This window comes from Amblyomma americanum, chromosome 1 (genome assembly GCF_052857255.1).
Source record: "Amblyomma americanum isolate KBUSLIRL-KWMA chromosome 1, ASM5285725v1, whole genome shotgun sequence".
Lineage (NCBI taxonomy): Eukaryota > Metazoa > Arthropoda > Arachnida > Ixodida > Ixodidae > Amblyomma > Amblyomma americanum.
Genome location: NC_135497.1, coordinates 58,590,607 through 58,662,695, shown reverse-complemented (window position 1 = coordinate 58,662,695; position 72,089 = coordinate 58,590,607). Strand labels below are relative to the sequence as shown.

Below are 72,089 nucleotides of genomic sequence, written 5' to 3'. Positions count from 1 at the left end.
TGCTTGGTCCGAAGGGAAGGTGAAGACTCGCACACGCTCACCACCATCATAGTTCCCGCGGCACAGCGGTACGCAGCAATGCCCAGGCATTATCACAGCCTGCACACTGGACACTCACCTCCCGGCACCGACGTACTTCGTCGTTAGCGACGTCGTTACCGTAACGATGCTAACTCTGAAACAGCGTTGAGTTTCGTGACACACGCTGCACGAACAAAAAAGAAACGCCGATATGCGAACACGTGCAACTACATTAGCGTAATGAAGGAACCACTGTTGTTTGCCGCAGTGCGAACGCATTTTCCAGTCGAGCACTCTATACGAAAACGAGAAAGTATAACAAAACCCCGTACAAAAAACAACATTACCTTCCAAAATATGCGGTTCAACAAAAATTATAAACTTTTACAAAGTAACATTTTTATTTTTGCAGCAAAGCAGTAATAAAAGCATCACAATGTTTTCTTATATTCGATACTTCGGCTGGTACTGCTCCGCGCAGGATTTGTTGCCCCAAGATCACGGAGACTGGTTCGAGAAAGTGGGGGCACGACGGGCGCTCCTCGAAACCACCGAGAGCTGGTCCATCGTAGTGTGATGACGTAGCAACAAAAGAGAGGAGGATATGGAGAGGCCTTAGCTAGTCTAGATGGTGTTGATCTGGGTCGCAGCTTAACCAGCCACTTCATGGACATGAAAACTGCTTCTCGAGTTGTTTGCTGTTGGGTTGTTTTCATGAAATTCAGGATTTCTACCTGAAGTTAGGCGTTTGTCGCGAAGCATATAGTGTAGCTTCTTTCAGGCTTCCTAGGAATTCCCTCGACATTCCAAATTTTTAAAAGTAGTGCAATAACCGCCCCTCTTCTGTTATAACTTCCACGGCGCCAGCTGTCGGGCCTGCTATCCCAGCGCTCGCAAGGCTTGCTACGCACTAAGTTCCACCGCCAAAATTCCTAGCATAGCTCTACGAGCAGCTTCAAGATCAGCCAACGGCGCGATAATTCAATACTTCACGCAGTCAACTCCTTACCGGACACTTTAGAAATGTATAGCACGCTTAGCGCGGTCTACGCCTATAGGCTGGTTGGTTCTTAATGCAAGAAGAAAGTAAAGGAGCATGGAAGTTTGTGTGGGCGCGGCGCTGCTCGAGTATTAGCATTTGACTCAAGGCCGACCCCACTTCGGCTCCTGCGCGACCTGGCCTTGTGCCTCGGAGGTACAGGGAGAGATCATCGGCATCTCGGGAAATCGGAGCACACCCCTCCGTGCTGTGCAGCAGCTGGCCAGAGTCGTCATACAGGAGGAGCCCCAGGACCATCTCCTCGTGCACACCGACGGCTCAGTGGCCCGCGATAGCTGCTCCCTTGCAGCAGCGGCTGCCATCGACGCCCTGCGACTGCAAAGCCAGCAACACGAGTTAAACATATTGACTAGCGCAAACACACACAGGAACCAAAGTAAGAGAGAGGACACACGCTAGATTGGCAACTGAATTTTTTACTTGAAACACAGGTTTATACACTTTCCTTCTGCGCCACCAGTGCCACCTATCAGTTGCCGTCGCGTCAAATGATGATGAAGAAAATGAAGCTTGATGGAAGAAAATGAACAGGGCACATGCACTCGGGAGCACCACGAAGACATCTAGCAATACATGATAAGTGAAATCTAACTTGATAGGGTGCTTTAATGCGGCGCGAAACACAAACGAAAAACGAGGAGGGTCTAAAAGTTAAACATAAAATGGTTTGTAGTTCGTATCAGATGAAAATTTATCAAAAAGCCAAAACCAGCAGGAGAGACCTGCAGAAAGACCAACAACACGTGCCAACAGCACGCGGTATTACTGTTGACTCAGTATCTTGAATCAAGTACTTAGGTGTCCTGTTCACCTCCAATTTAATCTGGAATGCTCACATTGAACACATCACCACAAAAGCATGCAAAAAACTTGGTTACCTGAAACGTCACTTACACCTTGCTAACACAGATACCAGACTTCGAGCATACAGTTCTCTTATCAGGCCTTCTTTAGAAAATGCGTCAATAATTTGGCACCCCCATCACTCTAATCTCACGAACCTACGCGAATCAGTTCAAAACAAAGCTGCGCGGTTCATCTTAACTTCATACTCGCGATATCAAAGTGTGTCCGCCTTAAAGAAATTACTTAATCTCCCTCCACTTGACATGCGCAGGAAATTATCACGGTTCACCTTCTTCCATAGCCTTTACCACAGCAACACTGCATTCGCTCGAGCCCATATTTTTCCCGCTCCCCACATCTCTACCCGCACAGACCATGTTCATAAAGTAAAACCTATATTTGCCAGGACTAACGCTTATCAAAATTCGCCTCTAGTTTTATCTGTTGCCGAATGGAACTCGCTACCTGCAAACATTGTCTCGCTTACGGAATCATCATCATTTCATGCAGCACTGCTAACCTTTTTAGAGTGTGTCAACCTGTCCGAAACCACATTTCCTTGATTATTTACTTAAACAGTGTTTTCGAGTGCTTGGCATTGTGTAAAATTCATTCCGCTTCATCTGATATGTATCTGTGTAGGCTGTTTATCTAAATGTTTATTTGATTGTATCCTTAAACTCGTGTTCCGATGTGTACTGATTGTTTGCTTCACATTTTAGGTTCTTATGTGTGTTTCACGCTACTAAACATTGTATAAACTTCGTTACTCTTTCCTTTCTTTCTTTCTTTCTTTGTTTGCTTCTGCTAGATGTTTTTTATGGTTCCTAATGCCTTCATATATTTACATTGTACAGATTTCACTCATGCTTGAACTTTTTCGTCTCCCCCCTATGTAATGCCCTATTGGGCCCTTAGGGTACTCAAATAAATAAATAAATAAAGGAAGGAACACCAGGGCCTACCGAATGTTGATGGTCACACCAAAGGACGGAGCGAATTGAAAATATAGAAACAACGGGGCCTCTAAAGAGGCCTACACACAATATAAACTTAGCAAAATTGGATGTTACACTAAACCCGAATAAACATGGTCATAAAAACTTATCACACATGGTCCTAAAAACACATCAAAGCCCTAAGCACAACATTTTCACTGCTACAACCAACAAGCCCATATGAAACGTAAAGGATTGGGCAAGTTGGTCAGACATGCTTAACGGAATAATGGCGCAGATCAAGTGTCAATGCAGCAGGAGAGTACAAACACACACTAGCGCCAAGTGTGTGTTTGTACTCTCCTGCTGCATTGACACTTGATCTGCGCCATTATTCCCCCAAATGAAAGCCTTAGCAGCAACACGCAACCTTCCTGGGCTCCTCCACCATGGCGGACTTGATGGGGATCCGGCTCCGGCTGGACCTGCTGCTGCCCTCCGTCACCCAGGAGTGCTCTGCTGTGCGACTCCCGCGCCGCCCTCAGCCGGCTGCAATCCAACGGCCGCGGTGCCCCACTAGTGCTGGACATTCGCTCGCGCATCAAGCGCCTTGCGCATAGAGGATGCGCCGTGCGTGCACAGTGGGCGCCCGGTCACTGCGGCGTCGCCGGCAACAAGAAGCTGACGACCTCGCGACCGCCGCACAGCGATCTGCCCCTTGCGCTGGCGGACGTGCGGGCGGTCATCCACGACCATCTCCGAAAGCAGCACCCCAAGTCACGCATCGCAGGAGGTGAGCGCATCGACAGCATCAACGGCTGTCGCGCACTTACGCGATCGCAACGTGCAATGATCCTCCGCGCGCGCATTGCCTGCGTGTGGCCCGGGGAACCACGGGAGCGTCACGGAATCGCGCCACATTCTCCCAGCCGGCCTCCTCTACGGCGCGGTGGTGACAGCCGAAAACCGCGGCAGCAACTGAGCGGCGCGGTGTTCTAATCGAAAGAGGCGCCGGACACCGGCCAACCAGTTGTGGTGGGCGCTCGCTTCTCCCAAGTGACTCTACGCCAGTGCCTTTTATTTCTCCCGCGTGGAAAAAAAAAGAATTAACAGCGGCAGCGGCGGCGGGGTCAGAAGGAGATGCCGAAAGTGCGATGAAAGTCGTCTGTCGTGTGCTAAGGTTGCTTTGCTTGACTGTTATCGCAGAGAAAACAATGCGATATCGCAAGCGGTGGAAAAAGTTTGAAGTCAGTTGAATAACTTTGCGCAACTCAGTTTTTAGAGCGAAACACCACGCGTAGAGCACCAAAACATATTTATACGAATATAGCAAGCTATTAATAAAGCGCTGCGCGCACTGCAATCACATTATTGTGGCCAATATGATCGAAATCGGATATATATAGGGGGTAATGAACTCTGTTATCTATACAGGAATGGTTTTCCGTGGCTTGCTAGAACGGTCTTTATACCAACGTAAGAGAATTAGGCTAGCAAAACAGTGTGGAGAATATCTTACCAGTATCGGCTAATACACATGCAAATTTTCAGATTTTTCTCGACAGCAGAACTTAATGAGTGTCTGAAAGAGATAAATCTGTCATGCTAGTAACAATCCATACCGGATTGTTTTTCTGACATTGGTGTCTGCTTTAATGCATATTATTCTTTTGTGCATCTTTGTGTACAACCATGTCTATCGCAAATGCTTGTATTTTACAGCAGTGTATTTAATGTATGTGCTCGAACTAAGCCAATGTTTTGTTGAGTAAAGAGGTGAATTTTTGCCCTACGATTTTCTTTCTCTATGTAAATAGAACAGGTGTCCATCTAAACCTAACCACGTTTTTAACAATTCAGGGAGTGTCCTACTGGTGTGCTGTGCGATGTCAATGCACGTTAAAGATTTCTAGGTGGTCTAAATTATTCCGGAACCCTCCACTACGGCACCTCTTTCTTCCTTTCTTCTTTCACTCCCTCATTTCTCCCTTCTCTTACGGAGCGGTGTCCAACGTGACGTGTCCAACGATTTATGAGACAGATACTACGCCATCTCCTTTCCCCAAAAGCCAATTATTATTATTAAGGAGTGTCCTAGGCCTAAAATGGGTTTAGTACTGCCGAGGGTCGTGTTGTCTACTCTGCAGTATCTATTCAACGCAAAACTTGAGTTTCGTTCCGGTGGGCGTATATGACATTGAAGTGACCTTCGCACTTGGCGATCTCATAGCAACAGACTGAAGAAGTTGGCGCGGGAAAAACGCGGACAAGCGAGACAAAGACGAGCGCTTGTCTCGCTTGTCCATGTTTTTCCGCGCCCACTTCTGCAGTATGAACGTCAACCAACTAGGCCAACTTTCTGCTCTCATAGCAACAGCTTTAAGTCAGATGACAAGCATACTTTGACTATGGCAATTGCGATGGTGTCTCCGAATTAGACCCGGGTCGTTTCCGAAATGTTGCCCATCCCAACCCCCATACTTGACCTTCAATGATTTGGGCCAAAATCTATTTTCAGGCTAATTTCAATGTGCTCAATACGATGGCAGCCTCTAAATATGATCCGGGCCAGCCCCGAAATTTGACCGCGGCCGATTTGGGCCAACTATAACTGAGCGTCCAACCTTATTGAGCGTGCAACCATAAGTGAGCGTGCCCGACACGATGACGACCTCCAAATCTGGTCCAGGCCATTGCCAAAATGCTTTCGCTACCATGATTAAACCTGCCTAACTTTCGTTTTCGCACTGCACAGACGATTAATTAAATTATACTGACTACCTAGCTTTTTAAATATTAACTTCTTGTTCGCAGCAAGGTACCGTCCGAGTAATTTTTTTCTTCAAGCTATAAAAGATAGCGCGACAAAATCATATACACAACAGTGGTGCTACTTGAGCGCAGCAAATGCATATTCACTTATTGTATATCCCGCGCCCAGTGCAAACACAAAACTCATCAGAGACTCGTTTACCCAAAACGCCACATATATTGCCAAATAAAATAAAACCGACATCCGCTCTCTGTTCCTTGGCAGCGGGCGTTTTTCGCTGTGCAAGACGCGTTCATCTCCCGACGGAGAAAAGAAAAAAAAAAGAGGTGGGGCGGGGGCTTCTTTTTTTTGCGCCCGCGCACCCACGCATAATAATAATAATAATAATAATAATAATAATTGGTTTTTGGGTTCAGGAAATGGTGCAGTATCGGTCTCATATATTGTTGGACACCTGAACCGAGCCGTAAGGAAAGGGATAAAGGAGGGAGTGAAAGCAGAAAGGAAGGAAGAGGTGCCGTAGTGGAGGGCTCCGGAATAATTTCGACCACCTGGGGATCTTTACCGTGCACTCACATCGCACAGAACACGGGCGCCTAAGCGTTTTTCCTCCATAAAAACGCAGCCGGCGCGGTCGGGTTCGAATACGGGAACTCTGGATCAGTAGCCGTGCACTCTAACCACTGAGCCACCGCGGCGGGTGCCGAAGCTGCGACGCTCGCCAGCGCCATCTCTCGCTCGCAGCAAGCAAGCCGTGGGTCACGTGAGTCGACTTCGAACCACGTTGAGCAGTATTTAAACCATAGACATTTTTTTTTCTGCAGCCTCGCCATCAACGCTTCTATACCAGACAGGCGCATGTCCGTCCCTACGCTTACACCGCGCAATGGGGTCAAACATTCCTGGCGACTAGGCGGTTCTCTTTATTGCACAGAACGCTCATAAATGCACTAATATTCTAATGAAATGCATGCAGCACCTTTTGCCCTACTTCGACGCTTTAGCGTAAGTTGCGAGTAATATCTCTGTATCTCACATGCTTGTTTTATGTTCAAATTAATATTTGCATACAATTTACTTTTATCGGAAATGAGCCAACATTGCAAGGAGAGCTTACAGCATCCCATTACTATATCGTAATTGAGAGAGCAGCCGTGGATTACTACAGCATAATAATAATAATAATAATAATAATATTAATAATAATTGGTTTTTGGGGAAAGGAAATGGTGCAGTATCTGTCTCGTTGGTCACCTGAACCACGCCGTAAGAGATGGGATAAATGAGGGAGTGAAAGAAGACAGGAAGAGAGAGGTGCCGCAGTGGAGGGCTCGGGAATAATTTCGACCACCTGGGGATCTTTAACGTGCGCTGACATCGCACAGCACACGGGCCCCTTTAGCGTTTCGCCTCATCGAAACGTGGCTGCCGCGGTCGGGTAACGCGGTGACCGCGTGTTTCCGTTTGCTAGCCGCTACAGACAAGCCCAATGTTGCCCATTCCCGACCTATCAATCTATACGCGGGGTACGAAGCGGGGCAGTGAGAGAGAAAGAAAGAGAGAGAATGATGTGTAATATTAATAATAATTGGTTTTTGGGGGAAAGGAAATGGCGCAGTATCTGTCTCATATATCGTTGGACACCTGAACCGCGCCGTAAGGGAAGGGATAAAGGAGGGAGTGAAAGAAGAAAGGAAGAAGAGGTGCCGTAGTGGAGGGCTCCGGAATAATTTCGACCACCTGGGGATATTTAACGTGCACTGACATCGCACAGCACACGGGCGCCTTAGCGTTTTTCCTGCATAAAAACGATGTGTGCTGCATGCATTAGCGCTGACAAGGTTGTGGCAGTCACGCGGCACTCCAGCATTAGGGCGCAGCGTTCATTGCTGGGCCAACCTCTCGCAATCAACCATTAAGTGACACATGCTGGTGTGGCAGGGTGGGTGGGCTATTCAGTGTGCGGAACGCAAAATTGAAAATTGGTGTTTGAGGAAAGGCTCGCATATATTGGTGGACACCCGAACCGCACTGCAAGGGAAGGAAAACGAAATGAATATTGAAATGAATATTGGCCCCGCCGCGGTGGCTCAGTGGTTAAGGCGCTCGACTACTGATCCGGAGTTCCCGGGTTCGAACCCGACCGCGGCGGCTGCGTTTTTATGGAGGAAAAACGCTAAGGCGCCCGTGTGCTGTGCGATGTCAGTGCACGGTAAAGATCCCCAGGTGGTCGAAATTATGCCGAAGCCCTCCACTACGGCACCTATTCTTCCTTTCTTCTTTCACTCCCTCCTTTATCCCTTCCCTTACGGCGCGGTTCAGGTGTCCAACGATATATGAGACAGATACTGCGCCATTTCCTTTCCCCAAAAAACCAATTATTATTATTAAATGAATATTGGTTTTAAGGAAAGGAAATGACGCCTGTCTCACATATCTCGGTGGACGCCCGAACCACGCTGTAAGAGAATGATGACGAAATAACTTTAATTGCACCCGTCAAGGAATCAGAGGGCGGTGAAGTCGAGTCTTGACCGCCGTCATCTTCCTCTCCTTTCAGCAGGCTGTCAGCGGTGTCCAAGTCCAGGCAGGTGACTTTTTAACACGACAGCGTTAAGGAACTCATATATATCGGAAAAGCCGGTGTCGTCGGCGGCGTTGGCCGTGAACGAAAAATCCTCCTTCTTGCAATGTACCACACTGCCCCAACAATGTACCACACTGCCCCAACGCGGGCACGCAGGAATCACGCGTTGAGCGGCGAAGAACGCAGCGCACATCCAAAGCGCATTCACCACGAAGCTTGTGTGACCCTCCGCGGTGGCTCAGTGGTTAGGGCGCTCGACTGCTGATACGGAGTTCCCGGGTTCTAACCCGACCGCGGCGGCTGCGTTTTTATGGAGGAAAAACGCTAAGGCGCCCGTGTGCTGTGCGATGTCAGTGCATGTTAAAAATCCCCAGGTGGTCGAAATTCTTCTTCTTCTTCTTCTCCTTAGTAAGCATGGCACATACCCACGCAGGGGGATTCGCCAAGGTTAAGTAGATAATCCCAATGCGGTATTTGCGCGGTGAAAAATAGGCGTGAGAAGACTAAATCACTATAAAAAATTGGAACAGTCAAATGAATTAAAGAAAAATGAATTGCCAGAAAAAGAATCGACGATTTTTGTACATGCGACAAAATTTTATATACAGCTAACAAGGTAATCGATCAGTTGCACTTATGTAATCATGAAAGTACCCGTAGACACTGCTTAACGGGAATTCCTTTGCGCTCGCACCGAACTAAAGAATAACTGGAAGAGACAGTGGGAGTCCTAACACCGAAAGAGGGACCTCCAAATATTGTTTTCTCTGAACTGCGAACCGCCAGCAAGAGTGGAGAAAATAATCTATTGTTTCAACTTGCCCACATGATACACAAATGTTTGTCGCAGCGAACCCACATCTGCATAAGTACAAATTTAAGTGAGGGATTCTGCATCGCAGAAGCGTCATTGACACCTCACAGAGCCTTGATTTACACCACCGGATATTCTATGGGAACTTTAAGTGGCTAAAATTCTTGGTATTGAGCAATGAATCACTCAGGTTGGTTGAAATATGTTGGAAGCGCAGGAAACGTGAAGTTTCTAACAGAATGAGGTGAGGGACGGGATAGATTATAGGAGCGCTGAGAGCTGACCTTGCCAATAAATAAGCCACCTCGTTAAAATAGACGCCCGAATGCCCAGGTACCCAGACAAAGCGGATATCACGCACTGTGCGCGGAACAAAAAACCTAAGCGAACGATTCAATAAAGATTTTCCCGAATTTTGGAGAGAGACTAGAAATTAAAGGCAGTCTGCAAGAATAAGAACCCGTGCTACATGCCTAGGAAGTTTGAAAAGAGCCAAACCAAAGCCCAGAAACTCTGCGAAGATTATAGGAGTACAATCTGGGATACGAACGGAATAGCTCCAAGCCAGCTCTTGCGAATATATCCCAAACGCCGCCTTCTCACAGCTGGCGGAGGCATCAGTGGAGACAACAGTATGAAGAGGAAAATTCTCTAGGTGTTCAGAAAGAAGACCATTTAGGATATATGCGGGCATATGTTTCGCATGGGACGGGAAATTATGGTCATAATAGAAGACGGGGTCAGCCTGCGTGTCCGCAACTTGTTGCAAGGAGATCAGATTAACCTGCAACGGGGCTAACAGATTCTGCGTGCCCCTAACTTGCGGAAGCTGATAGCGTGGCCCATGATTTGTGAAAAACAGGTGTGGTTAGGATAGAAAAATGGGACTACGAACGCCGGGGGCCGGGGCAGGGGACCTGAGGAAAGTACACACTGTTAGAAGTTGGAAGCGGGAAAAGAGATCGGGGATACGGGCTTCCAGATAAAGGACCGCGTTTGAAACTGATTTTGGGAGCCCGAGGCATAACCGTAGGGCACACCTTTCCAGTAAAGATAATGGCTGCAGCTTGTAGTTTGCGCTACCAGAGAACAAGACAACCAAATTACAGAATCGGTCTCATATAAGCCTTATAAAGCAACAGTAACGTATCACGACGCATGCCAAACTTTTTATTGGAAACTCGTGTCAACCGGCCCAGAGCACGTTCCCCTTTAATAACATTATTCTTAATATGGTGTCGCCAGTCCAAGCTTTAATCATAAGTAAAGCCTAGGTATTTAACTGTCTCCACCTGTGGAATTGGAGTGGAGCGGTATACTAGCGAGAGTGTCGGGCGGAAGTAGCAGCACACCACATTTGCTGACATTAGGCGATAAATTAATTTGGTTCAACCAGACTTGAATTGCATTCAGGTATGCCAGCAAACACTCGTCTAGGGCATGAATATCCTTTGCTGATGCGAAAAAAGCTATGTCATCTGCGTGTACATAAACTGCAATGTTTGGATGAATGGGTATGTCCCGAACCACTCTGTTGGAAAGCAGTGGAGACAAAACAGATCTCTGCGGCACACCTCTTGATTGAACGTAGGTATTAGAACAGAAAGATCTGTACAGAAGAAAAATCTATCGTATAAAAATTCACAAATCCAAGCACAGATGTAGTGCGTTGGATGAAGCTGAGCAAGACTGTTAATAAGGACCGTGTGTTCAACGCTGTCATAGGCTTTAGCAACATAGAGTGTCACCAAGGCCGCAACTTCTCTCTTGCGCATTGAGAGCCGTATTCGACTCTCGGGATCCACATGCGCGGACCATATGGAACAACCGCGAAGAAAGCCAATCTGTTAACGTGATGAACATGCTGTGTGAGGCGAATGTGTACTACTCTTTCTATTAGCTTTACTAAGTTTGAGGTTAAAGCAATCGGCCGAATATTGTCTAAATGAGATCCATTGTCTGCATTTTTCAAAAGTAAAATTATTTTCGCAATTGTCCAACTGTAAGGAATCCAAGAGTTTTCCAATGACGCATTTACAATATCCAAAAGGTGAGATGGAAAGTCTTGCGCTAAAATCTTTAACATGCCCACAGTAACCCCATCAGATTCCGGGGCAGCAGACTGCATCGAGGAAACAATTGGGAGAAGTTCCGATACGTCCACCTCGGGGTAGTCCGAGCTGGGGGTGAGAGTGTGCAAAGTTTCCGTTTTCTGCTCTCGGAAACGTTAAGCCAGCACCTGAGCGATAGGTTCAAGGTGTTGCTTAGCTTCCTGCGAGACAATAACAATGAATTTATGTGGTTGGAGGCCGGAGAGTTGTTATTCCGCGCCATTAATCTATATAGAACCTTCTTATTCTGAGGTTCAGAGAGATATATGTTTAAATTTTGATTATAATCCTCCTTTGTTTTTTTAACAGTTCTTTTGAAAGATGCAGAGTAGAACTTATAATTTATCTAATTAGCTGGACTCTGATTATAGGAAAGGCTTTTCCATGCTGCCTTTCTAAGGCGATAAGCTTTCTCACACTCCTCCGTCCACCAAGGAGACGGCTGTCTGGCAAAGGCAGTAGCGCACACAGAGAATACAGAGCTCTCAGCACCATCTTGCAGAAAGAAAATTGCCCGCTGAGCTCTTTCCGCTCGACCTGAGCTAGCTATGGAGGGAAGCGAGGCAGATATCAATTTTTTATACGTAATGTGATTTACAAAATTCATGGTTGCACCTGTATTTCTGATAGGAGAGGACATAATAGTAAAGGTTATTGGAAAGTGGTCACTGGATGTACCTGAGTCTACTGTTCACCATGCAGATACTCCAACCCCACGAGATGATAATGTTAAATCTATGACTGAACGAGATACTCCACGCATAAAGGTTACTGCTCCGGAATTGCAGCAGTGCACTGCATTCATAGACATCCATGACCAGAGAAGCTGACCGCAGGAGTCAGAGCGACTACACCAGACACTGTGGTGCGAATTAAAATCCCCTACGATGACTGTGTTGTTTGCTCCGCTCAGTAAGGTATCCAAACAGTCTGTCCTGTGAACACCTACAGGAAAGTAGACGTTAGCAATAGTTACTGAGGCGCACTGTGGCAGGGAGATTTCAACCGCCAACAACTCACAGGCAGGGAACATAACTTTCTGCGAGATTGATGCCCGGTGACGTATTTTTGTATAAATTATAGTTATTAACCCACCACCCCTGTCATTAATGCGGTCTAGCCTGAAAACACGAAATTTTTTCATCGAAAATGATTTAAGTAGAGAGAGCCACGTTTCTTGCAAATTCACTCTATCTGAATTATGTTTATGAAGAAGCATATCAAGATCCGTGAGAGAAGAAAGTACGGAACGACAATTCCATTGCGGAACTTTTAGACCCGCCATGATTATTGACTGAGGAAACAGGCAGCAACAGCCTCCTTCAGCACATCAATCTGGGGGATTAGTTTGGGGGATCCTTTCTTTGCTTTGATTTTCGGAACAGCTGGCTTCGAGGGTGAGGAAGAAGCTGGACGCTTCTGGGAAGGGCATACCATTTCAACATCCGTGTTACAGATATCTACGTGAGAGACACTGCCAGGAGCGCTGTTGGCAGGTGGGACTTGGGACGCGTCAGGAGGCGACACGGAGTCACTCTTACTAGCAGCAGAATTTAGGAGCGATGCAGGCGTCGCCGCCGAAACAGATGATTGAGAAGGCAGAGACAGGCCTGCAACAAGTTGAGTTAAAGCCTCGGTGAAGTTGCACAGCATTCGCTCGACCACCACGCAAAGAGCCTGTTCTACTGAGGACCCTATCGAAGTAGTCAAACTTGAGTCCATATCTGCAACAGAGGTTCGCGCACGGCTGGCATATGTATTACTCTTCCTCTTCCGATCCAGAATTGGATACGCATCTGCGCTCGAGCATCACGTCGCTTGAATTATATCTAGCAGGCTTTGTTCGTCAGCTCGCTTCGAGCAGTTGGCATCATCAGCTGAGTGGTTACACTTGCAGAGGAAACAATGGGGCTGAGCAGAGGAGCAGCTGTCATCCGAATGCCATTCTCCACAAACACGGCAGCGGGTCGCCGATTTGCACGCTTTACCACTGTGACCGAACCGCCAACAGTTGGTGCATCTAAGTGGACGGCGTTCCAGAGGATCCACACAATACACTATTGGCCAGACCTTGAGCTCAGGACAGGAGGAGCCAGCAAAAGTAGTTATAACTGATTCTGTCGGTACACGAAAATCATTTCATTCTCTACTGCACCGGTAGACAGAAATAACCTCCACACCTGTATCCTGAAACTCCTCCAGTATTTCCTGTGGGGAAGATGCTGTGTCCACTCCACGAACAATACCTTTGGAGCATGCGAGCTGTTCAGGGATGAATGCTTTCACCGCTAACGACTGAAAAATTTTGCATTGGAGCAGGTCTGTGACGCAAGCAATGTCAGAGGACTTGAAAACAATGCCTCTACGGCCTAACGGTCGCACCTCAGAGATCTGGAGGTAGTGTGTAGTGAGAGACCTTAGCTCCTCCTGAAGAACCTTAGAGGTTTTCATCTTGATCATTCAATCACCGATCGGTACGAGCGCCACAGGGATAACGTCAATTCCATTTTTTCCTGAAGAGGTCTAACGGCAAGCTTTGGGTAGGCAGGCTGGCGAACCAGGCTGCCGACCCTCTGCCTGGGGAGGCCAGCGACATACCTGAGCCAAACGCTCCCTCAAGTGCACATTAACCGCGCCTACAGATTTAACCTTAGACCTGGCTAAATCCCCCACGCAAAACGGCCTCACCATAGATGAGCACGCAGACAACACTAGGAAACCACAGGCACCACAGGAAACAGCCGTTCAGCCAACGGACGGTCGAAATTACTCCGGAGCCCTCCAGTACGGCACCTCTTCTTCCTTTCTTCTTTCACTCCCTCCTTTATCCCTTCCCTTACGGCGCGGTTCAGGTGTCCAACGATATATAGACAGATACTGCGCCATTTTCTTGCCCCCAAAACCAATTATTATTATTATTATTATTATTATTATTATTATTATTATTATTATTATTATTCACGAAACTTGGGGCTTGATGCCCGTTCATTCGGCACGGAAACTATGCTGGCGTTTGTGGCATCAGGTTTGTCGAGAACGATGTGCCGACGAACTACGACTGCAACTTGAGTCCCGCACGTTTCGGCAAGGCGTCTGGCAGTGCTTCTACGTGGTTTGCCCGCTCCTCGCTTCCGTTTCACCGTACGTAGCAGAGTGATTTCTCTAACGGGCAAGGCATCGCTCCGGACGGGAGATGGCGTTCCGTGGACTCCCTGGCAGTGCTGCAACACGCTGTCGCGTTCCACTTTTAAAGGAGAAGCTTAAGCGTCCCCTAATTTTTGTTTATGTCTGTGTAAAAGTGAGCGAGTCCTTTTATTAATGCGAAAGAATTAAATGGATCACTTTCAATGTCATATCAGCACGAAAGTGTCCGCAAGAAACCGCACCAGATGACGTCACGAGCCGACGAGTCATGGGACGAAGATGGTGTCGTCACATAATTAATGACAAATAATATAATTACATAACGCTAAGAATAATAGTATAATCATTTATTAAATTATGTAAATGCGACGTCAGACCAAGTCACATGACAGCTATGTATTGTGCCATAAACCTAGTCACGTGATGATGCTGTAATATGATATCACACCTACTCACGTGAGAACGATGTAATTTCTCGTCATACCAGGCCCCCATCTACCCTCTTCCACCCCCTATCAAGATCCATATGGATCCCACATTACTACTCGTGCGGGCATGGCGCATTACAACGAGTGCCCACAACCCAGTCCGCATTAATGACATTAGGATTGTCCAGCAGATAAACGCGCCAGTTCTCATGTATGACATACAGCGAAGATCATGCAACGACACATGCCCTTGACTCTCGAGATGATGGCGATGGTGATGATGCTAACAATGTATCCTTATGATCCCGGGGAAGTTTGATATACTGCTACAAAATTAAGATTCCAGAATATTGATTAAATATTGTACCCAGCAGCCGAAGACAATTGTTGTGCGGGAAAATAGGAACACCTGCGAATAATAAATAGGGACGATGATGTTGATGTTCTTGTGAGAGCAAGGCCCGCCCCCGTTTCCGCCACTTCCCTCCAGGTGGCGATGGTAATGGTTTCGAAATCCTGGGAATTCTTCGATGACTCGGTGATCCCGCAGCATTTCGAAAGAAAGCGCTAGATTACGCCTTCGAGCACTGTGTCAACTATAAAAATAACACGGGTCAAAACAACTGGCCTAGGGTGGGCAGCGTGAACCCCTCTGTCTGCCAGGTGCACTATGGCTCTCCGCTCAAATTTCCCCGCAACGAAATATTTTTACGAGAACCCCCCCCCCCCCCCGAAAAAAAAAAACCGCATAAATACTCATACGCGTCAACAGAACTCTGAGACAAGCTTCTTTAAGCAAATCACTTGTTTTCCTTCAAAACTGAACTAATCCATGGTACGCCAGCATCCTCTGTTTTTTACCCGCAAGCACCGCGTGAGCATTCTGCGAAGCCTTTTTAAGTGAACGATAGGTATCTGCAAAATAGTTAAAGATAACGTGTAGTGCCTGGCCGTCTCCAAGGCAGGCCGCCAACCTAACTGATCCCATATGAGAAAAGAAAAAGAAAGAGAATGACTATAAACATACAAACAAAAATCCCGCACTAAAAACAGAAGCGAAGAAAAGTGTGCCTATTTTAGTGCATGTTAAAGATCCCCAGTTGGTCAAAATTATTCCGGAGCCCTCCACTACGGCACCTACCTCTTCCTTCTCCCTCCTTTATCCCTTGCCTTACAGCGCGGTTCAGCTGTCCAACGATATATGGGACAGATACTGCCATATTTTCTTTTCCCCAAAAACCAAATGTTATTATTAACAAAAGTGTGCCCCATTAAACGTCATATTAGAAGGTTTGAAATAGCGACACAACAGCACAGCGCGAGCATGTAACCAGTTCTATTCACACGTCTTCATTAAAAAAAAGGGAAGGGAATCAGCTACCACACAACGATACATTCATAATAGTTTTGCACTTTTTCGGCGCTGTAACACCGCTATCCTGGCGCTTTCGTCTCGTGTGGCGGTGTTTCGACATAATAAGCGAATTTTCCGAGAAGGAACAAGGAATCGGAGACCAAAAGAGAGGTTATTCGGAAGGATGAAAAGTGAAATTATGTTTCCATATGCTTCCATCACGGAACAGGAATATACAGAATTAGTGTGAGATTCGAAGGGGAAGTCACCGATCAAAAGCTTCGACGGTGTTATACAGGTGTTTCTGGCCTCGCGCTTTCTTTAATCAAATCAGCAGATGTGGTCGTTTGGAACAGCATGAATCATATTCTCTCGCCTCTGCTAACTACTCCAGTTTCAGTTAAGTCAGCTTGTGGTAATAATAACAATAATAATAATAATAATAGTTTATTTCCAGGCAATTGTAGAAGATAGTAACCAGGCCGCTCAGGCATTGATGCTTGTGAGCGTGGCTGGGCAGTACAACAATGACTGCATCAGGACAAAGCTTTGCACAAAAAAAGAAAACAATATTGAAAGCACCTAAATGTTCAAAAGAAATAAACAAACACATGCATGTTGCAAAGTAGCGAGGCTCAAAGCAAGGTGTTAGTATTGGCATAGTATATGAACAAGGTATGTATTTTCCTCAATACACATTAAAAAAAACAGACAGGGTATTTCTGCAACTGAATTATCTTTTGAGCACTACATATAAAAAAGAGCATTGTTCGAAATGAAGTGTAAATAAGGGCAGCATATGAAAATCACATGGTGTCATTCATTTGACTGCACAAATGACCGTATAAATGCCTTAACATTTAGAACAGAGGTGAAGGTGTTGGCGTTTCAAATTTGTTGAAACATGAAGGCACATAAAATGCGCGGGTTCTCGTTCCATAATTAGTGTACACACGTGGAAAACTAAATTTCTCTGTGTGTACAGCAGGGTGTCCTTTATTCGACTGCAAGGCAAGAGCCATGACATCAGCGCCGGCAACGAGCATGAACACGAAGCAGTCATGCTTGGGGTCATCCGCGCTGCGCCGAATTTATTGGGTGCTTGTTCGCCTGAACTTATTTGTTTGCGGCATCAGACAAAGCTACCGCGGGTCAACGTGAGTTACGTGCTTTGCGTGCTCCCTGGAGTTTGAGCCAACCGGCAGGCAGCTACGGGTGCTACTCCAGTGGGGCAAGGGGGGGAGGGGGGGGGGAGAGAGCGGCGTGCTGTGACAGCAGCACTCCTTCCAGAAAGACCAGAGGGGAGCGTCCTCCTGTCGGCTCGGGCTGAACGAACATTACGGCGAAGCACCGGAAGCTACAAGCGGACTGCGGCATCCGTTTGTCTAGCCAGAGGAAACCGAACACCAAGCGTCATTGCATGAACACTGCGGTGATGCGCTGCAACTCCGCTTAGGAAGCGGTACTCGTCGGAGTTAGACGTGGTAACTGCAAAACGTCTCGACCTCAAAATTTCGACCTCACTGAATGAGGACCTCACTCAACCTCAAACTCACGCGTAGGGTTGTGGTCTGATTTGCTCACCTCACTCACAAAATTTCGAGCAGTCGCCGACCTCATCTCAACCTCACCTCACGACGTGAGTTTGACGTCGACCTCATGAGATCGGAACCTCATGAGATCGCCCCCCTCTGCGTAGTGCTAATCTTCCAATACGTCTATGATTTATTTCTCGTCGCGACCGAATTTGTGCACTTATGCACAGAACCTCATTTCCTAAAGTAAGACCTGGCACCATTATTACTTTCCAAATACCTCCCAGTATACTTCATACCTGTTGTAGCGCCGTAATGCACCATGCTTTCTTAATCACATCGAATCCTGCCGCCGCGGCACAAAAACTTGATTTGAGTCGTCGCAACAGCTCGAGCGGCGAGGTTCCAATAAGTTGGAAAATTTTCGGTGCGACTCTGCTGCTCCACCGTTCAATGCGCTCAGCCGCTTGAACCAGATTCAAAGACTGGGGCGCCTCGTTGCGCGCGAGCCTCGATGCGTGAGCTTCTCCGGAGGACCAACTAGCCTTGGTACGTCAGGCGATCGACCTATTCTACGCTTAATTTGAGTCCTTAGTACACTTCTTTTCTACTTCCACTCGAAGTACCCTAGTACAGACGAGTAGCGCGCGCCATCGTCTGCTAGCCTGGGAGGTCACCGATAAAGTATGTATAGCTCCCCAGAGATGGCGTCACGGTAGTGCTTTCTGCAAGCCAACGTTATTAGTAAGCGCACTGGCCGCTTGCCGAGGCCAACGTTTTTAAATGGAGTCAGTTTGAAAACAACTGTGGTAGTTTCGTCAGCAGTTGTTTAACAACATGGAGGAAGGAAAACTAACAACATCGGCGATCCGGGGAGCGGAGCGGACGCACGCGGTCGCCGCCTAGGTGGTGGTGCTGCTGTTCCCCCACCCGAGGCCCCCTATTTGAGGTGTCCTGCGCGTCGTCTGCTACTCCCTGCATGAAGAGCGTCAGCAGACTGCGGCTCGCGTGCGTACAAAAACGCATTTAAGGAACACAAACGTAGTTTTCGCTTTGAACAGATTACTTAAAAAAGACTGTTTAGTAGCATTTATATAACCACGATCTCACCCGGGCAGGTTAAAGATGCGTTGGCATACGGAAGCTGACATGCGCATTCAATAGAATACAGTCTTTTGCAACGCTAAACGCGCACTATGAAAAAGCAGCTCGTTGTGGGAATCGCCAATACTGCAGACGGCGCGTATTTATAATTAATTTCCGTCAAACGAGGTACGTAAATCATCCAAACTTGGTAATGAAAATTCAAGACTGACGTATGCCAAATCGCAGCGCGAATAAGCGAGTGGTTTAAAGGGGTCATGGCATGGTCGTTATTGATATTGTAGTTTTGTGCTTCAGTAAATAATACAAGAGCTTAAGATTCAGTTTCCTTAATTTGGCTGCCCTGGACGCGCTTTATATTAAAAAAAAATGCGATCGAAATTGAGAACGGGTAACTCCTCCCACAGGCAGCGACAGCCATATTGAATGCTATTGTGACGTCACCAGGGCATACACGGAGCAACGTCGTCTGCTCTCGATGCTGCAATGAGCGCAGCGGTGTCTCTTGTCCCCTGTACTTCCGCGGGCGATCGAAGTAGCAGTCGTCCCCCATATATGAGTGACTGGTGCCGCAAAAGCGTTAATAATAGTAACGCAGTTATTCTTCAATATATGTATAGGGTCCGGTTACACTAGGCCGACGGGGCGGCGATCGCCGGTCGGTTGGCTGGTCGGTATGCAAATGCCGTCGCTGACGCACTGGTCTGTCAAGCTAGACCGATGACGACGCCAGCACGACCAACGACCCCGTAACGCAGTAGTGTAAAGAGTTAACTTAATGGGAACTGGCAGAGTGTGGTGGGGGACTAGTTGGTATGACATTCTATAAATTTAAGAATTTTAAAACTTATTGTACCTGATGCTAGCCACGGCGACATACGCGATGTGCGTGCACCAGCGAAGATGTACTTTCATTCGGTGCTTGCACATAGAACCTATCGGCGAGGCAATTTAGCGATACGGTCAGAAAACGCCCTACGACGGCGCCGTTCGTCGCCGTCGCCTGGGCTTGTGCGGCCGAGCGAAAGTTTCACGCCCGGTGAATAGACGGCCCGAAAAAGTGCGCTTGTGTACCTTATCCTTATAGAAAAAAGGGAAACGAGCGAGTCCATTTAATATCTTCACACTTTCTTAATAATCAGCGGGGAACTCCTGCCAGATGCTTGAATTTCGGCCGACGGTGGACCGCTCACTCCTTTCGTTACGAGGCCTATAGAGTACGCAGGATTCGTGTGTGCGATTTCGGTGATGGAGGAGAAAGAATTCGCATGTTTTATGTCATTGCTGTCGAGGGTAGTTTTGGCCACAGGGCCCTCAAAGCGACGACTGCCTACACATCAGGGCGTGCGTACAATAAGGAGGAAGTGCCGATATGTGAGCCGGTCTGCACAACATGTGCTGAAGGCAGCCGGCAGCAGCCGTCGGCGTCGACTGTGGACAACAAATCTGGTTGTTTTTATTAATTCAAGTAATGTCCGAACGTATTCTTAGCTAAATTTCTTTAAAATCAAATACTGATGACATGAGAGGAATCAGATACAATTAACGGGAAGCGCCCGTCCTACGCGAAGCGTTTCCCAAAGAGGCGATGTAGCATCAGCGCCGCTTGTATTAGTGTCATCATAGTGTGTAAATGAGTTAAACTACAATTTTTTTGCGAGCAGTACTACGTATTATTTAAGATAGAAAGAGCCCAACTAGAGTTTTATTCCAAGCAAACGAGTAGTATTGTTTGCGCACAACTATGTAAACAACCCCAGCGCGAGGCTGCATGCAGTTGTCGTGATCGTCGCCTTCCTGGGCCACAATGCGCACCCACACTAACCGCTAAACGATGTACTCCTATTTTCAAGCACTCATTTAGACGGCGGCGACTTTTCATCGGTGCGGGCAGTGAAAGCATTCGAGTCGCGTAGGGTTTAGCAAGCGGCTTGGTTCATGCAAAAGGGTTCTACGAGCCGAAGGGAATGTATGTTCGACTTACAAATGCACACATGCAACGGAGAAGTTGTATCATTCGGCATTTTTCCCTGCTACTTTCGTGCCTCAAGGTTAATCTAGTGCCACCTTGTGATAATTTGAGATTAATTATCGAAAGATGAATAGCGGACAAGAAATTGGTAGCCAGCTACCAAACGCCGCGCCTTTCACGGCGCACATCGACGAAGGCATGCACGGCACGTGCCGCTTTTCACATACAGGAGCACTTGACTGGCCAAAAGAAACCACACTCATAACATAAAAATAACACGTTGATGAGCGCAAATAATAAAACAAGGGTCAATCGATTTCTGTTTCTTCAGCAATCAGAAAATTGTGCCAAGAGCAAGTCCGCTTTCTAAAGGATAACTCAAGTCGCGTGCTAAGCTGACGGCTTCCTAAAAGGAAACACTGAAAATGCATTTATTTCGATAAGCTAAAAAAAAAAGAAAACTTTTCGAGCGACCGCCGTCTACGGTGTGCATGCAAGCATCTCAACAGCGCGCTGCAGGCGACGCGGGGCGGGTATGCCCCTCTGACGTCAGCGATCCGAGGTTGCCAGACAAGCAAGCAGTTCGCAGAAGAAACGAAAAAAATTCATTTTAAAAATATATACCTCACCGGATCAACTGAAACTTGAGGGAATTTTAATTCAATAAGTTGAGGAATAAATGCAAAAAGCAGGGTGTGCGTGAAAATAGGCTGTCATGGTCTTTTAACCGAGAGAAGCATTTTACGGTACGCGTTTAGCGTTGCCGCAGTCTATGGAGTGCTTTGAAACGCGGTCGCTTTACATGAACGAGCTGTTACAACTGGCATTCGCATTATATTTATATCTTGACACGTGAAAGAGAGGAGGGCTACTGAAATAAAAGGAGCATTGGCCGTGAAAAAAGTAAGACAAATGGGTCTTCATTTTTTAAAAAAAATATTTTCCTAAGCTTCAATCGCTTTGGGACCCTACACCCTATAAAGCAAACTGAAAGCAAACTAGTTTTATCTATCAAAATTACGATGGGGCGGGCGGCACGTCGTGCTTTGCCGATTTTGCAGTGTGGAATCACCGAAACAAGGACTTTCAGTTTGGGCCGAGATCTATGCCCAAAAGCTCAACCCCGAGCATGCATCCTGCCCTGGCGCACGCGAACTTCGCCAGCACATCGTCGTGAGTCAAGACATCATAAAGAGCAGGGGACCACCAGGTCGGTCTCCTTTGCACCTAAGGCGGATCCACCGGCACAGGAGACGGCACGCACCCGAAAACGCGGACCGTCTTCTGAGCAGCAAGAAGACTCAAGACACATCGTAAAGGTGTTCTATGGTGGGATGCCTCCATCCCTCCCCGAGAACGCGATATCTAAGGAGTTTAACGACCTGAAAGCAGAAATTATTCAGCTAAAAACAGAATGAGGGGTTGCGAGCTGAACTTAATTTGGTCAGGCTGCCGTCACAAACAACTCCCGACAAAACACCCGAAGCCCGGCCAAACTCTGTCAGTTTATGAGCGCGTCATTGTAGAGCTGAAGGCTGACAGAGAGGAGCAGGATAAAAAGTTCCTACAAGTTATTCAGATGGTCAAAAACGAGCTCGCAAACGAGTCCCCCAACACTAGGAAATACATTAACTCCGCCATTGCCACAGTCCGAGACGAATTGAAATCTAAACTCAACGAGTGCAACTTCCGAAATAGGAAATCCAAATATGCCGGCAGGCACCCCCTTCCAGAAGAGGACGAATAAGGACCATGGTATATAGGGGACAGGAAACAATAATTTCGCAATGGAATTGTCGGGGATTTAAGAAGAAAAAAGCAAGCCTTCAATTTTTCATCGGCAGGTCGGAGACGCCACCTGCAGTAATAGTACTTCAAGAAGCAAATACTGTCATCAGCATGAAGGGGTACAAAACTATCCAAGACGAGCATAGCCTAGGAATACTTGTTCACAAGGAGTTTACCGCAACGCTGCAAGAACCGCTAGCCGAAAATATCAAGCATGCTTACATCGAAATTCTTCCCTAACACAGGGGAAAACGCAGTTTGCACATACTGAACGTGTGCAGTCGCCCCAGGGACTCATGTCAGATAGCCACACTATTTAATATTTTTATCAAAGGGCAGGTAAGGACCCCCGCGTCATAGTCGGTGATTTAAATGCGCCCCATCAAGCATGGGGATATCACTTTAACAGCCCGAAAGGTAGGAGGATCCTTGAGATCGCTAACAGAGAAGGGCTCACAATCTTAACGGATCCCCTGTAACCCAGCAGAGCGGGTAGTAGCGTCAGCAGAGACATCTGTCCAGATCTCACGCTTGTAAAAAACTGCCTGCAGGCCACCTGGTCTAACACTGGCGAGTCCCTGGGCAGTGATCACTTCATCGTCTCCGGCACTGTTCAGGGAGTTAAATGTCGGAAACCATTTGGCAAGGCTAAGATTGTGAACTGGGACAAGTGGACAGCGGAAATCGCACGTCTCCCGGACGAAGATATCCCAGATATTGAGGCATAGACAGCGCTGCAGATGAAAACCGTCGCCAGGCACTCTACGACAGCGAACACCACGGACGAAACTCCAGCAGTTGACCCGCACCTGTTACATCTATGGGAAGCCAGGAGATCTCTGACAAGGAGGTGGAAAAGGCAAAAGTTAAATCGCAAGCTGAAGACCAAGATTGTAGAACTCACCAAAGAATCGAATGACTACGCACATAACCTTGCTAACCAAAACTGGCTCAAGCTGTGTGATGAGATCATCAGCAGAATGGGAACGGCTAAAGCTTGGGGACTCCTCAGATCCCTTATCCAGCCGAACTGAAACCGGAAAGAGCAAACAGACACGCTCTGTAACGCCTTGCACAGCTATAAAGTGGACAACGAAGCCCTCATTGCAGAACTTGCACAGAAATTCCTCGATCTGGGATCCTCGTACCCTCTCCCTTCGTACACCGGTGCACCCAATGAAGATATGGACCAAGACTTAACGGTTGAGGAACTGAGGGCGAAGCTTGACATCATGCGTAAGAACGCCGCTCCTTGACCGGGCCAGATAAGCACCAAGATGCTCTGTAATATGGATGACATCTCCTTAAGAAAATTAGTGAAATACTTCATCACGCAGTGCTGGAACAAGGGCCAGATTCCCGACTCCTGGAAATTGGCTTTAGTTCGATTTATTCCGAAGCCCAAAAAGTCATGCGATATTGATTATTTACGACCAATATCCCTGACGTCGTGTCTGGGTAAACTGTTTGAGAGGGTCGTGAACGCCCGACTGAAGCGACTCCTGAGGAAGACTAATATCCTCCCTGACACGCTGTACGGGTTTAGAGAAAAGCTGTCTACACAGGATATTCTCCTCCGTATCAGAGAGGATATTCTGGACAACCCCGGCAGATGTCAGGTCAAGGCCATCCTTGCGCTCGATTTAAAAGGGGCATTTGACAATGTCAACCACCAGGGAATACTGGATGAGCTTAACAGCATCAACTGTGGTGACAGGACATATAATTACGTAAGGGACTTTCTCTCCAATAGAAAAGCGTCAATAAGTATTGGTGATCGGACCTCCTCTCCGTTCAATCTAGGTTTCATGGGCACCCCGCAGGGAGCGGTCTTGTCTCCGCTTCTCTTCAACATGGCCATGCGTGAGCTACCAGAGAAGCTAGATCGCGTCCAAGGCATTGAGCACGCTATATATGCCGACGACATTACGATGTGGTGTTGCAACGGTAATGAAGGGGAAATTCAAGACCGCCTTCAGGAAGCAGCGAATGTCGTGTGTCCGCATGCGGCGAGGCATGGGTTAAAGTGCTCTCCCGAGAAATCAGAATTACTCCTGATCGACCGTGGCAAGAAGCAGAATACGGGGCTTTTGCCGACCACTCCCTCTGTCGCCATTACGGTCCAGGGTATGAGCATTCCGATCAAGAAAGAGATCAAGATCCTGGGAGCCATCATACCCAGCGGCAACACTAACACCACTGCAATCAGACAGCTTTAAGCCTATTCCGAACAACTCACTAGAATGCTACGCCGGGTAATCAAGAAAAGAGATGGGCTAAGAGATAAGGAGGCCCTAAGATTAGTTCAGGCTTTCATTCTCTCTAAACTAACATACGCCACCCCATACTTACGGCGTAGCAAAAAGGAGAAAGACCGACTAGATGTTATTATTCGAAAGGCCATTAAGACGGCGCTGGGACTCCCTTTATGCACATCCACTAAGCGCTTATTACAGCTGGGGATCCATAACACCATCGACGAACTAATAGAGGCCCACCGTGTAAATCAAATTGTCAAGCTCTCAGCATCTAAGCCTGGCAAGAAAATGTTACAGAAGCTGAGAATCAGTCCACCCCGGGAAGTCGCTGACAAGATAGACATGCCCATGCAGATGAGGTCACACATCACGACTCACCCCATACCAAAACGCATGGATGAGGAATACAACAGAGGACGGAGACTAGCCAGAGCTAGACACCTCTCTCAGCGCTGGGATGAAAACAAGGACACGATCTATGTCGATGCGGCTGGACCCGTTAACGGAGTCGCGGCAATTGCAGCAGTTTCACCCCGGGGGGATATCATTGCAAGCAGCCTTATACAAGCGGTGGATACCACATCGGCTAAGGAAGCAGCTATCGCACTAGCGATATCAAATAACAGCGAGGCAACGGTTATTTCCTAGTGACAGGCAGCGGTACGCAATTACCTCAGCGGCCGCGTTGGTGCTCCGTGTTGGGAAATTTTGAAAAGGTCTAATCCTTCCAACATCCAGATCTTCTGGACGCCAGGGCACCTCTCAACTACGGGCAATGAGGCGGCCAACACACCTGCTCGAATTCTCCTCCTTCGAGCATCTGGCACGCAGCCTCTCTCTAACACAGTTGGCAACCCCTCACCCCTACTAAGCTAAGCAGAAATTACGGAGTACTACAAGACCACAAGAAGGAAATATCCTCTTCCTCAAAAAACCCTAAGTAAATATGAAGAGCACATAATCAGGCGACTACAAACTAATACTCTGACCAATCCTTACATAATGAGTAAATGGTACCAAGACACCTGATTCGTCCTGCACCCTCTGTGGAGCACTTGGCACACTCTTTCAAGCGGTTTGGGAATGTCAAGAAAACCCAGACTTGGACAGCAATCTCGATCCGACTTATGAGCGCTGAGAGGCAACCCTTCATACCCACAGTCCCCTCGACTAGAAATCGCTGGTTGAAAGGGGCCAGATTATGATGGCGACGAATGGGCTCTCGTACTGAACCCGACCAGTTTTTATGCTCTGAATAAATGTATTTTCTCCTCCTACTCGTCGAAATCCAAGTAGTTATAAAACGACACGCGCAGACAATTGCGAAACGCGGGCCAGTGTGGACAATTAAAAACTGACCATGTTACTAAGAGCAGCCAATGGGCAGCGCGGCGGCGAAGAGAAAGCCAAGAAAACTAGCGGGGTACTGTCGCCGGCCGAGAGGTGGCAAAAGGTCCAACCCCCCTCACTTCCACCGCCCCACCCCCTTCCTGGCACCAATTTTCCAACAGACTTCATTGAAAAACGTTGCTCGAAGGCAGCCTCATCGGCTGTGGAACGCTGCGCGCGCTGCCGAAGTCTAAGCCAGAGTCTCCCAGAGTCGCCTCCGTTCGGCATATGCGGTCGCCTACGGTTCAAGAGCCGCAGCGGCTGGGCTCAAAAATCGCATTACCGAGAAGCGCGGTCATTTGCTAATTTTTTCTTTTTCGCTCTTGTTGACCGAGGTTCTGATTTAAACAAACCTTTGCCGCGTACTGTGCAGACGCTTAAATATGTAACAGGAAAACACTGCAGTAAACGCACAGCACGGACAGACTCAAGCAGGATCCCACGATGTAACTCCAAAATTCCAGCGAACTAACGTACGTCGCGCATCTCAAAAGCATGTTCCATCCGAAAAGTCTTTCAAGAGCACCACGTACTGCGTTCCCGCTGTGTACACATGCGCGAACATGTGAGTGCGTTAGCTGCTTGGGCAAGTGCTGCGTCGTCCTCTTGGACGGACTTTGCGAACGCGCCGTCTTCCCGAACTCCCGCCTCCGCAGGACGTCCTAGCCGCAGCGGGACGGGCATGCGCCAATGGCAGCGACCGGGCCAAGCTGGACGAGTGCATCGCCGGGCTGACATCGCACCTCGAGGAAGCCCGCAGGACCCTGGAGTCCCTGGCGCAGCAATATTGCGCCAATGAAGTCTGGAAAATTGACGACGTCAGCATTCTGGCGAAAATATCCAATTCGCGGAATGAAGTATAACAGCAAATTCGCAGCCTCACGGCCGAAAAGAGAGTAGCAGAGGAAGAAGCTCCAAGCCGAAATTTCATGCTGGAAAAATTTTAAGGGTTTAGACAAATTTTTATTGAAATAAATAAGGTGGGCGCGAACACGCGTGTTTTGAGAACTGTTGTCCTTGGTCACGTTCCTTTTCCTCCTAAAGGTTTTGCGGCCGTCTGTGACTCTGTTGATGCCAACGAAGAATGGTTCGCCGTTGTCCTGCCTCCCGTGTTTGTTGCTTTTAGTGTTAGCGCACACTCGAATAAATAAACGGGGAACGCATCATTATTTTCTCACTTTCGACGTAGTACCTTCCAAACGGATCTTTGAGGATGGTCTGTTGTCGGTGTCCCCTAGCTACTGCGTGTTGCAGGATCGTCCATTGAGACGCCCCTTAGTGCACAATCACTGCTAGGAATCGCGGCCTCAGTTCATATATGGCGTTTACCTTCAGAGGAGGAGATTACGAGGAGAGGAATGGCGCGGTGTCAGGTGGTCGCCTGAACCACTTGTGAAAAAGAGATAAAAATGATCAAGCAGGGTCATTCCACGCGAAAGGAGAATGTTCGCTTTCTTGAAATTTTAGATTTGGCTGAAGCAAATGAAGAAAAAAAGAAGAAAATGAAGAAAATGAGGAAAAAATGAAGAAAAAGTTTCACATTGAATAAAGTCCTTTCTGTCGCGCCCATAGTTTTTTTGTGTGTTCATATTTTCACGGTTATGCCGGCCAAGCTTGTTCTTCGAATTAAAGGTCTTTAAAATGCAAATCAGAATTTACAGAAGTCACCCTTTTATTTTCTCAATCGAGTCTAGACCTCCAATCTTCGTGTGTGCGTGCGCGTTCGTTCGTTCGCGCGTGAGTGCGTGCGCAGCATGCAGACAGACGCCGCTTTGGATGCCTTTGCTGCAGCATGCTCCGCAGGAGAGGCGACAAGGATGAGGCGGCATCGAAAACGCCAGAAACGGCGACAACCATGGCGAGAGGCGTCGCACCGCTTGCGGCTGGGGCGTCTGCTCTGCCGAAAAGCCGGAAGGAAGAGCCGGGCGAGCAGGCACGCGGCACGTGCAAGATGTTTCCTGCCACCGGACAACCCACCTCATCGGCCTCCGCCATTCATTCACCTGCACTGCACCGATGCAACTCGATTTCCGATTCGCCGCCTCATGTAATAATTAAGCTGTCGATTTTGACCCCCATACACAAACGTGTCCGCACGTGAGGATAGCAACACGCGAACAGATTCGCGAAATGGGGCCCTGATCGGCTCGTGTCGGTCCTACCTTCTGAAGTACAGCACGATGTTACAACATTCAGCTGCAGTTGAACCGTGAGAAAAAAAATTCGTCCGGCAAGTTCGATAAATCAAAAATCTAGGTTATTGGCCTTCCCCGCTTATCCGCTTTCGACAGTTGCCGCTCAAGCCGAGAACAACACAGTGGTAGCCGAACGACCTTGCGTCTAGATTAATGAAGCTTTGCAGCCTCTCCGTCTTGCAAATGACTGTGTAATACGGTACATAGTTTTTCTACGCACTATGCCCGCGCATACTAGGGAGGAGGGTTGGCGGGCTATTTCACTTCTCGCTGCGAAAATGGTGCGCACGAACCAGTTCTATTTTTTCCATCACATTATATGGTTGTACCGCCATACAAACAGAGGCAAAAGTCTAGTAGCAGTTAATCAGTTCACAGGTACGACTCGTACATGAACTAACTTCGCAACTGCTCAAAAAAGTATCACTTTCCACGCAAAAAATTGCGAGTATACCGTACAATGTCCAGGAGGAGTTGTCGACGCGTTTCGGACGATGACACGTGGGAAGTTACAGCTTCCTATAATTTAAAGTTCACTGGACCGTTCTTTTATTCCCTCCTTTACCTCTTCCCTTACGGCGCGGTTGAGGTGACCACCAAGATGCGAAACATTTACTGCGCCATTTCCGTTCCTCAAAAAACAGTTTTCACCATCCAGATGCGCCCCATCTTGTGCCACCTGGTAACTCCTCGAAAAAAGATGAATGTGGATTAGCTCAGATAATCCAGGATATACAAAGCGGAAGACCTCGGCGTTCACCGTCTTCATTGGCTTCGGCGTTGACAATGTTCTAGAAAGCGTTTGATATGAGGGAAGGAAGGGCGCATAACTGGCTCCCTGGATATGCGGACGCCTCATTCGCGCTTTGATACAAAAGCGGTGGTGAAAGAGATGTGGCCTGAATTTATTAGCACTGACAGCGTTGTGGCTAACATGCGGCACTGCAGCTGTTGCTAGGCTGCAGCGTACATTTGGTGATCAATCTCTCGTGACCAACCATTAACTGCATGCCACCTCCCAGGGTGGCAGGGAGGGCGCGCTGGTTACAGAGAGTGCGGAACCTAATCAAAGCAGGCTTTTGCAATTTGGACACGAACGCCACGTACATGAAAGCGAAATTGAGGTTTCCACTGACCCGCGAAGCCGATCGTGCGCCTTTCCCTTTGTGAAAATGAACGGCCTTTGCAAAATTGTCAGTGCCAATGAACTCCATGGACGCCGTCGGCTCACTTGTTTGGATTTAGAGGAAAGGAAATGGCACATTAACCATCTCACATATCTCGGTCGACGCCCGAACCGCGCCGTAAAAGAAAGGATAAAGGAGGGAGGGAAAGAAGAAAGAGAAAACTGATAATTGGAAGTATGATTTTGAGGAATGCGCTGCGCAGCGGCGGTACACCTGTGGCTCGGTGCTACTAGTGGCGCATGCGCAGCAGTGACTAGAGAGCGAGATATAGAGAAAAGGCGACGGAGTTGGCTGCGGCCACCTGCGCCGTGCGTGACGTCACTCGTGCTACGACATACGCCGGCTCGCGGGAAGCGTGGTTTGAAAAGCGTAGTGAAGCTTTTCGCTTCAAAACTGTTATTTACGCCATCAGCCGGCTGCAATCCACCGGCCGCGGTACCCCACTAGTGCCGGACATTCGCTCACGCATCGAGCGTCTCGCGCAGAGAGGATGCACCGTGCGTGCACAGTGGGTGCCCGGTCACTGCGGCATCGCCGGAAACGATGAAGCTGACGACCTCGCGACCACCGCCCATCCACTACCCTCCAGTGATCTGCCCCTTGCGCTGGAGGATAGCTTGATAGTTTGATATCTAGTCGGTAAGTTCGGAGAACATCACTGTATGCGGACCAACGTTCCGCAGAGTTTGAACGTTTTGCAAGGCGAAGGAAGCGCTTCTTCTTATTCATAAGTCGTTTCAAGGTGACGGTGAACCACGGTGATCGGGATTGTTTTCTAATTCGGTGCACCGGGACGTACTTATCGACTAGCGACGAGACTGTGTTCTTAAATGATGTCCAATTTTGGTCAACGGTTCTCTCGAAGAAGGTATACATGCAGTTATCTATGAAGAGTGCTAGTTCGCTGTTAATTGATGTGTAGTCACCTTGGAATGGTCTGTAACTGTCTCTATGCTACTAACTTTTTTAGTATTAAGCGCCGTTATTTCGAAGTGATTAAGACAATGATCACCCAAACCGGGCATGTAGGTTACACGATGTAGAAGATCAGATGCAGTGGTATGAATTAAGTCTAACAGATTAGATGTACCAGAACCAAACCTTGTAGGCTCTGAAGCAATCTGTATAAGGTTAAACTGCATGCATATGTTCAAAAAGCGTTGGCTGACTGCGGAAGTATCTCTGACAGTTGCAAATAGACCGGACCAACCTATTTGGGGAAAATTAAAATCTCTTAACAAAAATAAAGGCATTGAAGGGAATTGTGTAACCAAAATATTCAATGCATCGTGTAAGTCCTCACAAAAAGATGGTGCCGCGTTCGGCGGCCTATAACAGGAACAGAATAATGCACTTTGGTAGCGAATGTTTATGCGGACACGAAGCATTTCGAGTGCAATAGAGACAATGACTGTCTGATACGATGTAGTTGTAAACGGCAATCAGTACACCACCTCCGTGTTTTGCAGCCCTGTCTTGGCGGCAGATGGTGTAATTTTTTTCACAGTCAAGCAACTCTGCATTTCTTACAGCGTTTGAAAGCCACGTTTCCGTTAACACCACCACATCGGCAGTGCATGCATCAATTACAAATGATAGATCATTGCGTTTGATCACAGTACTCCGGGTGATTGTGAAGAGAAATGATAGATTTCGACGGACGACTTCAGGGGCACGTTTTTGGGTTAGGATGAAGATGTATCTGCGTCGGTGCGGGTAGTGCCAGAAGAAGAGCCTGCTGGACTGCTGTCACTGAAAGGCCCTGTTTCGCACACGGTGTCGGTGTCCGCTGAGTAAACAAAACTTTTATTGCCGACATGAACTTTGTTATACCGCACTGAAAATTTTTTGCCTCTTTGAGTACTAAAATCGAAAAGCTTTTTTCTAACATCCCTTGTCGCTTGGCAAAAATCTTCACTCACGGTTACCTTGGAAGCTTTTAACTTGTTTCTTGAGGCAATAATAGTTCCCCGAAGTTTAAATGACACAGATTTAACAATAATGGGGCGCATTTGTCGAGGACAAAGCAGCCTAATCTATGGGCTCGAGATATGCGTTCGTCGCTCTTATCCAAAGCGAAGTTAAGCGCGGTATTCAGAATGGAGCAGATTTTTCTTCGGATTCCGCCCATGTCTCTTGACAGCTATCCTCGATACTGTGGAATATTAAGTTATCTCGGCGCGAACAATATTCAAATTCGTTCAGTCTCTGATCAAGTGCTGCGACATAAGCAATACTTTCGACCTGCGGTGCCTCAGATGTGCGAACACTGTTTTCCACTGCAGTAAGACGACCATCCATCTGCAATCTGCAGCTCCATTGAATTTTGGGCCGCCTTAACTTCATTAAGTGCGGTAATAACTTCATCGTGCTTAGAATTCATTTTATCATGCAAGGATTTTATTAGTGAGACTAATTCACTGGTATTGCTGGGAAGACTTCTTCTTAGAGGGTCCAGGTTTCAACTCAACGTCACCGGACAGTATTAACAACTTGGCGACGTGAACGAAATCACAAATTAAAGACAGCAATGATTGTGGTAATGGAAGCGCTAGCAAAAAATATCGTCAGATTTTTTGCAAAACACTTCAGGAGCAGAGCCTACCTGCACCAAGAAACGAACTGGCGTTTGATGAATGTTCGCTGTTGCCGTACGTCCATGCACACTAAGACGATTCCAGGGGCGCCGATGGCAGTCTCTAAATGTGACCCGGGCCAGCCTCGAAATTTGACCCCGGCCGATTTGGACCAACCATAACTGAGCGTCCAACCTTATTGAGCGTGCAACCATAAGTAAGCGTGCCCGGCACAGTGACGACCTTAAATCTGGTCCGGGCCATTGCCAAAATGCTTTCTTCCGACCATTTGTATAACCATGATTAAACCCTGTCTAACATTCTTTTTCGCACTGCACAGTCGATGAATTATTCCATACTGACTAGCTAAGTTTTTAAATACTAACTTTTTGTGCGCAGCAATGTACCGTACGAGTAATTTTTTTCTTCAAGCTCTAAACGATAGCGCGAGAAATCCAAATACACAAAAGTGGTGCGACTTGAGCGCAACAGATGCATATTCACTTATCGTATATCCCGCGCACAGTGCAAACACATAACTAATCGGTGGCTCGTTTACCTGAAACCTCTCGTATATTGCCAAATAAAATAGAACCCTCATCCGCTCTCTGTCCCTTAGCAGCGGGTGCTTCTCGGTGCGTAAGACGAGTGCATTTCCCGACGGGCAAAAAAAAGGGGGGAGGGGCTTCTTTTTTTGTGCGCGCGAACCCACGCACCGGCGCATCGCCGCAGCCGAAGCCACAATACGGACGCTGCCAAGCTCGCGAGCGCCATCTATCGCTCGCAGCAATCAAGCCGTGGTCACGTGAGTCGACTTCGAACAAGGTTGAGCAGCATTTAAACCATAGACTATTTCTTTCTGCAGCATCGCCTCCAATGCTTCTATACAAAACAGGCGAAACATTGTATTGTTTTTCAACCGCGGATTGGAGCCAAACATTCCTGGCGACTATGCAGTTCTCTTTACTGCACAGAACGCTCATAAGTGCCCTAATATTCTAAAGAAATACAGCACTTTTTGCTCTGCTTCTTGATCGCTTGAGCGTAAGTAGCGACGAAATATCTCTGTATCTCACATGCTTCTTTTATCTTCAAATTAATATTTGCATATAATTGACCTTTATCGGAAAAGAGCCAACATTGAAAGGAGAGCTTACAGCATCCCAATCCTACGTCGTAAGCGCGAGAGCAGCAGTGGATTACTACAGCATAATAACAATAATTGTTTTTTAGGAAAAGGAAATGGCGCAGTATCTGTCTCGTTGGTCACCTGAACCGCGCCGTAAAGGAAGAGATAAAGGAGTGAGTGAAAGAAGGAAGGAAGAGAGAGGTGCCGCAGTGGAGGGCTCCGGAATAATTTAGACCACCTGCGGATCTTTAACGTGCACTGACATCGCACAGCACACGGGCACCTTTAGCGTTTCGCCTGCATCGAAACGTGGCTGCCGCGGTCGAATAATGCGGTCACCGCATGTTTCCGTTTGCTAGGCGCTACAGACAAGCCCAATGTTGCCCATAATAATAATTATAATAAAATAATAATAATATAATAATAATAATAATAATAATAATAATAATAATAATATTAATAATAATAATAATAATAATAATAATAATTGGTTTTTGGGGGAAAGGAAATGGCGCAGTATCTGTCTCATATATCGTTGGACACCTGAACCGTGCCGTAAGGTGAGGGATAAAGGAGGGAGTGTAAGAAGAAAGGAAGAATGAGGTCCCGTAGTGGAGGGCTCCAGAATAATTTCGACCACCTGGGGATCTTTAACGTGCACTGACTTCGCACAGCACACGGGCGCCTTAGTGTTTTTCCTCCATAAAAACGCAGCCGCCGCGGTCTGGTTCGAACCCGGGAACTCCGGATTAGTAGTCGAGCGCCCTAACCACTGAGCCACCGCGGTGGGGCAATGTTGCCCATTCCCGAACTATCAATCTATACGCGAGGTAGTGAGATAGAGTGAGAGATAGAGATGTGTGCTCGATGCATTAGCGCTGACAAGGTTGTGGCTGTCATGCGGCACACCAGCATCAGGGCGCAGCGTTCATTGCTGGGCCAACCTCTCGCGATCAACCATTAAGTGACACCTGCTGCTGTGGCAGGGTGAGCGCGCTATTCAGTGTGCTGAACGCAAAATTGAAAGTTGGTTTTTGAGGAAAGGCTCGCATATATTGGTGGACACCCGAACCGCACTGCAAGGGAAGGAAAACGAAATGTATATTGATTTTAAGGAAAGGAAATGACGCCTGTCTCACATATCTCGGTGGACGCCCGAACCGCGCGGTAAGAGGATGGTGACGAATAACTTTAATTGTTGTTGTAGTGGTTTTATTAAAAATAATAGTAAAAAGGAAGGAAAAGATTTTTGCTAGCCCCGGCATCTGCCATCGATACTGAAGCACCTGAGCTGGGGCAGCGGAAATAAAGGACAGCAGGCAGAATGGAGAAATGAAATGAAAGAGGTGAGGGGACAGGAGTAGAGGACAGGGGGAGAAGTAATATGTACAAACTATTTACACAATAAGTAATGTGTCCAGGTTGTGCGCGTGATTAGTTCAGTTTAGAGAAATTAAATCACACACGCGCACAGCACTGTGTAGGTTACAACTGGAGTGGGGCGTCCAGTTATTAATCGTTCAAGGTAGAACTCGCGGAGCGTTCGGTCACTGCGTCAGTCAAGGAATCAGAGGGCGGAGAAGTCTTGAGTCTTGACCGCCGTTATCTTCCTCCCCTTTCAGCAGGCTGTCAGCGGTGTCCAGGGCCAGGCAGATGACTTTATAACGCGACAACGTTAAGGAACTTGTGTAGCGGAAAAGCCGGTGTCGTCTGCAGCGTTGGCCGTGAGCGAAAAATCCTCCTTCTCGCAATTACCCCACTGCCCAACAGATAGCGCGCAAAAGCAGCGCCTCCCACTCGTGTCGTGCGGGCACGCAGGAATCGCGCGTTGAGCGGCGAACAACGTAGCGCACATCCAAAGCGCATTCACCACGAAGCTTGTGGGAGACGCCGCGGTGGCTCAGTGGCTAGGGCGCTCGACTACTGATACGGAGTTCCCGGGTTCGAACCCGACCACGGCGGCTGCGTTTTTATGGAGGAAAAACGCTAAGGCGCCCGTGTGCTGTGCGATGTCAGTGCACGTTAAAGATCCCCAGGTTGTCGAAATTATTCCGGAGCCCTCCACTACGGCACTTCTTCTCCCTTTCTTCTTTCACTCCCTCCTTTATACCTTCTCTTACGGCGCGGTTCTGGTGTCCAACGATATATGAGACAAATACTGCGCCATTTCCTTTCCGCCAAAACCAATTATTATTATTATTATTATTACTAATTTTATTATTATTATTATTATTATTATTATTATTATTATTATTATTATTATTATTATTATTATTATTATTATTATTATTATTATTATTATTATTATTATTATTATTTTTATTTTTATTATTAATCACGAAGCTTGCGGCTTGCTGCCCGTTCGTTCGGCGCGGAAGCTATGCTGGCGTTCGTGGCATCGGGTATGTCGAGAACGATGTGCCGACGAACTACGACTGCAACTTGAGTCCCGCGCGTTTCGGCAAGGCGCCTGGCAGTGCTTCTACGTGGTTTGCCCCGCTCCGCGCTTCCGTTTCACCGTACGTAGCAGAGCGATTTGTCTAACGGGCAAGGCGTCGCGCCGAACGGGAGATGCCGTTCCGTAGACTCCCTGGCAGTGCTGCAACACGCTGTCGGGTTCCACTTTTAAAGGCGAAGCATAAGCGTCCCCTAATTTTTGTGTGTGTCAGTGTAGAAGTGAGCGAGTCCTTTTATTAATGCGAAAGCAATAAATGGATCACTTTCAAGGTCATATCAGCAAAAAACTGTCCGCAAGAAACCGCACCAGATGACGTCACGAGCTGACGAGTCATGGGACGAAGATGATGTCGCGACAAAATTAATGATAATATAATTAGATATCGATAAGACTAATAGTATAATCACTGATTATATTATATGAGTGCGACGTCATACCAGGTAACGTGACAGCGATGTATTGTGCCATCAAACTTAGTCACGTGACGATGCTGGTATATATCACACCTACTCACGTGACAACGATGTAATTTGTCGTCATCCCAGTCCCCCATCCAACCCGCTTCCACCCATATTTTAACATCCATATGGATCCCACATTACTACACATGCGCGCATGACGCATTACAAAGAGTGCCCACAACCAGGTCCGCATTAATGACATTAGGATTGTGCAGCAGATAAACGCGCCAGTTCTCATGTATGACATACTGCACAGATCATGTAACGACATATGCTGTGATGACCCCCATAATGCGCAGGTCCACACGGGACGGAGAGGCAAAGAGACACCGTATGGCTCAGTTTAAACAAACAGGTATATTCAATAATTACACATGATTAAGATTATACATCAGAGGCTGGGGCGTCCGAGCTTACGTGCCGACGACTTCATGGGGGCGATGGAGTGGCTCCGGAGTTGGGCTCGAGCGGTTGCTGGCAGAAGCTGGACGCCGTCGGGCTTCGGCGCTGAAGGCCCTCTTGGCGAACGATGTCGTCCTGAGCGTTGATGCAGTAGAATTTCAATAGTCGTCCGTTTCTTCGAGGATGGTTCACAAACCCTTCCTCTAGTGTCGTTCGGCTTGGAAGATGAACAGGAGGCGAGCTTGTAGATGATGACAGCAGAGCATAATTTTACAACATACATATACAGAGAGTTAAACTGGAAAAAGCAGAACTGAATTTACAAAAGAACAAACTTTGCACTACTTTACTCATCGACCGGGCAGGTTAGTGCCTAAGTAGCATCACATTACATGCTAAGCATGGAGCCCCAGCTCAGACTGGACTGCATCCGTTTACATGCGCATTTAAGCACTTGATTAACAAAGGACTAAGGGCGGTCATTTTCAGTGGCCCGCCCAAAGCATCAATTCTCCAATCAAAAATAACATGCGAGATGGGGACAACCCCTTGGGTTGGGCTTAGCCTCGAACCCAGAGTCTTGTTAACAACACAAACTAAATAAACAAAAACGCCACAACTCTCTCTCAAGTGAGAGTATCCACAGGCTCTCCCTTCGGAGCTAATCCTTGCCCCATGCATGCATACCGCCACCCACCATCGGTCCGCGTCGCCCGTCAGCAACAGAGGAGGGGGCGAAAGGGCCCACGATGCTGCCGGGCTACCGACGGCGGGACACAGCTAATAAGCATGAAGGGGTTCGTCTGTCGCTCCGGGAAACCAGATTAAGGGTCGCCCCTGTCTTCCCACATTCTTGGCGAGTCTTGCCTGTCCGCCATGACAGGTGTCCGTCACGGCCCTCCTGGGAATGCGCTTTTGTTCACTAGCGCGGCGGGAAGCTGTGGGTGCCTTCCCGGCGATAGCCCACGTCGAAGGGGGGGGGGAAAGGGGGTCCGTGCCTCAAGCGACAATTTTCGTTCCCCGTATGTACTCGGGGGCTCTCGGTTTCCGCGTGTGCCGGCGTCCTGCTTTCTGCAAAGGTATGCAGCTGGAAAAGAGGGGCGGCCTTAAGCCCCAACTCGATGCACACACAAGGAATGTACCTCGTAGCACACAAGGAATGTCACACTCGCTCACCCTCCAGAAGAATGTTCTCCGAACATTTGAGTCCCTGCAGCTCCCCTTGTCTTTCTGAATCGCCTCGCACAGTGCGTCCGACAAAACACTTTTCGCTGCACTCAACACCACTGCACAACACCATATGCCTCCGCTGTCATAACTGGCGTCTCCAGGGGCAGCACTGATCTTCTTTTACAGATAAACATGAAACTCAGCACCCAAGCCTCTCCTTTCTAGTCCAAACTGGACGAAATAAATTTACCACAGTTATAAAGGAGCTCCCACTTCTAGCACGATCACGGCACAGACAAAAATATAGATAACGAAAGGAAGTAGGGCAGGTTCTGCATGCGCTCCGCATGCTCTCCTGTGAAGGTGTTACTTAATGACAGAAAGGTTTAACTACCAACTCCGATAACTTAACACATGAGCACATAGCAATGTTATGAGCTGTGGCATTACACAATTCTAACCAGTTCAAAACTCCGCTCTGTTTACGCCATTAGTCCGACTTAGCTTTCCGATTTCGCAGCGGATATCGGCCTTCATGAGTCATACTAAGTAAGTCTGTGCCCCTTTGTCTGCTTTGGGACTCGCGAGGGCTCGTGGCAGGAGCCTCTCCTGGCGTTATCTGCGCGGCAACCTCGCGCGCTTCTTCTTCTAGCAATGCATGAAGTAAATCCGGTGGCATTCTGGCCGTCACCTCTGGCGCCTGCCGAACAAATGCAGGAGAGGGCGTTTCTTGCGAACTATCTGCGCGCTCCGCTTCACTTCTGTCCCCATCAAAATCCGCGCTTTCCCTTTCCTCATTTCGTGAATACTGAACCGGTGCCGACTTGAGGCGATTTGCGTGTATCCTTATCAAGCGCCGGTTCACGTCTCGGACTCTGAAGTTTACCGGAGAAAGCTTCTCGACAACCTCGCACGGTCCTCTCCACTTCGTCTGGAACTTACGAGCTAGCCCAATCTGCCTTTGGCAGTTTTCAATGTACACGCTGTCCCCCACATTAAACGGCGCGTCTCTAGCACTGCGATCGTGCACCTCCTTCCTGCGCTTCGCCGCTTTCTTTAAGGCCTCCTTTGCGATGTCCCTCGCCACTTGCAAGCGCGATTCTAGCTCCACCTTATAGTCGTCCAGTGAAGCGTATGGGACACGACGGGGGCCCTCTGGCACTTCACTAGGCTGGTCCGGGTCTCGGCCGTAGAGAAGAAAGAATGGCGATTCGCCCGTGCTCTCGTGTGCTGCGGAATTGTAGGCAAACATTGCATACGGGTGCCACAGGTCCCAGTCCCGCTGGTCGCGCGAAACAAAATGCGACAGGAACCCGGCCACGGTTTGGTTCAGTCGCTCCACCGCGCCGTTGCAAGCCGGATGGTACGGTGTTGTCTGCTTCTTAGCGATCTTAAGCAGCTCGCAAACTCTCCTCATTAGCTGCGACACGAAGTTCGTTCCCCGATCTGTCAAGAGTTGCCTCGGGGGTCCATGTCGGAGCACGATCTGTTCGACAAATGCTCTTGCAACCGTGTCTGCCTTCTGATCTGGGAGTGCTACCGCTTCCGCGTATTTTGAAAGGTGGTCGACAAATACTAAAATATACTTGTTTCCGGAAGTGGTCGTGGGCAATGGGCCCATTATGTCCATACCTGTCCGCTCAAAGGGAGCCGAAACCTCAGGGAACGGCTGAATTGGAGCTGGTATTCGTCCCTTGGGTGTTTTTCTTTCGAGACAGGAATGACACTTCGCACAGTAGTCTCTAACATCCTGTCGCATGCCACTCCAAAAGTGCAAACGCTCCACACGCCTGCGTGTCTTCGCTACGCCAAAATGACCGGCGCATGGCGCATCGTGAAACGCGCGAAGAACCCTTTCTGTCCACGACCGAGGTATGACGACTCTCTCCCAAGCGGTTTTCTCTGGTCTCCCTTTCCTGGTTGGCCTCGTGCGCCGACACAGGGTGCCGTCTTTGCCAATGAAATAACCTAGCTGTTCGGGGTGAGACGGTGCGCCCTCTAAGCTTTCGATTATTCGCTTCAGGTCAGGATCTTTGCACTGCTCTGTGCGTAATTCGGCGGGGTCGACTACGGGGACAAACTCATCTATAGCTGCCACGGCAGCTGTGCGGCTGAGTGCATCAGCATTCAGATGCGTCTTTCCTGACTTGTGCTCAACTTCAAAGCAGTATTCCTGCAGGTGTAGATTCCATCTAGCGAGTCGCGAGCTAGGGTCCCTGACACTCATCACCCATTTCAGAGGATGGCAGTCTGTGACTAGCTTGAATTTGCGGCCGTAAAGGTAGCATCTGAAGTGCTTTACTGCCCAGACAACGGCGAGGCACTCCCTTTCCGTAGCTCCGTACTTTTGCTCTGTGGGGCTCAGCTGTCGGCTAGCAAAAGCAACGGGATGTTCTTTGCCCTCGATAACCTGAGATAGCACGGCACCCACTGCGAACTTTGACGCATCTGTGGCCATAACGAAGGGCAAATTAAAATCCGGGTGGCGCAACAGCGGTGCACTCATTAGCTTCCTTTTCAGGGCCCCAAAAGCATTCTCCGCGTTTTCGTCCCAGCGAAAGGCGACATTTTTGGCTGTTAAGGCGGTGAGCGGCTTAGCGAGCTTGGCGAACTCCTCTATGTGCCTTCGGTAGTAACCGATCAGGCCGAGAAACTGCCGGACCTGGCGGACGCTAGTCGGGGATGGAAAATCTGAGACACACCTTAGTTTCTCAGGGTCCGGTCGCACGCCGTCAGCTGAAACAACGTGCCCGAGGTATTTCACCTCGTTTTTGAGGAATTGGCACTTAGAGGGCTTCAGCTTGAGACCCGCTCCTCTTAGTCGCACCATCACCTGCTCAATATCGCGCAAATGGTTCTCAAAACTGTCACTGTATATGATAATGTCATCCATATACACGAAGCACAGCCTCCCCAGAAGACCTGCCAGGATAACATCAGCGGTTCTCTGCCAGACAGCAGGGCTGTTGGCCAGACCCATCGGCATTCTTTTCCATTCATAGTGCCCTGAGGGCGTGTTGAATGCCGTTTTCTCGGCATCTGCCGGATCCATTGCTATCTGCCAGAATCCCGCCGCCATGTCCACTACCGTGAAGTACCTGGCAGAGCCCAGCTGAGAAAGCGTCTCCTGTATATTGGGGATGGGGTATGGATCGATGCGAGTTACGGCATTTAGTTTGCGGTAGTCCACTACCAATCGATACGAGCCATCTGGCTTTTCCACCAATAGTGCTGGTGCTCCCCAGGGTGACTTTGAGTGTTCGACAATGCCGCGATCAATCAGGTCCTGCACCTGCCGCTCCATCTCCCCACGTTGGGAGTAGGGAATCCTGTACGCACGCTGGTAAACCGGCGCTGAAGTGCCGGTTTCTATCCTGTGCTTTATAACGCCACAGCAGCCCAAATCCAGGTTGGACGCGGCGAATACCTCCAAGTAGTCGTTCAGCAAACCAGCCAGAGCCTCCCTCTCTCTGGATTTTACGTGAGAAAGATCGAACGACACCTTTGGAGCAGCCGAAGGACTAGCATGCTCTACAGTTGCGAGTACCGTATCGGTGGGCTCACGTTGCTCTATCGCAGAGGTGAAGAAAGCCAATGTTTTGTTCTTGGGAAGGCTCAGTGGCTGCTGGCTACAGTTAACCACCCGTAGGGGCACTCTGTGGGCGTCATTAACTGTCACGAGGCACGCGGCTGCCTTCAGGCCATTGCTGAGAGAGTCGACCGGCTCAAGCACTCCCACTGCGCCGCTCTCTACATCTGAAGGCACAAACGCGTACAAAATGTGCTCCGACCAAGGAAGGACGACCGCCTCCTCGACCAGCCGGACGGCAACCCGCGAATATACCTTCTCCAATGATCCCACTGTTTGACGGGTGTCAATATCGGTAATGCGAATCTCAGCCCCTCTCCTGTTCAAAAACGGAACTTTTGAGCCGCCCGCATTAACCTCTTCCTCAGAGAATGAGACTACTACCTTCCCTTTTCTCAAAAAATCCTGCCCTAATATACCTGACACTCCGTTTGGCAGAGACACCGTGTCCGGGCATACGTAGCAGGGGTGCTCCAATGCAATTCCGCCGAGAGAGAAGTGTAACCGGTAGAGTCCACTTATGCCAAGAGGATCCCCCGTTATGCCTACAAATTTGGTTGCCATACCACCAGACGCTTCCAACACCTCGCGGTCCCCCTTCCTTCGAAGCGTGTTAAAACTGCTCTCCTTAAGCAATGTCACCTTTGACCCCGTATCTATCAACAATTCCATACAACAACCATTTAACTTGCAACGCACAACAGGGCATGCCTCGTCGGCCACACAAACTACCACCACCTCATCATCTGCTGCTCCCTCCCCACGCTCCTCAGGCTGGGGAGGACTATCTAGTTTTTTGTCTCGGTATCTGGAGCCCCGCTGTAGGCTTGCTTAGGGCGTGTCTCGCCTGCTTCTCTTTGTGGCTCCCCACGGCGCACGTTTTGGCAGAACCTGGCGATGTGTCCGCGACCCTGGCAAGCGAAGCATACGATTTCTTCAAAATCTCGCATACCGCGCCTGTAGCTTTGTGGCGGTCTCCGGTTTCCAGCGAATGGGCGCTGTTGAGCGCGCGCTTCAACCTGGCGTTCTACCTGCTGAGATAGCAGCTGTTCTAAGCGATCTAACCGCTCTGTCAAGAGAGCAACCTCAGGGTTGAGCACCGCTCTCTCTATGACGCGTACTCTCGCTGCGGCTGTCGTTAACGCCTCATTTTGTTCCTCATCCAATGCGGCCTCCACGGCTTGGTCGAAATTGCTCGGCTTGCGCGAGAGCACGAACCGGCGCACGGGGTCTTGCAGACCAGCCACGAACAAAGCGGTCATTTCCTCTTTAAGTATATCCTCCGCGTATTTCTTCTTAAGGTGGTCTCCTTCCTCCTCCCTGCTTAACGTATCGTGCGCTAGGCGCTGAAGCCGCGACGCAAATGTTCGCACGTCCTCCCCTACCATCTGTCCGGCGTCACGGAACCTCTGTACCCGCACGTGACGTGGTTCAGTGTGGAAATGCTCAAACGCGAGCTTCTTAAATTCCGCAAATGATTTTGTGGATTTTACTTTTTCGTCTCGCCATGCAAAATCATGAGCAGCTCCTGCCATCTTACACCTCGCCATTCCCAGCATTTGAGCATCGGACCATCCCCCCATTTTCCCAATCTCTTCTAGCATGGAAAAGAAATCGCAGATTGGAACCCCTGTCTTATCTCTCGTAAACGTCGGAATGACGCTTCCTAATGCCAGCATGCTTGCTCCGAGCGACGGCTATGGAGTGGGAGCTCCCTCAGATAAAGACATTTTTTTTTTCAAGCCCTCCGGTGCCTCAAGCCTCTCAAATGGGGGTAAAAGTCCCACAATCAGTCCCGTGATTCCCTTTTGATTACAATTTTGAAGTCATGAATGTCGCAGCATTCAGAGGACATTTGCTTTTGAGACCCCACTTCTGACACCAGTGTGATGACCCCCATAATGCGCAGGTCCACACGGGACGGAGAGGCAAAGAGACACCGTATGGCTCAGTTTAAACAAACAGGTATATTCAATAATTACACATGATTAAGATTATACATCAGAGGCTGGGGCGTCCGAGCTTACGTGCCGACGACTTCATGGGGGCGATGGAGTGGCTCCGGAGTTGGGCTCGAGCGGTTGCTGGCAGAAGCTGCACGCCGTCGGGCTTCGGCGCTGAAGGCCCTCTTGGCGAACGATGTCGTCCTGAGCGTTGATGCAGTAGAATTTCAATAGTCGTCCGTTTCTTCGAGGATGGTTCACAAACCCTTCCTCTAGTGTCGTTCGGCTTGGAAGATGAACAGGAGGCGAGCTTGTAGATGATGACAGCAGAGCATAATTTTACAACATACATATACAGAGAGTTAAACTGGAAAAAGCAGAACTGAATTTACAAAAGAACAAACTTTGCACTACTTTACTCATCGACCGGGCAGGTTAGTGCCTAAGTAGCATCACATTACATGCTAAGCATGGAGCCCCAGCTCAGACTGGACTGCATCCGTTTACATGCGCTTTTAAGCACTTGAATAACAAAGGACTAAGGGCGGTCATTTTCAGTGGTCCGCCCAAAGCATCAATTCTCCAATCAAAAATAACATGCGAGATGGGGACAACCCCTTGGGTTGGGCTTAGCCTCCAACCCAGAGTCTTGTTAACAACACAAACTAAATAAACAAAAACGCCACAACTCTCTCTCAAGTGAGAGTATCCACAGGCTCTCCCTTCGGAGCTAATCCTTGCCCCATGCATGCATACCGCCACCCACCATCGGTCCGCGTCGCCCGTCAGCAACAGAGGAGGGGGCGAAAGGGCCCACGATGCTGCCGGGCTACCGACGGCGGGACACAGCTAATAAGCATGAAGGGGTTCGTCTGTCGCTCCGGGAAACCAGATTAAGGGTCGCCCCTGTCTTCCCACATTCTTGGCGAGTCTTGCCTGTCCGCCATGACAGGTGTCCGTCACGGCCCTCCTGGGAATGCGCTTTTGTTCACTAGCGCGGCGGGAAGCTGTGGGTGCCTTCCCGGCGATAGCCCACGTCGAAGGGGGGGGGGGGAAGGGGGTCCGTGCGTCAAGCGACAATTTTCGTTCCCCGTATGTACTCGGGGGCTCTCGGTTTCCGCGTGTGCCGGCGTCCTGCTTTCTGCAAAGGTATGCAGCTGGAAAAGAGGGGCGGCCTTAAGCCCCAACTCGATGCACACACAAGGAATGTACCTCGTAGCACACAAGGAATGTCACAATGCCTTTGACTCTCGAGATGATGGCGATGATGATGATGCTAACAGTGTATCCTTATGAGCCCTGGGAAGTTTCATATACAGCTACCAAATTAAAATTTGCCAAAACGTTGATTAAATATTGTTCCCAGCAGCCGAAGACAAATATTGTGCGGGAAAATAAGAATACCTGCAGATAATAAATAGGGACGATGATGTTGATGTTCCTGTGAGAGCAAGACGCACCAATCTTTCCGCCACTTCCCTCCAGGTGGCGATGGCAATGGTTTCGAAATCCTGGGAATTATCCGATGACTCGGTGATCCCGCGGCACTTTGAAAGAATGGGCTAGATTGCGTCTTCGAACACTGTGCCAACTATGAAAATCACACGGGTCAAAACAACTGGCCTTGAGTGGGCGACGTGAACCGCTCTCTATGTCAAGAACACTATGGTTGTCCGCTCAAATTTCCCGAAACTAAATATTTTTTCGAGCCCCCCCTGCCCTCTAGGAAAAAAGATACCCGCCTAAATACTCATACGCCTCAACAGAATTCTGAGACAAGCTGCTTTCAGTCAATCACTTGTTTTCCTTCAACACTGTTCTAATGAATAGTACGTCAGCATCCTCGACGTTTTTTACCCGCAAGCACCGCGCGAGCATTCTGCGAAGCGTTTTTAAGTGAACGATAGGTCTCTGCAAAATAGTTAAACGAAAGATAACGTGTAGTGCCTAGCCGTCTGCAAGGCAGATCGCCAACCTAACCGATCCCACAAGAGAAAATAGAAAAAAAAAGAGAATGATTAGAAACATACAAATAAAAATCGCACACTAAAACAGTAGCGAACAAAAGTGTGCTGCCCCGCCGCGGTGGCTCAGTGGTTAGGGCGCTCGACTACTGATCCGGAGTTCCCGGGTTCGAACCCGACCGCGGCGGCTGCGTTTTTATGGAGGAATAACGCTAAGGCGCCCGTGTGCTGTGCGATGTCAGTGCACGTTAAAGATCCCCAGGTGGTCGAAATTATGCCGGAGCCCTCCACTACGGCACCTATTCTACCTTTCTTCTTTCACTCCCTCCTTATCCCTTCCCTTACGGCACGGTTCAGGTGTCCAAAGATATATCAGACAGGTACTGCGCCATTTCCTTTCCCCAAAATACCAATTATTATTATTATAATTATTAAAAGTGTGAATATTTCAGGGCACGTTAAAAATTCCCAGGTGGTTGAAATTATTCCAGGGCCCTCCACTATGGCACCTATCTCTTCCTTCTCCCTCCTTTATCCCTTCCCTTACTGCGCGGTTGAGGTGTCCAACGATATATGGGACAGATACTGCGCTATTTTCCTTTCCCCAAAAACCAATTATTATTACTCACAAAATTGTGCCCCAATAAACGTCATATTAGAAGGTTTCAAAGAGCGACTCAGCAGCGCAGCGCGAGCATGTAATCAGTCTTATTCACACGTCTTCATTAAAAAAAGGGAAGGGAATCAGCTACCACATCACGATACATCCATAATAGTTTTGCACTTTAGCGGCGCTGTAACACCGCTATGCTGGCGCTTTCGTCTCGTGTGGCGGTGTTTTGGCATAATAAGCGAATTTCCAAGAAGGAACAAGGAACCGGAGACCAAAAGAGAGGTTAATCGGAAGGATGAAAAGTGAAATTATGTTTCCATATGCTTCCATCACGGAATGGGATTATACAGAACTAGTGCGAGATTCGAAGGGGAAGTCACCGATCAAAAGCTTCGACGGTGTTATACAGGTGTGTCTGGCCTCATATTCTCTTATATTCTCCCTGGCCTCATATTCATAATCATATTCTCTCGCCTGTGCTTACTACTCCAGTTTCTGTTAAGTCAGCTTGTGATAATAATAATAATAATAATAATAATAATAATAATAATAATAATAATAATAATAATAATAATAATAATAATAATAATAATAATAATAATAATAATAATAATAATAATAATAATCAATCTTTATTTTTCGGTGCCCAGGAACAACCCAAAGGTCTTGGTGCTGGTACACCATTCACACGCACAAAATGTAAATTTGTCTTCCACAAAGGAAGAGACTCACGGGAGTTAATGCAGCAGTCAAGGCGATAGAAAAAAAGACATAAACTAGGCGTGACAGCAAGCATGAAGCAAAAAAGTGAAAACAAGAAAACAGCGAGAACAGCGGTAAATGAAAACAGCTAGAACAGGCAACAGACATATAAACAACTAATGAAATAATAAACAAAGAGAATGAACACAAGAACGACCGATAACAGCCATGTACAGCATATAGCAAAATACAAACAAGAATAAAGCCAATACTAATATGAACGAATAAGAAACCTCTGAAATACAAGCTAGAAATACAATCATACACAATAAGAAATGTAATTAGTGAACGCGTTACAGACAATCAGGCGTGAGTACACAGTATTAAAGAAATAACATTAATGAAAACATGTAGACGTGATGAACAATTAAGGAGAAAAAAAAACAATATAATACCAGTGCAAATGCACAAGTGTAGTAAAGTCAAAATGCATGAAAGGGGAAGTTATGTATGAGAAAAAGAGTGCTCAAAGTGGAACGTCACGGACATCCAATATAAAAGAAGGGAGAGAATTTTCGAATATATCAAGGTGAGGACAAAGAGAATTGAACAACTTTTGCATTCTGTCCAGAGGGGAGAGGTAGTGCAGGAGCGCAGAAACTTGGAATGGTCTGAATTCCCTTATGCTCTTTCGTGGTACACGCAAAAGGATACGCGCTAGGAGCTGAGGGCATAGAATGTGACCATGAAGAAGTTTATACAAGAAAATTATATCTGCCCTCACGCGACGGCAGCTAAGAGAAGGAAGCTGCAGTGAGTTACTCCGCCTGGGACGAGAGCTGGAAGTTTTGCAAGAAAACCGATGTTGAAATATGCGTATAAACTTTAGCTGAACTCTGTCGATTTTTTCACAGTTCGACTGGCAAGTGCCGTTTCAAACAACAGACGCATATTCCAAAAGCGGCAAGCATATGGAGAGGTAGAGCTTTAAGAAAGGAAGTGGGGCTCGAAACTCTCTCGAAAGCCTGCAGATGAAGCCAAGTGTACGCATAGCCCGCAGAGCAATGCGTTTTGTATGAGAGGAGAAGCTGAGGCTGCGGTCGAAAAGTACGCCGAGGTCATTAATTTCATCAACCCTCGGCAGCAGCCTACCATTCACAGAATAAGAGTAGAGAAGACTGTGCGTTTTACGCGTAAATGAGACAACCTTGGTATTAGATGAATTGAGAGTGAGCCCATTCTTCAAGCACCAATCAGAGAAGGCGGATATGTCCGATTGCAATGACAAGCAATCATGAAGAGTATGTATTGCCTTGAACATTTTTATATCGTCCGCATAAAGGAGAAACGAGGAGTTTTTGACAACGGAGGAAACGTCATTGATAAAAACAGAGAACACAAGCGGGCCTAATACCGAGCCCTGAGGAACTCCGCTGGTTGGAGTGTAAACAAATGAGGTCTGTCCATTTACACTGACAAAGCAGGTTCGATCAAGAAAATAGTTGCGTAGGAGGGCTACAATTGAAACGTCGATCTCAAACAGCAGAAGCTTTTGAAGAAGTAATGAGTGAGTAACAACGTCGAAAGCTTTGCTCAAATCACAGTACACAGCGTCTACCTGACTCCTCTGAAGGACTTCAGCTGATGTATACGTCATAAAAGTCACAAGGTTAGTTGTAGTAGAACGACCTTTTATGAAACCATGCTGATTATGTATGATTAAATGTTTGAGGTGGAAGGAAAGTACTTTGTGCAAAGCTAGTTCAAAAAGCTTAGAGGTTGCACAAAGAAGAGAAATGGGGCGGTAGTTCGAAACATCAGATTTGTTTCCTGATTTGAACACAGGGAAAACACGCGTCGTTTTCCACACGCGGGGGAAGGCAGAATTTTTCAAACAGTTAATAAATATCGTGGTTAAAACAGGGACGAAGGTACTACTGAAGGCTTTTATTATGGCGGCTGGAATGCCATCAGGTCCAGGGGACAAAGATGGTTTCAAACACTTAAGACTCTCACTCACTAACTTCTCGTCAAGAAGAACGGAATTAGGTGCGCCAGCTGGAAGGCATACAGAATCGCAACGTGGAGATTTGTACACGGAGGAAAAGTGTTGAGCAAAGCCGTCAGCGACATTCCGAATTTCATTTCCATGAGAGTCAACTAAGTGAATATGACTATCAGATTTATTCGAACGTTTGCGAACGTATCTCCAGAATTCAGTAGGACGTTTAGAGACACAATTCTCTAAATATTCAAGATAGGACTCATGATCACGCTTGTACAGGCGTTTGCAAAGGGAACGCAAGCGGCGAAATTCATCTGCCCATGTATCAAGCCCAGGGTGTTTCGATTTATGGTGGGCCCGCTCCTTAAGTTTCAGCGCTGCTCTAAGTTTCTTTGAAAACCAGAACGGAAACTTGCTACGAGTAGGAGTGTGCAGAGGTATGTACTGGCGCATACCATTGAGAACTATTTCAGTGAAGCGACTGACTTGTTCGTCAACTTCGCTGATTTCGTTTAAAACGGACCAGTCGACAGAAGAGAAAAAACCGAAGAGACCAACATAGTCGCCAAGTGCGTAAGCGAAACGGGGGGAATTCCCCGCACGATTTGAATTAGCAGAAGGTGGGACAGAAACCGAAGCCGTTATTAGAATTGGAGGATGAAATTTGTCACAGCGAATAAGTGAGATGTCAGATGTCGAGACTCGAACATTTTGAAAATTAGATAAACAAATGTCAAGAACATTACCACAACAGTTTTCAATTGAATTGTGTTGCTGGAAGGTGTTAAAAGCTGTGAAATCTAGAAGCCGGTTGCACTTACTAACTACATAATAATAATAATAATAATAATAATAATAATAATAATAATAATAATAATAATAATAATAATAATAATAATAATAATAATAATAATAATAATAATAATAATAATAATAATAATAATGATGATGATGATGATGATGATGATGATGATGATAATCAATATTTTTAGGCGGGCCGGAACAACCCATAGGTCTTGGTGGTGGTACACCATTCACACGCACAAAATGTAAATTTATTTCACCACAAAGGACACTCAGGGGAGGTAATGCAGCAGTCAAGGCGATAGAAAAAAAAAGACAAACTAGGCGTGACACTAAGCATGAAGCAAAAAAGCGATAAGAAGAAAACAGCGAGAGCAGCGGTAAATGAAAACAGCTAGAACAGGCAACAGACATATAAATAACTAATGGAGCAATAAACAAAGAGAAGGAACACAAGAACGACCGATCACAGCAAAGTACAGCATATAACAAAATACAAACAAGAATAAAGCCAATACTAATATGAACGAATAAGAAACCTCTGAAATACAAGCTAGAAATACAATCATACACAATAAGAAATGTAATTAGTGAACGCGTTACAGACAGTAAGGCGTGAGTACACAGTATTAAAGAAATGATATTAATAAAAACAAGTAGACGTGATGAACAATTAAGGAGAAAAAAATATAATACCGGTGCAAACGCAGAAGTGTAGTAAAGACGAAATGCATGACAGGGGAAGTTATGTATGACAAAAAGAATGCTCAAAGTGGAATGTCACGGACATCCAATATAAAGGAAGGGAGAGAATTTTGGAATATATCAAGGTGGGGACAAAGAGAATTAAACAGCTTTTGCATTCTGTCCAGAGGGGAGAGGGAGAGCAGGAGCGCAGAAACTTGGAATGGTCTGAATTCCCTTATGCTCTTTCGCGGTACATGCAAAAGGATACGCGCTAGGAGCTGAGGGCATAGAATGTGACCATGAAGAAGTTTATACAGGACAATTATATCTGCCCTCACGCGACGGCAGCTAAGAGAAGGAAGCTGCAGTGAGTTACTCCGTCTGGGACGAGAGCTGGAAGTTTTGCAAGAAAACCGATGTTGAAATAGGCGTATACACTTTAGCTGAACTCTGTCGATTTTTTCACAGTTCGACTGGCAAGTGCCGTTCCAAACAACAGACGCATATTCCAAAAGCGGCAAGCATATGGAGAGGTAGAGCTTTAAGAAAGGAAGTGGGGATCGAAACTCTCTCGAAAGCCTGCAGATGAAGCCGAGTGTACGCATAGCCCGTAGAGCAATGCGTTTCGTATGAGAGGAGAAGCTGAGGCTACGGTCGAAAAGTACGCCGAGGTCATTAATTTCATCAACCCTGGGCAGCGGCCTACCATTCACAAAATAAGAGTAGATAAGACTGTGCGTTTTACGCGCAAATGAGACAACCTTGGGTTTAGACGAATTGAGAGTGAGCCCATTCTTCCAGCACCAATCAGAGAAGGTGGATATGACCGATTGTAATGACAAGCAATCATGAAGAGCATGTATTGCCTTGAACATTTTTATATCGTCCGCATAAAGGAGAAACGAGGAGTTTTTGACCACGGAGGAAACGTCATTGATAAAAGCAGAGAACAGAAGCGGGCCTAATACCGAGCCTTGAGGAACGCCGCTGGTTGGAGTGTAAACAAATGAGGTCTGTCCATTTACACTGACAAAGCAGGACCGATCATAAAGATAGTTGCGTAGGAGGGCTACAATTGAAACGTCGATCTCAAACAGCAGAAGCTTTTGAAGAAGTAATAAGTGAGAGTAACAGCGTCGAAAGCGTTGCTCAAATCACAGTACACAGGGTCTACCTGATTCCTCTGAAGGACTTCAGCTGATGTATACGTCATAAAAGTCAGAAGGTTAGTTGTAGTAGAACTACCTTTTATGAAACCATGCTAATTATGTATGATTACATGTTTGAGGAGGAAGGAAAGTACTTTGTGCAAAGCTAGTTCAAAAAGCTTAGAGGTTGCACAAAGAAGAGAAATGGGGCGGTAGTTCGAAACATCAGATTTGTTTCCTGATTTGATGACAGGGAAAACACCGCCGTTTTCCACACGCGGGGAAACGCAGAATTTTTCAAACAGTTATTGAATATTGTGGTTAAAACAGGGACGAAGGTACTACTGAAGGCTTTTATTATGGCGGCTGGAATGCCATCAGGTCCAGGTGACAAAGATGCTTTCAAACACTTAAGGCTCTCACTTACTAACTTCTCGCAGAGAAGAACGGAATTAGGTGCGCCAGCTGGAAGGCATACGGAATCGCAACGTGGGGATTTGTCCACGGAGGAAAAATGTTGAGCAAAGCCGTCAGCGACATTCCGAATTTCATTCCCATGAGAGTCAACTAAGTGAATATGACTATCAGATTTATTCGAACGTTTGCGAACGTATCTCCAGAATTCAGTAGGACGTTTAGAGACACAATTCTCTAAATATTCAAGATAGGACTCATGATCACGCTTGTACAGGCGTTTGCAAAGGGAACGCAAGCGGCGAAATTCATCTGCCCATGTATCAAGCCCAGGGTGTTTCGATTTATGGTGGGCCCGCTCCTTAAGTTTCAGCGCTGCTCTAAGTTTCTTTGAAAACCAGAACGGAAACTTGCTACGAGTAGGAGTGTGCAGAGGTATGTACTGGCGCATACCATTGAGAACTATTTCAGTGAAGCGACTGACTTGTTCGTCAACTTCGCTGATTTCGTTTAAAACGGACCAGTCGACAGAAGAGAAAAAACCGAAGAGACCAACATAGTCGCCAAGTGCGTAAGCGAAGCGGGGGGAATTCCCCGCACGATTTGAATTAGCAGAAGGTGGGACAGAAACCGAAGCCGTTATTAGAATTGGAGGATGAAATTTGTCACAGCGAATAAGTGAGATGTCAGATGTCGAGACTCGAACATTTTGAAAATTAGATAAACAAATGTCAAGAACATTACCACAACAGTTTTCAATTGAATTGTGTTGCTGGAAGGTGTTAAAAGCTGTGAAGTCTAAAAGCCGGTTGCACTTACTAACTACATAATGATTGTTGTGAGAATATGTAAAGGTATTCCAGTTAATATCTGGAGTATTAAAATCACCTAAAATGACTAGTTTGTGCTTGCTATGAGAAGTGATAACATATTCGATAGAATGTAGTACATTATCGTAGGCAGAAGGAGGCAGATTAGGGGAAATTTAGAAAGCTGCCAATAAAAGTTTTTGATGTCGAGTTAAAGTGAGCTCTAACCAGACAGATTCTTCGATGGTTTCCAGGTCGGAACGCCAAACGCACTGCACGGAACTGTCAATAGCAATGAGCACTCCCCCTCCCTTTTGTTTAGAAGCTGATTCAGGGCGGTCACTTCGAAAAACAGAATAGTTATTAGGAAAGAAGTCACCTGAGTTAACTTCGCTAGACAGCCAGGTCTCAGTAATTACAACAGCCGAATAACAAGAGGCTAATACATTGGAAAAAAATACAGGTCCCTTAGTCCGAAGACCTCGGTCATTTTGGTAATATATATCCAAGTGAGGGTTGACTGCAATCAACCGTTAGCTCGGAAGGATGTAACATACCATCCAGGAGCTTTCCACGAAAAGCGTTGAAGATGCAGCCCGTAGGCCACATCGAAGGGTGAACAAGCTGATCGTAAAATTCCGCGCTGACTGTGAGGTAGAAGGACGAGTAAGAGTCATATTTCGTTTTCAACGGCCGGCAGGAAAGGGGGGTGACGTTCAAGGACTTCAGATGGTTCGTCAGATCATCCGACGTTGTCATAGGGCACAGCTTGGAGACGAAAATAGCCTTCGGGCGCTTCTAAGGTCTGGCGACGTTCAGACGGGATGAGCTCGACGAGCCATTGATGGCTGGGCTTCGGTGCTTCTTCTGCGCCTCAGGCGAGTTAACTATAAGTGGGGGAACAGATACAGATGTCGCGCAGGTGGCCAAATCAACGGGTGCCATCCCACAGTGAAGGGCAGCAGAGTAGCTCTTGGATGGCTGGAGCATACGGGAAGGACTGCTCGCGGACAGGGGCTCGACGAAAGGCGGATCACGCTGCGATGAAGCAGGGCGCCTCGCAAGCTCCTCGCGTAGGCTGCGAACGTCAGCCCGCAGAGAGGCAACGACCTCGGCCTGGAGAGCGAGCGCCCGCGAGTTGTCATCATGAAGGCGCTCATTCTCCTCCCGCAGCTGGGCGACCTCGTCACTCAGAAACGAGATTCCCTCAAGTGCGTCGAGGAGGAGAGCCCGAAGCGAGGCAAGCGCACCGTCAGGTTCGCCCGTCGTAGAGGAAGTGAGGGAACCGGTCGGGTCGGTCGGGTGATGGGGCTGGTGGGCCGTGGAAGAAAGGAATGCAGCCGCTGACACGCCACCGTCACTAGGCTTAGCACCGCCGCAAGACGACAAACACAGATTGCACATGAATGGTCGCGAGCCGGACTTCAAAAGCTGCAGCTCGTCGTCACTCCAAGTGACACACTTCGCGTGTACACGTTTGTTGCAGTCGGCACAACGAAAAAACTGCTGCTTACCAAAAAACGGGCTGGAGCACAGCACACATGCGTCCTTACTGGGCGCAATAATAATAATAATAATAATAATAATAATTGGTTTTTGGGGAAAGGAATGGCGCATTATCTGTCTCATACATTGTTGGACACCTGGGCCGCGCTGTAAGGAAAGGGATTAAGGAGGGAGCGAAAGAAGAAAGAGGTGCCATCGTGGAGGGCTCCGGCATAATTTCGACCACCTGGGGATTTTTAACGCGCACTGATATCGCTCAGCACACGGACGCCTTAGCGCCCCCTCCATGTAAACGCAGCCGCCGCGGTCGGGTTAGAAACCGGTAAATCAGGCGTTTTATGGTGGTGGTAGTGGTTTTATTAAAAATAATAGTAAAAAGGAAGGAAAAGTTTTTGCCAGCCCCGGCATCTGCCATCGATGCTGAAGCACCTGAGCTGGGGCAGCGGAAATCAAGGATAGCAGGCAGAATGGAGAAATGAAATGAAAGAGGTGAGGGGACAGAAAGATAGGACAGGGGGAGAAGTAATATGTACAAACTATTTACACAATAAGAAATGTGTCCAGGTTGTGCGCGTGATTAGTTCATTTTAGAGAAATTAAACCACACACGCGCGCAGGACTGTGATGGTTACAACTGGAGTGGGGCGTCCAGTTATTAATCGTTCAAGGCAGAACTCGCGGAGCGTTCGGTCACCGCGTGGAACTACCTGACGGAGAACAGACGGGACGTCAAGCCCGTGTGTTCGAGGAATGCACATAGGCTAACCAAGGTTCGCTCACGAGTGCGCGCACTGCCCTGCGGCCACAATAGCGTCTTGATGGAGTCTGGTAATTTGCCTTGCGCCCTATAGGCCGTGAGCATATCGCGACGAGCATCGGCGAACGCGGCACAGTGAAGGAGCAGGTGTTCTAGTGTTTCCACTGCACCGCATCCGTCACACACATCACTCGTCGCGATTCCGTGACGCACCCGTCGTTCCCCGGGCCACTCGCAGCCAATGCGCGCGCGGAGGATCATTGCACGTTGTGACCGTTTAAGTGCGCGACAGGCGGTGACACTGTCGATGCGCTCACCTCCCGCGATGCGTGGGTCGGGGTGCTGCTTTCGGAGATGGTCGTGGATGGCCGCACGCACGTCCTCCAGCGCAAGGGGCAGATCGCTGGCAGGTAGTTGGTGTGCAGCGGTCGCGAGATCGTCAGCTTCTTCTTTGCCGGCGATGCCGCAATGACCGGGCACCCACTGTGCACGCACGGCACAACCTCTCTGCGCGAGGCGCTCGATGCGCGAGCGAATTTCCCGCACTAGTGGGGTACCGCGGCCGTTAAATTGCAGGCGGCTGAGGGTGCGCGGGAGTGCAACAGCAGAGCACTCCTGGGCGGTGGCGGGCCGAGGGTGAGCAGCAGGTCCAGCCCGAGCCGGATCCCTAACAACTCCGCCGTGGTGGAGGAGTCCAGGAAGGCTGCGTGTTGCGGGCTGTGCAGTCGCAGGGCGGGGATGGTGGCCGCCGCAGCAAGGGAGCAGCTGTCGCGGGCCACTGAGCCGTCGGTGTACACGAGGAGATGGTCCTAGAGCTCCTCGTGTATGACGGCTCTGGCCAGCTGCTGCACAGCACAGAGGGGTGTGCTCCGCTTTCCCGCAATTCCGACGATCTCTCGCTGTATCTCCGAGCCAGCAGGCCAGGGCCCGCAGGAGTCTTAGTGGGGCGGGCCTTGTGTCAATTGCTCATACTCGAGCAGCGCCGCGCCCATTCGTGAGCGCGGGTGCGAGCGCGTACGCTGCAGCAGCGAGCCGCCGTCCGATGCGCGGTGAAGCCGGACGATGTGATTCAATGCCCCTGCGCTCTGCTTGGAGCTCAAGTGGCCACGCTCCAGCCTCGGCCAACGTTGCGGCGCACTGCTAGTTTTTGGGCAGGCCTAGGCTCACGTGCTGGGACTTGCGGTGCTGAAGCTCGAGTTTCTTCCAGCACGGCTTGAGCACCGTGATGAGCGGCCGCGCATAGAGCACCGCCCCAAAGCTGTGGCATTGTATAGACGCAGCGCAGCTTGCTGGGAGATGCCCTGGCCTCGAGCGGTGAGCTTGTGCAGGGCGGCGGTGATCCTCTTCATCTGCGGATTGGCCTTCGTCGCCGCGGGGTGGAAGGAAAGGCGCCAGTCGATAATATTAATAATTGGTTTTTGGGGAAAGGAAATGGCGCATTATGTCTCATATATCGTTGGACACCTGAACCACGCCGTAAGGGAAGAGATAAGGGAGGGAGTGAAAGAAGAAAGGGAAAAGGAGGTGCCGTAGTGGAGGGCTCCGGAATAATTTCGACCACTTGGGGATCTTTAACGTGCACTGACATCGCACAGCACACGGGCGCCTTAAGCCCGTTTCACATGCAAGCGAAAATGCCAGCGAATCCTGTCGCAGCGACGGAAAAACCTGTTTCGACCCGTCGCGGCGGCTCGACGGGCCGGAGCGACGGGGTTCCAACAAGTTGGAAATTTTCGCAGCGACAGAGCGATAGCTCCGCCCTCTGACCAATGACTGCACGGCGGAAAAGCCACGTGACAAGAAGAGGATCCGCGCGGGAAAGACGACAATGTTTGTTTGCTACACGTGCTATCAACACCATGACAACATGTCGCGTGGACTGTTCAATGAGGTGCTGATCATCGAAGTATCCAAGCGCCCACTTCTATGGGATGTTAAAGATAACATCTTCCGCTATAAGTCGACCAAGGAGTCCCTTTGGGAAGAAGTGAGGGACGCAATTCGAGCAATTGACGACACCGATAAGTGAAAGCACGCTTTGTGGCGAGCTCGAAGATTATCAGCCATATTTTTTCATTGTGCAGCCAACAAATTTTCCTCGTCACACTGGCAGGATTCTGCAGCGTGTCAAAAACTGTCTTATGTCCCCGCGCATTCCTGCGTACTGCTCCGTGTTTTTTTTTCGGTGTGCCGGCTATTGTGCGTAGATGAGCTGTATGAAAATTGTCGGAATCACGCAGCCGTGAGCAAATGTTTTTGGTTCTTAAGACACGCTAGCTGCATCATTTTGTACCCTTCACTTCAATCGTGAAATGCACGACGTGCACGTTTTCATGTTCTCAGCTACGTTTGTAAATGCGGGAGGCGACGTTTCTCAGGCGTGAAGTTAATCCGGGCGCTGAGAGCCTAGTAAAATCGTCTCTTGCGTGTATGTAGAGCGAGCGCTCCGTCCCGCGGCACTGCCCGCTCATCGTAGTCTTGTACGTAGCATTAACCTGCAGCTTCTGAACCGCGCAAAATCATCTCGTGCGTGTCCGCAAAATAAATCATTCATCATGTGTGTGCCTCAGTTCAGTCATGCATGCATGCATAATCAGTAAAACTGCCTTTTAGAAGAAAAAAAACTCGTGCTTGCGTACTGAATCGTGTGTTGTAAACATTTTCTGCAATATTCTTGTGTGCTAACAGATGAGAATTTGTACATGTTCATGCTAAACTTTGGGCCACATGTCTGCCATTGTTTCCTAATTAGCTTGTTTAACATTATGCTCTATACTGCTCCATATTTCAGAAACAGTTGAGGAGATTATTGCTCGGTGGAAAAATCTAAAAGATACGTACAGGCGAAAAATTAGAGACAAAAAAGATGGGAAGAAGAGTGGGTCAGGAGCCACTGCAAAGACGGCCTGGCCACATTTAAAGCAGATGGAGTTCCTGAGGGACTCCATGGAAAAGAGACGGTAAGCAATGACTGATACTAATGATGAATTGAATGTGTAAGTGACAGCAATTAACAGCCTGTACATTCTACTCAGGAGCTTCTGCAACCTCGACGCAGTGAGCCACGTGCAGGTGGCCAGCGCAGCAGCCGAGACGAGCCACGCCAGCTGCAGCCCAGCATCGCCAGACTCGAAAGAAGTAGAAGCAACGCCAAATGAATTTGAATGCATGTATAGTGTCCCAGGCCTTCCTGATGAACCAGGACCATCCTGTATGCCAGCAACTTCACCAGAGGTTCTCCCACATAGGGGAAACAAGCGACAGAAGAAAAGGCGGCAGGAAGTGGAGGCTGCTGACAGGGACATTCAGGCCGTGCGAAGTGCAATTGCAGCGCACAGGCCAATGGTTACACCGCAAGTACAGACTTAAAAAATGATGTTATTACCATCAAGATAAGAAGTAGTTGATATTTAAAAAAGAAGAGTTCTTTATTTCTTAACAAAATTTGAGTAATCGTGGCAAAATAATGCATAAACATTGTCCATGTTGATGTTTGCAAACCACCGAAACCAACCGCGAGCTCGTATTCTTTGCCAGCAACACTGAGATTCGCAGCGGCAGTAAACGCTGTGGAGCGACACATGTGAAACGGAACCCTGCGAAAAGCATCGCTGCGCCGTGCCGCTGGTCGCTGAGTTCGCTCAATCGCTTGCATGTGAACCGCCTTTTAGCGTTTTTGCACCACAAAAACGCAGCCGCCGAGGTCGGGTTCGAACCCGGGAACTCCGGATCAGTATTCGAGCGCCCTAACCACTGAGCCACCGCGGCGGGTCGCCAGTCGATAATAATAATAATAATAATAATAATAATAATAATAATAATAATAATAATAATAATAATAATAATAATAATAATAATAATTGGTTTTTCTGAAAGGAAATGGCGCAGTATCTGTCTCATATATCGTTGGACACCTGAACCGCGCCGTATGGGAAGGGATATGGAAGGGAGTGAAAGAAGAAAGGAAGAAGTAGGTGCCGTAGTGGAGGGCTCCGGTATAATTTCGACCACCATGGGATCTTTAACGTGGACTGACATCGCACAGCACACGGGCGCCTTAGCGTTTCTCCTCCATAAAAACGCAGCCGCCCCAGTCGGGTTCGAACCCGGGAACTCCGGCTCAGTAGTCGAGCGCTCTAACCACTGAGCCATCGCGGCGGGTGTGCAGAGTTGGCAAAATCGCAAAATTGCGCCGGCTGAGTTTGTTAAACGTTACTAACAATAGAATTTATGCGCTCAGCTGACTGCTTGGAAAGAGGTCTGCAAGGTGCATTCGTATTTTTTCGGAAGACAACCCCGACTTAACTGTCACATTTCTTTTCTTCTACCAGGTCTATACGTGGTAGGTGAAGTGAGTAATTGAAAAAAGTCATAGGTGAAAGTAGAGATATTTGGTGTAACAGCCGCTTGTGCCGCTGCTGTAGCTGACGTCGTGTCGAACCTGACTACCACCAGTTATGCTCATGGTGCGACCTCTAGCTACACTCAAGGTCAAACTTGCGACCACGCTGACCTCTAGCTACATTCAAGGCAAACTTGCTGCCCGGCTAAAAACAGTTTGTTTTCCCAGGCACCGCGGACTTTGCACGTAGTCGCAGCCGCAGGCGTCGACTACAGCTTTTTTACGCGAGCTCCGCAGACGTGCCCAAGGGTTCAAGAGGCGCCGACGTGGTGGCAGCAGAAACCACCTCGATTGTGCACCTCCCACCAAATTAAAGGGGGGGGCAGTGGCAACCATTTGATCAGTTGCGAACACTGACACAGCAGCAACAGGCTCAGGACCGCCACGTCTTTGCAGGGCATTCCTTCCGCCTCCGCAAAAAGTGCTGAACAGTTTGCCGAAGGAGGGAGCTTCCGCCGAGTCCATTTGTGCCCCCTCTCGGTTCGTTGTCGACCGAGTTCAATATCCGTCGCTGGTTCGAGTGATGGGAAGGCGCCAGTGGGCTCGTCTGAATAGCAGCGGCGCCAAGAATACAGAAGAATTTCAAAAGGTCGTTCGTTTCTTCGAGGATGGTTCACAAACCCTTCCTCTTGTGTCGTTCGGCTTGGAAGATTGAACAGGAGGCGAGCTTGTAGATGATGACAGCAGAGCATATATTTACAACATACATATACAGAGAGTTAAACTGGAAAAAAGCTGAACTGAATTTACAAAAGAACAAACGTTGCACTACTTTACTCATCGACCGGGCAGGTTAGAGCCTAAGTAGCATCACATTACATGCTAAGCATGGAGCCTCAGCTCAGACTGGACTCGACTGCATCCGTTTACATGCGCTTTTAAGCACTTGATTAACAAAGGACTAAGGGCGGTCATTTTCAGCGGCCCGCCCAAAGCATCAATTCTCCAATGAAAAATAACATGCGAGATGGGGACAACCCCTTGGGTTGGGCTTAGCCTCGAACCCAGATTCTTGTTAACAATACAAACTAAATAAACAACAAAAACGTCACCACTCTCTCTCAAGTGAGAGTATCCACAGGCTCTCCCTTCGGAGCTAATCCTTGCCTCAGGCATGCATACCGCCACCCACCATCGGTCCGCGTCGCTCGTCAGCAACAGAGGAGGGGGCGAAAGCGCCCTCGATGCTGCCGCGCTACCGACGGCGGGACACAGCTAATAATCATGAAGGGGTTTGTCTGTCGCTCCGGGAAACCAGATTAAGGGTCGCGCCTATTTTCCCACATTCTTGGCGAGTCTTGCCTGTCCGCCATGACAGGTGTCCGTCACGGCCATCCTGGGAATGCGCTTTTGTTCACTTGCGCCTGTCTTTCCACATTCTTGGCGAGTACTGCCTGTCTGTCTGACAGGTGTCCGTCACGGCCCTTCTGGGAATGCGCTTTTGTTCACGAGGCACCGCGGGAAGCTGTGGGTGCCTTCCCGGCGATAGCCCACGTCGTAAGGGGGTGGGGGGTCCGTGCGTCAAGCGACAATTTTCGTTCCCGGTATGTACTCGGGGCTCTCGCTTATACTGGGGAGCGGTTTCCGCGTGTGCCGGCGTCCTGCTTTCTGCAAAGGTATGCAGCTGGAAAAGAGGGGCGGCCTTACACGCCCCCTCTAAGAGTATAAACCGAGCTTGCTATCAGCTCGTTTATGCTTCCTAACAAAGAGGCAGCAACACTTACACCTTACAAATGTCAGCCCTCCCGGGGCAGAGTTTTTCCTGGGTATTCAGATCTTCGAGAACCAAAGCAAAGAAACAATCAATAACAAAAAAGCTACAAGGCACAACATTGGTGCATGCTGCTGTACAGTTCACTGAACGGGCAGCCACATCATGCACTGCGCAGAGTACACATTTGAAGCACACACAAAGCCACATTGTTCATCACTTTTCACAAGTCTGCGCACAACACTCACGGGCACCGTTCTGTGCAGACGCCAGGCAGAATTCTCTTCGTAAGTGCCCGACTTCAACACACGGCACCCTGCTCATCGAGCGTTGGTTGAGTGGGAACATTCACGCCTTCTCGAGGCTGGCATGGTGGTACCTGACTCCCATGTGAGGTTGGGGAGCCTGGATAGCGCATCTGTGTTTCTATTCTTGGTGCATTTCCTATGTTTCACTGTTAGGTTATAACGCTGAAGTGGCAGCGCCCATCTAGCCAATTTTGCCCCGTGTGGAGTGCACGTCGTCAAGTATGACAGGGGATTGTGGCCAGAGACGACATTGATCACGGCGCCGAAGAGCCAATAATCGAGCTTCTCTTCTAATGCGTGCTGCACGTGGTCTGGCCTCTCATGCGTCACAAATGCAGTAAGCGCTTGGCTGTGCGGGTCCATCTGTACCTGCCAGTAGGCACGCCTTATATCCACTAGCGTGATAAACTGCGCGCGGCCGACCCGAAAAATTAGCTCCTGTGAGTTAGTCATCGGAAACGCCTCTGAACGAGTTCCTGCATTCAAATTTGGGTGGTCAGTATGCATTCGCATTGACCCATCTTTCTTTCCCCCGCACACAACTGGGTGTGCAAATTCACTTTCTACAGGATAAATTAATCCTAACTTAAGTAACTCCTCCACTTGGCGGCTTACTTCTTTCTTGAGTAATTCAGGCACCCGATAAGGAAAAGCTTTTTTCGGTTTGAACCCTTCTTCTAGCTCAATTCGGTGTACGCCTACTTTTGCCAGTCCCGGCTTGCCATCGAAAAGTGAGCGGTGCATTGTGAACAGTCTTCGCACTTCATTCTGCTCCTGCTCCCGTAGGTGGGCTAACTTTTCTAATGGTATTAGGTCCTCGTCTAGTAGCGGTGGCGCAACTTGTGGCGCGCACTCTACTTCCCCAAACTCATGATGTTCATCAAACACCACCCCAATATGGCTCACCCTCGCATAGTACGGTCTCATCCGGTTGGCGTGCACCACTGATCTTTTCCCTGTTCGTTCTCTACCCAATACGAATGTTGCCTCTCACACCCAATTACTGTGACGGGACCGAACCACTTCGGGGCCATCTTAGTGGTGCGGTCTGTGTCAAAAATGAGCACTTGATCGCCCACGTTAAAGACTTTGTTCCGCTCAAACTTTTCCCGTAGCTGTTTCAAGTATTTAGCTGGCTCCTCCCTTAGCATCGCTGGTACACTGACTTCTCCTGCCCACGTTTGGCGAAGAACTGTAAGCGGACCTGTCGGGTTTCGGCCATACAAAAGCTGAAAGGGTGCTACGCCCGTAGTGTCGTGGGGAACTTCGCGGTAAGCCCACAACACAAAAGGGAGCAGCTTATCCCAATTATGCGGGTCCTTTTCTATGACATGAAACAGCATATTCTTAAGCACCCGATTCCACCTTTCCACGGTGCCATTGCTTTCAGGATGTTCTGGGGTAGAAAACCGAGGGGAACAACCTAATTTTTATAGCATCAGTTGCGTGAGTTGAGTCTTAAAATTTGTTCCCTGATCCGAACAGATTGTCTGCGGAATTCCGGTTCGACTGAATATTTCTAAAAGGGCATCACACGCAGCCTTTGCAGTCAGGGAACGAAGGCATACGACTTCTGGCCATCTCGTGCATAAATCGACAAGGCACAGAGCATATTTGTGACCCCTTCCAGATGGCGTGTCAAGAGGCCCTATGACAGCTACGTTAACAACCTGAAAGGGGTGTTCAGGCCGAGTCAATGGGGTGATGGGTATGTTGTCAGAGTGACGCCGGTCTGAGCGTATTTGGCACCCATGACAAGACTGGCAGTACTGTGAGATCTCCTTTTCCATACCAGGCCAATAAAAGTTGTACTTTATGCGGGCCTTGGTCTTCCTTGGACCCAGGTGTCCAGCCCACGGCGATTCTTGCGCCAAGGACAGAATTTCCTTTCGTCTTTCTTGCGGGAGCACCAGTTGTCGCACTTTAGTGCCCGCTATTGAGTCCCACTGGTGTAGAATTCCCTCAGTAACGAACATACCCGCCTTTCCGTGCTTAGAATTTTCCCATGCCTTCCTCAAGCTCTCGTCAGCGAGCTGCGCTGCTCGAAACATTTCTCGCTGGCTAGACAGTGCCACTGCATCTTCTGTCCCAGGTGGCTCTGCTTCGTCTCGCGGAACGTCATCATTTGGTACCCTGCCAACTTCGCATGCCAGTGCCTCACACTTCTGATTTGCCGCATTTTTAGGTTCTTGATTCGCCGCCATACTGACTGTAGTACTAGGACTTGTTGTGAACGCTCTATCGCTGTGATTCCTAAACAGCTGCCAGTCTTCTGACGACAGCAAACAGTCCACCCCCTCAGTAAGCTCATTGGTGAGGGCACATACTATGCCTATCTTTGGATCGTCTGCGATTGTTCCTTTATGAGATATTCTTAGAGGAATCGTCGCCAATTTCGCCTGAATAGATCTGCCGAAAGCCGACACTAGCTTCACTGTCCCCGATGGTTCCGCCAGCGCCTCCGGTAGTATGCTCTCTCTTATTACCGTGATTTCACCACCCGTATCAAGCAATGCCTCTGTGCAGACGTCTCCACATAAAAGCTCTACGAACTGTAGTCTCGATGCGGCTGCCCTTGAATTTTGCATAGGCATTCCTACTTTTGCAGTTAAAACCGCGCCTTGGTTTAGCGCTGCATTCTTTCCTTCTGTCTCATCTACCAGCGCGACCTTTTGCACCCTCCGCCTGTGCCGATATGCTTGTTGCTGGCGCGGCTAATTTGCAGTTACACGGGGGCAATTCCTAGCAACATGGCCCAGTCCATGGCACTGGTGGCACTTTACTGCGGGTTTTTCAACATTACCCTGCTTTTGGCCCGTTTGCAGTACTGGCACTTTAATCTGTCTCGCAGCCCGCCCTTTACCTTTTGCTTGCTCGAAGGTCTGTAGGGCCTTCGATATTTCTTTAGGCTTCAGCCAACTCTCTCCTTCTCGAAGGCGCACTAATTCAATGCCCTCCGGGCTGAGGCTTGCCTTAATGCGATCGGACACCATGAGATCGGTCAAAGCCTCTTTTGAGTCTACCTCTCTAGCCTGGATGTGGTACATTAAATACGTTTTCACACGAGACGCAAACGGAGCCCACGTTTCCTCCTTTCTTTTCGCTGCATTTTTAAATCTCTCAAGGTACTCAGTCGGAGTGAGTTTTAATTCTTCTAGAACCGCTGTTTTTACAGCCTCGTAATCAGTGCATTCGGCTCGGTCGAGGTTACGAAGTAAGTATCTGACTCGCTCTGTCAGTGCCGGCAAAATTAAGTGCACTCGGCTACTGTCTGGAACATTGAAAGTAGTGAAAAGCTTCTCCACCTCCTCAAACCACAATGGTACATCTGCATCGCATGGCATTCTGTAGCCCTTAAGGACTTTCGCACATTGTGATATTGAATCTGAGCCTATACACCGTTCATCACTCTGTCCCAACCCAAGCGGTGACATTCGACCATTCGACAGCCCAAGCTCCACCTGCTTAAGTGCCAGTCGCTCCCTGGATTCAATTTCACGCATTCGTAGTTCCATTTACATTTTTAACTCCATACGGCGAATAGCCATTTTTTCTGTATCAGTTCCTGTAGCGCCTAGCAACAATGTCTGTCTCTGGTCGTCGGCCTATAACCTGCTCTCCACACTGAAATCATCCTCCATATTCGTTCCCTCGTTCTGATCCATCCCCGTTTCTACACCGCCCTCTAGCGATTGCTGCTCCTGGCGAGGATTCGACCTCATTTCATTTAATTCTCAGGATTAGATTCGCTATCTTTAGCGGCTAACGTTCTCCTCGTATCGACCATGGGCCTCACAAACTAACCACCATACCTGCCTCAACAAAACGCAAGAAATCCATCTCACCCGGCGGAGATCTTCTGTTGTCTGCCGCCCGGAGCCCGGATGATGCGTCCGTTCCACCAGCGTTGGCAGCAGCCGAGGTGGAGTCGTCCCTTGACAGCTCCTCGCTGCTCCGTGTCGGATGGCCTGTGGTTGTCACTGCGATGCCTGGCCTTGAGATGAGACGCGCCGAAGCCTGTCGTGCTGCTCCAGTAGAATTTCAAAAGGTCGTTCGTTTCTTCGAGGGTGGTTCACAAACCCTTCCTCTTGTGTCGTTCGGCTTGGAAGATAAACAGGAGGCGAGCTTGTAGATGATGACAGCAGAGCATATATTTACAACATATATATGCAGAGAGTTAAACTGGAAAAAGCAGAACTGAATTTACAAAAGAACAAACTGCACTACCTTACTCATCGACCGGGCAGGTTAGAGCATAAGTAGCATCACATTACATGCTAAGCATGGAGCCTCAGCTCAGACTGGACTCGACTGCATCCGTTTACATGCGCTTTTAAGCACTTGATTAACAAATGACTAAGGGCGGTCATTTTCAGTGGCCCGCCCAAAGCATCAATTCTCCAATCAAAAATAACATGCGAGATGGGGGCTTAGCCTCGAACCCAGATTCTTGTTAACAATACAAACTAAATAAACAACAAAAACGCCACCACTCTCTCTCAAGTGAGAGTATCCACAGGCTCTCCCTTCGGAGCTAATCCTTGCCTCAAGCATGCATACCGCCACCCACCATCGGTCCGCGTCGCTCGTCAGCAACAGAGGAGGGGGCGAAAGGGCCCACGATGCTGCCGCGCTACCGACGGCGGGACACAGCTAATAAGCATGAAGGGGTTCGTCTGTCGCTCCGGGAAACCAGATTAAGGGTCGCCCCTGTCTTCCCACATTCTTGGCGAGTCTTGCCTGTCCGCCATGACAGGTGTCCGTCACGGCCATCCTGGGAATGCGCTTTTGTTCACTAGCGCCTGTCTTTCCACATTCTTGGCGAGTACTGCCTGTCTGCCATGACAGGTGTCCGTCACGGCCCTTCTGGGAATGCGCTTTTGTTCACGAGGCACGGCGGGAAGCTGTGGGTGCCTTCCCGGCGTTAGCCCACGTCGTAAGGGGGTGGGGGGGTGTCCGTGCGTCAAGCGATAATTTTCGTTCCCGGTATGTACTCGGGGGCTCTCGCCTATACTGGGGAGCGGTTTCCGCGTGTGCCGGCGTCCTGCTTTCTGCAAAGGTATGCAGCTGGAAAAGAGGGGCGGCCTTACAAATACGTTACATTCGGCTGGTGATCACTGCAGCGTCGGGAGAGCTGGACGGAGACTCCGCTCCGGTGGCTGTGAACACCGCAGCGTCCGCAGGAATGCTCCGAGAATTGCCCCGAAAATGGTCCGAGGAGCCACACCGCCGGCAAACGCGCTCCATATCTCGGTAATTCCCATAGGCTCGACACGGTAGACTTCGCGTAAACCATGTATTCAGGCCTGCCTGTCTTCGACAATCTGAAGATTGGTACTCGCAGGCACGGCGGCACCGCTTAAGACTATGGCTCTTGAGGAGCCGGCAATGTCATTGCGACAAAATACGGAACGCTCCTAGCGTGAAGCACATAGGTACGCTGGCCGTGTATACATCCACACATACCGCTTTTATTTGGGCGAAGGTCCTAAACATATCTTGAGAAAGGCATTTTTATCATTCACGCCAATAAAGAGCCCATTTAATGCTAAAAAAATCGGGGGGGCATAGGCCATGCCTGCAGAGTATAGTAGAAAGAAACCGACAATGTACACTAGTTATTGGGAATTTTACTGAAATATTTCCACGCTAATTCGCGAAAAAATCTCTTATGATGCAGCGCATCACTCATCGCATCAAATGTCACGTTCCTTTAATGAAAAATTCCGCAAAGTGCCGAGAAAAGTGGAGAGAAAATGTGCTGTCGCTGCTGAATCGCCACACAAAATGTAGCCAGAAGGGTGTGTCAAGCCTTTGCGAAAAAATTGGCGTTTGAGGAAAGGAAATGGCGGAGTAATTGTCTCGCATATCTCGGTGCACACCTAAATCGCGTCGTAAGGGAAGGCAGGAAGGCAGGAATGTGGGAGCGAAAGAAGGAACAGAAAGAGGTTGTGTAGTGGAGGGCTCCAGAATAATTTCGACCGCCTGGGTTTTTTTTAACGTGCACAGACATCACACACGGCAGCCTTTGAATTTCGCCTCCCTCGAAACGCCGGCGCCGCGGTCCGGTGGTGGTGGTGGTGGAAAACATTTATTTACGGCTGTTTACAGGAGAGAGTGGCGACTGGCCTTAAGAGCCAGCCCTTACAAATTCTAGGAGAGGTCTCTAGTGGGGGACCCCTCTGGCTTCCGCGGCAGCTCAGGCCCTAGCGACGAGGGATATTTGGCGCTCTAACATAGAGCAGCCAAGCAGGGCAGCCTCACAGCTCGATCGGGTAGGTGAGGAGAAAAGGGGGTAAGCATAGCCGTTTTCATCCCCCATGTGAAAGGGCTAACCAAAAGCTAGGAGCGTTGGCTTCTTCGCTTATATACCAACACGGTAATGTGCCCAGCAGCCAGGTCGGCTAGTCGGGTGGTCCCACTTCAGCCGTATGCCGTATGGTGTGGCACACGAACGACCTTGAGCTGCCGTTGCCTAGCAACGCCGCAGCCGCGCTCTAACAGAACGCGCCGCCGTCGACGTCGCTTCCGTCGCCGCTCACTCCACTAGGGGTGGTATTACGGATCGCTGTCCAAAAAAGTCTCAATTTTGACATCGTGACGTCAAAATGACGACACCGCCATATGCCAATGAGGAAGGTAGCCCGGTGCTGTAACGGCCGTTAAGTGGTGCACGGCTCCTCTGTTTGGCACGCTCTAGTCTGCATGTTACGAGAGCCAAGTTGATGGACAGATCAGCAGGGCCATCCGTAATGGCGGGGTATGCTAGTGGAGGAAGGAAGGAGACACTATACTGAGCCGCGTTGTGAGCGAACTGGTTCCAGTCGTCATCGCCCGTGTGTCCAGGGATCCTCAGGTGGCGGATGCGCACTCTGCGTGTTGAGATGGTATAAAAATTAAAAATTGTTTTTTTGAGGAAAGAAAATGGCGACGTAACTGTCTCACATATCTCGGTGGAAACACGAACTGCGTAGTAAGGGAAGGGATAAAGGAGCGAGCGAAAGAAGAAAGGAAGAAAAATTAATGTGGATAAGCTCAGGAATCCGGGACATGCAAAGCGAAAGACGTCGGCGTTCACGGCGTTCATTGGCGTTGGCGTTGACATTGTTCTTGACGGCGATGGCTTTGAGGAAAGGAAGGGCGCATAACTGGCTCCCTGAATATGCGGACACCTCATACGTACTTTGATACATCTGGCGGTGAGGAGAGAGATTTGGTCTGAATGCATTAGCGCTGACAGCATTGTGGCTGACATGCGGCACTGCAGCAATATCTAGGCCGCAGCGTTCATTTGGTGATAAATCTCTCGCGATCAACTATTAACTGCATGCCACCTCCCAGAGTGGCAGGGAGGGTACGCTGCCTATCCAGTGTGCGTAACGCAATCAAAGCAGGCTTTTTCAGTTGGACACTAACACCACGTACATGAAAGCCAGAATGAGGTCTCCCCTGACCCACGGAGCCGGTTGTGCGCCTTTCCTTTCGTGAAAATGAACCGCCTTCACAATGTTGTCAACGCCAATGAACCCTACGAACGCCGTCGGCTCATTTTTATTTTGTTTTTTGAGAAAAGGAAATGGCACAGTAACCGTCTCACATATCTCGGTGGACACCCGAACCATGTCGTAAAGGCAGGGATAATGGAGGGAGGGAAATAATAATAATAATTGGTTTTTGGTGGAAAGGAAATGGCGCAGTATCTGTCTCATATATCGTTGGACACCTGAACCGCGCCGTAAGGGAAGGGATAAAGGAGGGAGTGAAAGAAGAGAGGAACAAATAGGTCCGTAGTGGAGGGCTCCAGAATAATTTCGACCACCTGGGGATCTTTAACGTGCACTGACATCGCACAGCATACGGGCGCCTAAGTGTTTTGCCTGCATAAAAACGCAGTCGCCGCGGTTGGGTTCGAAACCGGGAACTCCGGATCAGTACTCGAGCGCCCTAACCACTGAGCCACCGCGGCGGGGAAGAAGAGAAAACTGAAAATTGAAAGATGGATTTTGAGGAAAGGCGCGGAGCTGGGCAGCGGCGGAACACCTGTGGCTCTCTGCTACTAGTGGCGCATGCGCAGTAGTGACTAGGAAGCAAGAGAGAGAGAAATATCCGCGGCGAGGCGCGCGTTGTGACGTCATGTGCCTCCTCGGAGCACCGCCACGGCGACATTGCAAGTTCGCGGCCAGTTAAGCTTTCGCTTTAAAAGGTGCCGTAGTGGAGGGCTCTGGAAAAATTTCGACCACCTGAGGATCTTTAACGTGCAGTGACATCACGGGCGCCTTAGCGTTTCGCCTCCACCCAAACGCGGCAGCCGCGGTTGGGTTCGACCGCGTTTAGATTGAGGCGACAGAGTTTCGATGAAGCCGAAATTCTAGATGAGCTGTGCGTTTAAGAGCAAATCACTCTGAGCGATAAGCAGGCGGTGGAGGACTACCTTCAGGGAAGCGAACTGCCCAACTCTGGGGCAGGTGAAGGTCCGCCTGTCAGCTGTGTGGAGCTGACACTCTGCTGCGAAGGCAAGAAGGCCATCTTTGAATTTGATGAAGGTTTCTGAGGTGCGACTGAAAAACTAGAGGAAGCTGGTTGTGATCAGAAGACGGGCACAGAACAGTCTAGATCAATTAAAAGGAAAAGGACAAGGACCAAGAAAAAACGGATAGATTGCCAAGCCCTAAATTCAGCTGCGCAGATGGAAATGCGGCAGAAGGGAAAGAACATCCTTCCCTCATTGGAAAAGGGAAGGGCACGTTTTCCGACGAGAACAGCGCAAAATGCTTCAAGGGGCATCGGCCTCCAAGAAGAGTCGGACCGCGCACGCCTGACAAGCACGCGGTGAGAGAGCAGGCAAAGCCGCCTAGGAGGGATCAGAAGGCAGTTGGTTGCGCGACACTCGGAGCATGCGAGCGTAGCCATCGCGCAACAGAGACCACACATACAGGATTGTCTGGGGCGCGCACTTGAGAAGAAAGACGGGTCCTTCACTTTAGGCGCTGTATTCTACGAAGCGCGCAGGGCGAAAGGGTAGCCGAACTTCGGGCTTAGGGCGAGAACAAAAAGCTGCTTCTTGCGCTCGTCACAGCACATTACACAGTGTCGGCTCTTCCGTTTGCATGCGGTACCAAGACATGAACGCATCGAGGCTTTGTAGAGATGACAGTAGCGATCAGGAATGGGTTTTTCCAGTAGCTTTTTGTTACGAGTGCACAGCCTTACAATCAGTCAGAAAGACTATAGTCGGGTACAACTTTAGAAGACAGGAGAGGCCCCGCCCAGATGACCGAAGCGCAGCAGCCAATTGTCTCGCGACTAAAGAAATAGTCCCGCTCAAAATATAGACTGCTTCTAAAACGCGTATTTCTCTGTATAAATGAGATTTGTGTATCTTGATGAGTGGTTTTGTAAAACTATCATGATGCAAATGCTTCAGCACATGCCGGATCGCGTGAGAAAAATAACTCCGTGCCTTCTACAACGCTGTGCGTCGTCTGCTACAGAGCGAGATCGACGGCTCCGGGCGTGTAATTACAGAACAGTCTGGCTCAATAGCAAAGGATTCATATGTACTTTTTGTGTGTTTCACAAGCTTATTTTTTTAATGTCTGAGGCTTATTTTTCAATTGCTACTTGTCTTTTTTTTCCGGTTGCGAACCTACAATCTCGTGAGTTCACGCACGTTCGCGCACGGCATTCCGTATCTCGTTTCCGCCATGGAGCCCAGCGAGGTGACTTCGGAACGCGAGCCTTTGTTGCCGAACGAGCCTTGTGTCGCATCGATGATCACACCACCAAGGAGCCTCGGCAAGAGCAAGAGCGGCCGCATCCCTGACCGCGATTCACGCAACATGATCTTCCACTGCTACACGTTTTGGCGTAACAGGGAGCCTGAACGCAGCGTAGAGGAGACGAGCAAGTTTGTCGCTGACATGCTCGGTGTCAGCGAAAGGACTGTGTTCAGGGTGAGGAAGGAAGTTAAAGCTTCGCATTTTTCGGGTGGCAAACTGACGACGCCGTCCCGAAAGCGCCCACGCAATGCGGAGAAGAGAAGACGCAGCGCGAAGTTTGACAGCTTCACGTTGTGCGCGCTGAGGTCATGTGTGCCCGATTTCTTTCGCTGCAACGAGATACCAACGGTCGAGAAGATCACTAACGAGTTCTCGGAACGTATGGAACTCCCATCATTAAGGCGGTGGACTGTGCTTCGCCCGCTTGCCGAGATCGGCTTCAAGCACGAAAAGAGAAGCCGCAACTCGCTGCTTATCGACCGGGATGACATCACCGATTGGTGGAATCGCTACCTCCGTGACGTGGAGCGCTACCGAGAGGAAGGCCGAAAGATCTTCTACCTGGACGAGACATGGGTGACGGCGGGACACACTAGGTCGATCGTGTGGACAGACACCGTGGTGCAGAAGCGCGGACGCCTGTTCGCTCGAGAAAATGGCCCAACGACGGGTCTAAAACAACCTTCTGGGAAAGGTCAGCGCCTGATCGTCACGCACATTGGCAGCGAGGATGGCTTCGTCGACGGCTGCTTGGATGTATTCCGAGGCCAAAAGACAGGCGACTACCCCAAGGAAATGGACGGCAATCGCTTTGAGGGCTGGTTTAATGGTGTTCTGCAGAAGTTGCCAGCTGGTAGCGTCAATGTTTTAGACAATGCACCTTACTATAGCCGGCGAGAAGAGAAATTGCCAACGACGGCCTGGAAGTAGGAGAAGATACAGGAGTGGCTCACAAGCAAGAAGATCACCTACGCTGAAAGGATGATAAAGAAGCAGCTGCTTGAGCTGGTGGCATCTATAAAGTCACGCTTTCTGAGCTACATCGTAGACAATGCAGCTGTAAGCGCCGGTTGCATTGTACTCAGGCTACCGCCGTACCACTGCGAATTTAATCCCATTGAGCTTGTTTGGGCCAAGGTCAAAAATGGCATCGCTGCGGACAACAGAGACTTCAAGCTGTCCACGGTCGACGCCATCTTGAGGGAGAAAATCAAGCACGTAGCGGCGGAAGACTCGGCGATGAGCATT

The 72,089-nt window shown here is 48.7% G+C and overlaps 2 pseudogenes; both read right to left on the bottom strand.

The window, feature by feature from the left end:
* The window catches only part of LOC144098027 (uncharacterized), a 3,007-nt pseudogene extending 2,917 nt beyond the window's left edge, over window positions 1-90 (bottom strand).
* A 26,694-nt stretch (window positions 91-26,784) lies between these two features.
* On the bottom strand, window positions 26,785-66,309 carry LOC144097928 (uncharacterized; annotated as a pseudogene).
* Window positions 66,310-72,089: the final 5,780 nt, after the last annotated feature.